Below are 72,089 nucleotides of genomic sequence, written 5' to 3' on the forward strand. Positions count from 1 at the left end.
AATATATTTTGCGAATTCGCAATTTGGTTGTTTTTCTTTTCATAAATTGCGGTTCATGGAATTGCGATCGCAACAGCTGTTTCGCAACTATTGCGATCGCAATTTGTGTTGATGAATCTACCTGTAAGTGATTTGCCCAGACTCACAGGATGCTCACCGTCATTGCTGAGACTCGAACCCAGTTCCCCAGATTCAAGGTTGACCTCCCTAGCCGTTAGGCCAACTCCTCTCCCCTAAGACCTGAGACAGAGGCAAGACAACAAGCTGCCTGTCAGCTAAGGAATCCCCGGGCTCAAGTGTTGGAGCTGGGAAACGATTGCGGCGCACAAAGGGAAGAACCAGCAGTAAGCCCCGACCGAAACACACTGCGGGACCCAGTGGCGAAGAGAGCATCGATCAGAGTCACCCAAGTGGCGGAAGGGCAGAAACCCACACAGACCCATAGCTCATCGGATGGCGCTCACAAGCTACAGAAGAGCCTAGGATCCGCAAGAGACGGATCAGCTAGTGACCTTCGGATCGTTGGAGCCTGCGGACACTGGTGCCAGGGCCGAGACTGGACCATGGGGAGCAGAGGAGGGAGATTGAGGCAAAACTCGTCGGCGAAATACGATGATGAAAGGCAGAAAATGAATTCGTTTTCAGGAAGAGGGCATTGGGCATGCCGTGACCCCGGTAGCGGCAGCACGTGAGACTGCGGTAATTAAAACAGAGGCTGTACCGGGGAAAAAGCACAGGAAAACAGTGTGGAGGAGACACACGAGTGGAGAAAGTGAGTGGGGGCACGCATAAAGAGGTCCTTAATGACACAGGGCAGTGGCAGCTGCATCCCCCCCACCCCATTCTACCTTACATAAATTGAGGTAACTGCTTCCCCAATCGTGAAACATCAACGCAGTCTGAAAGAGGACGCAACCAAGAATTAGGCACGGGCAAGAGAGTGCGACGAAGGAAACATCAACACCAGGTGGTGTTGCAGATAGGTCAATTGGGCCGCGAGCCTATAACCCAAATTCTAGGCTGAGAGTAAAACGGACGGAGAAAATATCAACAGACTAGCCCCGCCTGCCTCAGTGCCCTCACGGACTAACAATACTGTAGAGATGACGGGGCAGAAGCTCCCGAGCCCCTCAGCTGACAAAATTAGACAAATTGACCTTGCAGAAGGACCAAATTACCAGTCCAGAAGGAGCTGATGCATGTATACCACAAACAGTAACGCCCCAGCAGCTCTAGAATCTACGCTACAAGACGTTATGACAGCTATCCAAGGTATAAAAACTGATCTGGCCGGCAAAATAGATGCAGTAACTACGGAGGTATCGCTTCTCAGAGCAGACGTCTGAAACATGAGGAATCGAGTATCTGAGGTAGAAGGAACAACAGCTGGACTTGTGACCGACATGAAGACCCTACAGAAACAGGCCAGAGAGCTGAAAAAGACAGCAAGGGAGTTAGAAGACAAGTTGGAGGATCAAAAAGATAATGCATGATTGGGGTGCCAGAATGAGCGGAAGGACAAGCAGTCGATCTCTTTGTCGAAGACATAATAAAATCGCTCCGGTCCAGAGGCCTGTCAAAATTCTTTTCAGTGGAGCGTGTCCACCGAGTCCCAGGTATGCGGCCAAGCCAGGGAGGTTCCGCCCGCTACCCATAATAGCAAGACTGTTTAACTACCAAGATCACAATGTAGTTCTTCAGGCAGCTCGAAGCGCCCCACCATTGAAATATAAAAACGCTCTTGTCACCTTCTACCCTGACTTTACATTGAAAGTACAGCAAAAAAGAAGAAGCTTCCTAGAAATAATAAAGACCCTACGTGCACAGGACATCAAGTACTCCATGCTTTTCCCGGCGACCCTCAGAGTGGTGGCTCACAACTCCCGAGGAGGCACGAGACTTGATGGACGCCTGGAGGACAGTAAAGAAATCAAGACATCGAAAGAAGAATACATCATCACCAGATGCAGCGGATGTGGACTCTGACGCTGAGCTTGTGAATGAACACCTGCTGGAAGAGGGACATTCTACACAGATGCGGGAATGATTACTCTGAGATCCTGTAGTGACTGCGGATAAGAGACTGGCCGCTGACCAATATGGACTGGAGAGGAAGGAGCGAGACAATCCACTGGCCCACGGGGCAAGAACTCATATGTAGCTAAGAATTACGCTTTTCTATGTTTCAATACTTATAATTTTATGTAATTGAACCTGCCTCGACACATGTCTTTATAGCCCCTACACAATGTTTGACATGGGGGGTTGGGGGCTTGCAGACTTTATGGCTCCCGGCCTACCCGAGTTTGGGGCTGGTAATATGGGACGACAGGCACTCTGGAAATCGGGGGGGGGGTTAACCCACAGTGTAGGATAGCAGGGTGGGGGGGACTGGTTAAGATGTTTGAGTAGGCATCAGAGAGATGGCACAGTTTCAAAGTTATATCATTTGATAACCTGGCAGGGGGTGGCATAGAGACAAGGCAATCCAAAGGGACATGGGAGGGCAGGATGGACCCCCTAACAATGCAATACAGATTGGGTACAGTCTGAGTAATCAATCACACACGCACGTTAGGCAAGAGACTAGACACAGGCAATTTGTGAGTCTCCCCCCATACTAGCACAGAAATAAAAGTATTGACTTGGAAGGTCAATGGTCTGGGACACAAACAAAACGTACAGTGGTACTACAATATCTCCGTAGGCAAAACCCTGATATAGTGCTGATACAGGAAACACACCACACCTTAAGGGCAACGCATGTAAGGCACTAGACAGATTCGTATATAAACTAGTAGCGGACGCATAATTTACAACCGGGTCTAGAGGAGTGGGGATTCTGATCTAAACGACTCTCCCCTTCATACCGGGAGTGATATGGTACAACCAGACTAGTAGATATGTGGCCATAACGAGAGGGCAAAGTACTAAACATATGTTCAGTGTATGTACCACCAAGGCTTCACGCAGACCCTCTAAAGGAACTAAGTGCAGTAGTACTAGACCTCCCGGAGGGAATAATAATTATGAGAGGGGACATGTATGCAACAATGGACCCGGTTCTGGACAGGATAACAATCTCTAATTAAAACAGGGGGGGCCGAACCACTACAAGACTTTGCGGAAGCGCTCGGAATCGTAGAGCTGTGGAGATAACATAACCCAGAGGCCAGGAAGTACACATTCTACTCAGCCCCACATGGGGGACATTCCCTCCTAGACAATTTGATGACACAAGGAACAAATGCACACTGGTTTAGAGGAGTGGTGAATAAGGTGAGAGGAATTTCCAATCACTCACCTATAGAAATGCACCTCCGAGGGCCCATGAGAGACTATACCTTACCCCCAGATTAGACCCCTTGCTCTTTCGAGACAAACAGATCAGAGATAAACTAGGGGAACGGACAGAACAATACTTCCAAGACAAAACAGAAACAGTGGACTTGACTTGTGCACTGTGGGAGGAATACAAGACAGTAATGCGAGGTCATGTGCAGGGGATTGCTGGGGGAAAAAGAAACAACATCAAATTCAATATGACACTCTGGAAAAAGATATCCTACGATAGGAGAGGAGTGCTGTGGCGAACAGTGAGATTGAAACACAAATTAGAAAGCAGATCCGCATTAAACAAAGAGAGATGAAAAATATAGTGATTAAAGCAGCTAAAAATACAAGCCAGGGCAACCCAGAGGCGACTATATGAATTAGGGGACAAGGCTAATAAGCTACTAGCGTGGTCGGAAGAAAGGGACAAAGAAAGAAACTGGGTATTAGAGATACATAACCCGCAGACAGGGATTAAAAAGACAGGAGAGGAGATTGCCTCCGCATTTGCAGACCACTACGAGGCTCAGTATAAGTCTACATCTACTAGAACATGGGAGGACTGTGCAGAGCTGCTTAGGGACCTTTGTATCCCAAGATTATCCAGTGAAGAAAGGGAGGAGATGGATAAAGAACTCATGAAAGAAGACATAGGAAAGGTCATTAGGGATCTACAGTCAGGTAAAGCGGCCGGACCCAACGGTATACCAATAGAACTCTATAAAGGAGTGGCATCGAAGATGGCCCAGCATAAGTTAAATAAGTATCAAGAGGCACTAGATCAAGGTAAACTACCAGAAGATCAGAGTCTAGCCACTATTGTGGTGATACCAAAACAGGGAAAGCTACAGCAGAATTGCGGATCATATCGTCCAATATCCTTACTTAATGTGGAAGCTAAGCTACTAGCGAAGTTGTTGGCAAATAGGCTTAGTACGGTCATTGCCTCTATAGTACACCCTGATCAATCGGGTTTATGCCCCAAAGGAACACCAAGCTCAATCTGCGGTGACTATATGGGGTGACGCATACTACCAAGGTCATCCCGGGAGAGGACCCAGCGCTCCTATCACTGGACGCCTTGATAATATTGAGTGGCCATACTTATTTGCAGTACTGGAAAGATTTGGATTTGGGCCCAGATTATGTTCCTGGGTGTGACTCCTTTATGCAGACCCGCTAGCCAGGGTGCGAGTGAACGAGGCGACATCAAGGAAGATTCAACTGCATAAAGGCATGAGGCAGGGATGCCTGCTTTCCCCCATGCTGGTCGCTCTGGCACTTGAGCCCCTGGCGGCGTGGGTCACAGTAGACCCAATAATCCGGGGAATTTATGGGGTACATTATAGGGAGGAAAAAATATCACTATATACCAATGATATATTACTATATACCACCAACTCTAAGTCCTCAATCGGGTGAATAATTCATATATTCCATCTGTTTGGGAGTTACTCTGGATATAGGATATACTGGCGGGCGACAAAGTGTCAACACTTCTGTTTGCTGATGACACCTTGTCGGTGTCAAAGGACCCAGTAGGGCTACAAAAACTAATGAATAGATATCAGTCTTTATGGGCCCGATTCACAGAACTAACTTAAGACAAAATCCTAAACTTACTACCATTTTGGTATTCACAGAAGGCACTTACTCATTTTGGTATTCACAGAAGGCACTTACTCATTTCGGTATTCACAGAAGTTAGGAGTCCTAACTTTAGGACTCCTAAATACCTTCTGTGAATACTGAAAGTCTTAAAGTTAGGATTTTTCTCAGTTTAACCTCTTCGAGGCTCATGACGAGCTCAGCTCGTCATGAGGCACACTGGAGCTGTGCTCATGACAAGGTGAGCTTGTCATGAACAATGGGCTTCAAAGCTTCTCAGCGCAGGAGGGGAAAAGCCTTAGCAGCCAAGTGGTTAAGAGTAGTAAAGTTAGGACTCCTAACTTTAGGGCTCCTAAATGCCTTCTGTGAATACCTTAAGACTTTCGGTATTCACAGAAGGCATTTAGGAGTCCTAAAGTTAGGAGTCCTAACTTTACTACTCCTAAACTGAGAAAAATCCTAACTTTAAGATTTTCGGTGTTCACAGAAGGCATTTAGGAGTCCTAAAGTTAGGACTCCTAACTTCTGTGAATACTGAAATGAGTAAGTGTCTTCTGTGAATACCAAAATGAGTAAGTGCCTTCTGTGAATACCAAAATGGTAGTAAGTTTAGGATTTTGTCTTAAGTTAGTTCTGTGAATCGGGCCCTCTATGACTCACTGGGCCTAGTCATTATTACCTCAAAGACAAAGCTCATGGTTTTTAACCCTCATAAATCTTTTTGGAATAATTTTACATTGAATGGCACTCCCCTGGAGAGTCGGGACCTTTGAATATCTCGGTATGCGACTCTCTGATAAAATGCATTGGAGGCCCCATCCAGCTAAAATGCTTTTGAATCACAAACGCGTGACCGGGGCACTAAGCAAAGAACATTGCTCCTCGTATAGTAGGCTAGTTGCCCTAGTTCTCGTAGTTTATGACGCAAAGGCAGTTAACTCGGCTCTTTACGGAGCCGAGCTATGGGGGTTTGAAAACTTAGATGAGATCAGCAGGTCTGAGCACATATTTTTGAGGGATTTGGTGACGCTTCCCCGTAACACCCCACAAACACCTTTAATGCACGATATGGGTAGGCGGCCGTTTAGAGCCATTGCTAGGCTCCGCCCACTGCTTTTTTGGGCTCGCCTAAGGCATACTGTAGAGCTTACCAACTACGCCACATTTATAATGGAGGTAATGAATTTGGATGTGGATCATAGGATCAAGTGGATATCATATGTGAAGAAAACTATGATGCTACTTGACCTTAAAGAATCATGGGCTACCCAAATTCCCCCAAGCAAGGCGGAACTTAAGTGTCATTACTGGGATTGTATCGAAAGCCAGAAGATCAGTAAACCAAATATGGGGAGATTAACAGAGGATTTTCTAATGTTTAAGCAAACTAGAAGCCTAGAGCCTTACCTAGATGTGATTCAGGTCCCACGAGATAAGACTCTGTACATTCAGTTTAGGTTCGGCACGCTCCCTGTTAATACCCTAACTTCAATGTGGCACATAGCTGAGAACACAACTGAGAGAAGGCAAGGATCAAATGGTTAAAACCAATTTGCAGTGACATGGGCACCAGAGACCATCGGTTTGCTCTGCATATTTTAAAATCTGATCCCAGTGTCTTATTCTCATGTGGGGTGGCCAAGTTTTTAGCCCAAGCTTGGTTAGTCAGGATCAAAACCCTATGAAAGGTGACCCCAATATAGGCCTCTGTGACTCTAGAGGCAGCTAAAAAAAGTTGTGTTACGTAGCATTTAGTAAAATCACAGAATACATCAGGCTGTTACTATAAATTTAGAATACTTCTTATGATGGATATAGCACTAGCACTTTATATAAATACTACTGCAATGGATTGTGTCCTTTTTACCTTTTTCTACTCCTATTTTAACTAGTGAGTACCTATGGTGGAAAGTATTCGTAGAAATTAGTATGCACACTTTTTTAGACAAATGTTTTTAGTGATACTTGTTTTATGCTTTGTATTATAATACGATGCCAAAAATCTCAAGCCAAGATATTTTAAATGAATTTTTGCATTCAAAGAGATTTTACTACTGAACACATATTGTTTTATTGTATAAATGTCAAATAATGTTTTTATGGTACATGCTGTTGAATAAAGCTATTTGAACTGAACTGAACTGATAAACTGGAACAAATCCCTTCTCTAAGTTCTAGCCGTGGAGACCCTGAGTCTACCAACAAGTGCACAATACCTAGCAATAAGAGACAGATTCAAATACCTTGGCATAATAATCTCAAACGCCGATAACAAATTCCTAGAGGACAACCTAATTCCCCAGCTAGATAGACTGCGTAGACACACACTACATTGGAGGAAACTCAGATTGTCACTAATGGGACGAGCAACTTTATTCAAAATAATAGCATTGCCAAGATTCTTATACATTCTGTAAAACACCCATTGTAAAATACCGCATAGCTTTTTTAAGAATATGGATAACGAATTAAGACAACTCTTATGGGATGGAGGACAATCTAGAATAGCTCTGCACAAGCTGCAATGAAGTGTGTTTGAGGGTGGACTGTCAATCCCGGACATCAAAAAATACTATTGGGCAGCACATATTAATAGCTATAAATGAGTGGGTGTTTGGGGAATGAGAATAACCGGCATATAAAGTCGACCGCCACTACATGGGATGGTGAGGATACCTAGCTGCGTTATACAGTCGGAGTACAAGCAACATATTATCTATACACACACAAACAACAGTAAACGTGTGAGGGAGGCGACTACATTCCTAGGTTAGAAAAAGAAATTGACTGGACGCCATTGTGGGACAGTGACTTACTTCGGGAAGTAGGCCAGCTAATGCCGTTCCGTAAATGGCAGACTATAGGGATTGAATATCTAGGGGATATATGGAGGGGGCAAACATGAATAAGCTTCAAAGACCTAAAAGAGGAGTATCAAATGTCTGATAAGGAATTTCTGCAATATTTACAACTAAAACATGCCTTAAGGAGACATATCCCAGATGGGGAGCAATTGGAGGAATACACTTCACTCAAAAATAGATTACTTATGGACCCCATGTTGGAGAAAGCTGTTTCTCTAGTGTACAAAAAAATAATGAATAACTCCCCAGACCCCCTCACGGCTCTCGAGAAGCTTGGACAAGGGACCTGAAGACATTCGAAGATGATGACTGGACAGAAGCGATACAGAGTCTCAGGGAAGTAGCAAGTAGAGCATGGTTCCGCCTAATACGACTGGGCATATTACATAGCTCGTACACCTCAAGGGCGCTACTGCATCGTATAGGTCGCAGAGACTCGGATCAGTGTGAAAGGGGCTGTGGGGAAGTGGGCACCTTTTACCATATCCTGTGAGCATGGCCAATAATAAAAAAAATTCTGGAGGGAAATAATAGAGGTCATGTCGGAAATGGTAGAACAGCAGGTCACATATGGAGCTAAATGGCATATTCTTTGTGTGACTGGAGACGACAAATGGCCGAAATACTCCAAGATATGGCTCATGGATTACTGACAGAATATCGACAATCAAAATATCGACTTGCCAAAATATTGAGGTAAAAATATAGAATGCCAGAATATCAACTTCCTATCTACAAACAGGTAAGGACAAAAATATCGACTCCAAAATATCGATAGGAAAAAATATAGCCAGTCAAAATATCGAATTTTTTAAATATCTTAAAAGTAATTTTAAAGTAATATATTAGTAAATATAATTAATTTAAACATACTTAAAATACTTAAATAAACTTAAAATTAATAAATAATTAATGTAACTTAAAAAAAAAGTTAAAAAACATATATATATATATATATATATATATATATATATATATATATATATATATATATATACATACATACATATTATTACCAAAACATATACAATATTACAATATTTTTTCCGTAGGATAGCGAGAGGGATAAATTTACTATTCACACTCCAGAGAGTACAACAGTAGGTAAAGTGTTGGAGAGCGTAGGGATAAAGATTACTATTCCCACTCCAGTGAGCGCAACTGTAGGGAAAGCGTTGGATAGCGTAAGGGTAAAAATTACTATTCCCACTCCAGTGAGTGCAACAGTAGGGAAAGCGTTGGATAGCGTAGGGTTAAAAATTACTATTCCAACTCCAGAGAGTGCAACAGTAGGGCAAGCGTTGGATAGTGAGAGGGTAAAAATTACTATTACCACTCCAGAGAGAGCAACAGTAGGGAAAGCATTGGATAGCGTAGAGGTTTAAATTACTATTCCCACTCCAGAGAGTGCAACAGTAGGGAAAGTGTTGGATAGCGTAGGAGTAAAAATTACTATTCCCACTCCATTGAGTGCAACAGTAGGGAAAGCGTTGGATAGCGTAGGGGTAAAAATTACTATTCCAACTCCAGAGAGAGCAACAGTAGGGAAAGCATTGGATAGCGTAGGGGTAAAAATTACTATTCCCATTCCAGTGAGTGCAACAGTAGGGAAAGCGTTGGATAGCGTAGGGGTAATAATTACTATTCCTACTCCAGAGAGTGCAACAGTAGGGAAAGCGTTGGGCAGCGTAGGGGTAAAAATTACTATTCCCACTCCAGTGAGTGCAACAGTAGGAAAAGCGTTGGATGGCGTAGGGGTAAAAATTACTATTCCAACTCCAGAGAGTGCAACGGTAGGGAAAACGTTGGATAGCGTAGGGGAAAAATTTATATTCCCACTCCAGTGAGTGTAACAGTAGGGAAAGCGTTGGATAGCGTAGGGGTAAAAATTACTATTCCCACTCCAGTGAGTGCAATAGTAGGGAAAGTAAATACTTCATATATAAATATAAATAACATAAATATTAATTTCAATTACAAAATCATTAAATTATTTTAAAATTGTATAAAATATATTAATTATTCAATTAAAATTACAAATAAAAATTAACTAATAATAAAAATTACCTACTAATACTAATTATTTACCAATTACCAATAAATTAATTTACAATATAAAAATAAATAAAAATTAGACACAAAAAAAGATGTAATTAATATAATTACTTACAATTAAATTACTTCCCACCCTATTCCCCTATAAACCCACAACCCGAAACAGAAAATAAATTACTAAAATTAACATATTTATCAATTAATCTATTAAAATTATTTACCACTTATATTTTAATTAATTACCAATTAATAATTAATTAACAAATAATTCAAAATAATTAACAATAAATAAATTAACATATTATTTATTCATAATTAAATTACTTCCCACCCTATTCCCCAATAAACCCACAACCCGCTACAGAAAATAAATTAATAAAATTAACATATTTATCAATTAATCAATTAAAATTATTTACCAATTATATTTTAATTAATTACCAATTAATAATTAATTAACAATTAATTCAAAATAATTAACAATAAATAAATAAACATATTAAATTAATTATTATTAAATTACTTCCCACCCTATTCCCCTATAAACCCACAACCCGCTACAGAAAATAAATTAATACAATTAACATATTTATCAATTAATCAATGAGAATTAATTACAAAATATATTTTAATTAATTACCAATTAATAATTAATTAACAAATAATTGTAAATAAATAACAATAAATAAATTAACATATTTAATTAATTATAATTAAATTACTTCCCACCCTATTCCCCTATAAACCCATAACCCGCTACAGAAAATAAATTACTAAAATTAACATATTTATCAATTAATCAATTAATTACCAATTATATTTTAATTAATTACCAATTATTAATTAATTAGCAAAAAATTCTAAATAAATAACAATAAATAAATTAACATATTTAATTAATTATAATTAAATTACTTCCCACCCTATTCCCCTATAAACCCACACCCCGCTACAGAATTATATTACACAAAAAATAATGAATACTATTAACTTACCTTAAATTCGATATTTTTGTTGTCTATATTATGTCTAGTCGATATTATGTCCATTCTATATTTTTGATTCGATATTATGTCCATTCTATTCGATATTAAAATTTTCTAGTCGATATTTTTGTTGTCTATATTATGTCTAGTCGATATTATGTCCATTCTATATTTTTTACTCGATATTGTGTCTAGTCGATATTAAAAACTCGATATTTTGACTCTATACCATGGCTCATGACTGCTGGCGTAGTAGCTAAACGGAATGCAGCGATGGAGTGTTGTGAAGTGGAAGGAAGACTCAGACTGGTGTTGCAATGCTGAACAAGTGGTGTTCCAGGGCAGGGGATGCCCGAGGAAATGGGACAAAATATGGGGTAAATGCACACAATACAGAGGGCTCTGAGATATCTGTTGGAGTAATGGGTAGGGGGAAAGATGGGGAGAACACTTTTCTCTGTACTGCATTGTAATGTACCCAAGGTTGGCTTTATTGATATATCTCTACAATGTATACAATAAGGCTCATAGATGTGAAGATGGACAGCCTTAAAAATTTATGAAATGTATTTGTTAATGGACGCGCTGCCAGGTTCTTTGTTTGTCTACGTATGCCAAATTGGGTGCAAAAGGGCACACATGACCCACCACACTTGTGTGACTTTCAAATCCAGTATCACCCTGGCAAGACTAACATTGATGAAGCTGCTCAGACAAGAACTCAATCATAAACTTCAGAATAGACATGGAAATAGATAACAGAAGCAGGAATGAAAGTGGTGTACTGACGTTTAATTGATCAGCCTGCACAAGAACTCCAAAATAATCTCAGAGCCCTAGACTCTATTGGTAGACCTTCAAAAGCTATACTTGACACCTATTGTGATTTGGTCAATCTTGAAATGACTTGATTATCATAAGGTATGTAAAAATGTCTGATCTCAAACTAGGTTGTGGTTGAACACCAGGAACTATGAGTGACTACCTACCCAAATCTAATGTGATGGACCAGAATCTCCAATCCTGCTAAGGAATTTGAATAAGCTGGTTGTGAGTGGAGGAATTAACCACAGAGAAGCATTCAGTGCAGTGGATGAGGAAATCTACAGAGCTGTATTACTGGAGAAATACAGAAAAAAGGGCCGTATTCCCTACTTGATTGTAAGGGACATTGGGGGATTGATAAGATCCTTGAGATGATGACAAATACATTTCACTGGTGTTACTTGGGACAAGAGTTAGAGAACAACTGCAAACAAGGTACTTGATGCATGGCTTTGTAATATATTCCCCGACCACCTGTGCCAGTGGCACATTTAAGAGCTTTGCTACCATTGAGTTGGTGCACATTGATTTCCTGTAGTTGGAATTGGAAGGAAAAGAATACAGATAATCCTGATCATCACTGATCATTTTACATGTTATGTCTCTCAGAAGATAACTGGCATGGTCAGAAGGCACCATCAAAAGGTATCCAACCTTAGCCAATAGGCATGGTCAGGGGGTATCCTCAAGAGGTTTCAGTCAGTATGAAGGAGAGAATTATGTTGGCATGTGCAAGGAACCTGAATCAAATAGGGACAGAACTTGTGCTTATCCTGAATAACCTCGCAGAAAATACATAAGAAAGTTTAGCAAATAGGACAGTTAATACCTTCAGGTCCACTATTTCTCACAATTTCTTAATGTCATTTTCCAAAAACTAAAGTTCCTGTGGGGGGGAACAGCCTTCAAGGTGGAAACTGATCTAATTATCTAGACCACAGGAACTGGGTTACTCCTGCCTCTAGGAAGTGAATCTGATGCTAAACCATTTTCTGCCCTGGCAAGATGAGGTTCTGTTGAGAAAGGAATGGTTGTCAAAGCCTGCACTGCTCCTTTGTTTGGTATCTTGCAGAAAGATGTTGGATGGTAGAGCACCAGATACTACTGGCAGGATGTTCCACCTCGGGTAAACTTTGAGTGCCCTTATTGACAAAGACAGTACCTGTTATATTGTTTGACGAAAGAGCTGAGCTTAGCAGAGGGAAAACAACTCTTAATTCCGCTGAGCCTTTCAAAGCAGTTTCCTCTCAAGATTATCACAAAGTGGGTGCAATGGATTATACAAGAGGCTGGAATTATTGCCTCAAGTTATGGGATGCAATCAGCCTGAGAGGCAATGGCGTCCGAGGTGTTTTCTTTATGAGTATAATTAAAAGACATTATGAATGTGGCTGACTGGTCTTTAGACTCGCCTACCAGAACAAGTTACTTACCTTGGGTAACACTCTTTCTGGTTGGTATTCTATCTAACCAGTTTCATCAATTTTAGCATAAATGACAAAGAGGTACGTGCAAAGGTGGTGAGTCTGTAGAATGGCTCAAATTACAAAAGTCCTGAAAAACAGAATGAGAGAAATGCTTTTCTTGTCAGACCCGGCTCTCAAGTCAAAATAGTGCTTCATGAACCTAAATCACAACTTGACAGATGTCAATGACAGGAGCTCTGTGCGTTAGCACAGTGGTATCACCCTTGGCCCTGGTGCAATGGGCCCTCACCCCTCCAGAGGTTACTTCTTGGCCAATGTGTAGCAGATTCTGATGCAGAGAACAATCCAACTTGACAAAGTCCTTTTTTTGCACTGCCCTGCCTTTCTTTGCCCCAGAGAACCTTATAAAGATCTGATCATCCATACAGTACTAATTGGTGTGATCAATGTAGATGCTCAAAGCTCTTTCAGGGTCCAGTCGATGAAGTCTCTCCTCCTCTTTCAAGGAAGGGCAAATAATTTTGGAAAAGTGTTTGTTTGTCAAGTCTGAAAAGCAGTAACAACTCTGGGCAAAAAGGCTTTCTTGGTCTGCACTAACACTGTCTGGAAAAAAATGGGGTGTACGGAGCCTGGAGTTCACCGACTGGACGAGCCGAGGTCACAGAGACTAGGAACACAGTCAGAATTGGATGTTGCTGCCACACTCTACCTATTAACTTGCGCTGTTTGATTAGAAAAACGTGTGCTTGTGTGCAAATTGTATTTGGCATTGTGTTTTGTAAAACTTTTAAAATTTGTTTCCCACTCACCCAAATCGCGATCCCTCACGGCTGTCCCAAACATACCCCTAGCTCACCTCCCTCAGGCCTTAGCCAATCGGCCGGGACGGGGTGTAGTCTGGAGGCGGGACACCACAGTTAAAAGCCAGGTCCTCGTGGGAAGCGGGCAATTGTATGTTGCTGCCGCGCGCTACCTGTTAACTTGCGCTGTTTGATTAGAAAAACTTGCGCTTGTTTGGAAATTGTATTTGGCATTGTGTTTTTTAAAACTTTTAAAACTTGTTTCCCACTCACCCGAATGGTGATCCCTCACGGCTGTCCCAAACATACCCCTAGCTCACCTCCCTCAGGCCTTAGCCAATCGGCCGGGACGGGGTGGAGTCTGGAGGCGGGACACCACAGTTAAAAGCCAGGTCCTGGTGGGAAGCGGGGATTGTATGTTGCTGCGCGCGCTACCTGTTAACTTGCGCTGTTTGATTGATCGGCCGGGACGGGGTGGAGTTTGGAAGCAGGACGAGAGGCCAAATGCAGATCCCCCCGCGGGAGCGCAGCGGACGCGCGTAGCGGGCGCGCCTGCGCCGCGCCAAAGGCAAGCCCGTCTGCTCCCGTCCGCGCCAGCCCGGGCCCAGGGACCACCAGTTCTGCTCCAATCATCTCCAATACCTCCAGGGCACTAAGGCAGCTGCAGCCACCGTTCTCCACGCTTCCCTCAACTGTCCTTGACCGCATTTCCTCCCTACGCATTACCCAAAATGGGATGAGTTCCCCTGTTAACAAAGGTGTCCCTACTACCCTTCCCGCCTCTTGCACCATGATCCCCGCCACAGTCAATGACACGACCCTTTGGGTGCTCTATCTCAACTCGCGGTCTATGGTCAAACACCAATTAGATATTTTCATTTTATTAACATCAGAAAAACCAAATGTGTTATTGATTACCGAAACCTGCCTCACCTCAGACTCTACCCTGGATGTGCTGGCCGCTCTCCCCCCCAGATTACTATATTCATAATGTAAATCGAACGCCGGGCAGACCTGGTAGCGGGGTAGCGGCCATTATGCACAAAAATTTCAAGTTCATCTCTACAGCTTCCCTAGCCTTACTGGAAGTTGAAAATCTCGTCATTAATCTTGAAACTGAAGCAGGCGCTTTCGCCCTTATACTTATTTATAGCCCTCCCCAGCACATGCCCTCATTTCCTCTTTCTTTAAGCGAACAAATGGCGAACCTTATGACCTGTCACTCTAGAATATTACTCATTGGCGACTTTAATTACTGGTTTAATGATATACGAGGTGGACCACAGGCCATTGAACTCTTCGAATTGCTAACCAGTCTAAATATGACTCAGCTAATAACGGCTCCTACCCACATCAAGGGGCATATTCTCGACCACATCTGGTCCCATAACATCATAGTACCAAGTCGAATAATTTCCCCTTGCATCTGGTTGGATCACCATCTGATTGAGGTCACTGTGACAGTCAAGGGCAGGGTCAAGCCCCCTAAAATGACAGGAGGGCTGTCTCGCAATTGGAGCGCATATGACGCCCAGGGTTTCATTGACACCTTGGCCAGTAAACTTCCTATTATTGACTCCAACTCCAACATCGATTCGATGGAGGTAGACATCACTAATTGGTTACAGACAGCCAGCGATAGGTATGCCCCTCTCACCAAATTCTCGAGTGCCAGGCATGGCAACGCCCACAAATGGTTTTCTAGTGACCTTAAGGCGCTAAAGCTCAAACTCCGCCAATTGGAAAGGAACTGGAGACGAGGCTACTCCATGGCAGATAGACTGCTCTTTCTGTCGGCCCGCAAAGAATACAAAAGTTCGATCTCTACGGCCAAAGCAGCATATGTCTCAGAAAGAATACTCTTAGCCCATAACAAAGCAAAGGAAATCTTCAAAATTATGAATGACTTCACTAGCGATGATAGGATCTTACCTGTTTAGGCTCCTACTCAAGAGATGTGCAATTCCTTGAACACCTTCTTTGTCGAAAAAATTGTGGCTATCAAGAATAGTATTCCCATCTCTACTCTCGTCGGCTCGACCGACCTCACTCCCACCAATTCACTTTCATTCACCTATTTCCCTGACATCTGTTTGAATACCTTATCAGAGCTCACAACTCGTGTAAAGTCGGCCTCTCCGAACGACTGCTGCCCTCCTGCAGTCCTTAGGGACATCTTTTCAACTCTACCCCAAAGCATTCTCCCTTTCCTCAATGAATCCCTTAGTAAGGGCATAGTACCTAGCTCCCTAAAGGATGCCATACTGGTTCCCTTACTGAAGAAACCGGGGGCAGACCCTATTAACCCTTCTAATTATCGCCCTATTTCCCTCCTGCCCTATCTGGCAAAGATTCTGGAGGCCCATGTCACTAGGTGCCTCTCTAAGTTCATTGAAAGCACTAGCTTCCTGGAGCCTAATCAAGCAGGCTTTAGGCCGGCATATTCCACAGAGGCCGTCATTCTGGCAGTACTAGACACTCTGAGGGGAAACGCCAACAAGGGGGCCCCTCAGGCTCTGGTGCTCCTAGACCTGTCGGCCGCGTTCGACACGGTGGATCATAATATTCTGTTACACCGTGTCGGACAAGTGGGCATCCAGGGCCCTGCGTATGAGTGGATTAAGTCATTTCTGTCAGGTAGATTGCAAACGGTCCGCTTGGAACCATATACTGCCACTAATTTATCTACAGTATGCGGGGTACCACAGTGTTCTTCTCTCTCACCACTGCTATTTAACTTGTACATCCGGCCGTTGATTCACTCACTAAAAACATGGAAGATCACGGTTTTCAACTACGCCGATGATCTTCAGATCATCTTTCCCCTGGACTCCCCAAACACTGCAACTGAATTCCAAGCAGTGATGCTCCACATCCAGCTGTGGATGAATCACAACCAGCTGAAACTAAACCCCGGAAAAACGGAACTTGTCCTGCCAGGAAACAGTGGGGCACATTGGGGCCCTCACTTCTGGCCAACTGAATTAGGCCGTCATGCTCCGTGAAGAGTTTAGGGGTGACTATCGATTCCGACCTCTCTCTTAAAGGACAGGTGGGGGCAGTGATCTCCGCCTGTATGTTCCAACTGCGGAAAATTAGAAAGATCTCCCACCTGTTATCGCACGCCGCCCTTGTGCAAGTTGTGATCTCCCTGGTGCTATCACGTCTTGACTTTTCCAACTCCCTTTAGCTAGGATTACCACAGACCCTGCTCCGCCGCCTTCAAATTGTCCAGAACCACGCAGCAAGATTAATTCACAAAACCCCCAGATGGCAATCAGCTAGGCCTTTGTTACATAAACTACACTGGTTGCCCATTGCATTAAGAGCCGCATTCAAGACAGGCTGTCTAATCTTCAAAACACTCCACTGTAATAGCCCTCAATTTCTGAACAATCTCATTGTGAAGCACCTTCCGGCCCGCAACCTTCGTTCAGCCCACCGTCACCTACTTGCCACTCCCTCTATCAGACTGAAAAAGCAAGGCGGCCGCAGGTTTTCATACTTGGCCCCCAGGTTTTGGAACTCTCTCCCCCTTGCGATCAAGACCAGCAACAATCTACTGAGTTTCAGAAAGGCTTTAAAGACCTGGTTATTTTCACAATCTTGTTAACCTGCTTCACCGCGGTATGTCCATACAATACCTAGCGCCAGGAAACTTATGGTGACAGTGCGCTTTACAAATTTTCATTAACATTAACATAACATAACAGAATATGTAAAGGACTACTGTGCATAGGTGCACATGAGGAAAGTGAGGACCAAATTAAGATCCCACTGTTGCATCACATTGGGCTATATGTATCAAGCCTTTTTCTCCTTTGCAAAGGGGCAGATTCTCAGAATCGCCCGTTTGCGAATTGGAAAAAGCCTTTTGGGATGTATCATCCCAAAAGGCCATCGCAAAACAGGCAATTGCAAAATTTGCGATTCTCTATTTTGCGAATGCAATTAAGGAATTTCAAATTGCGATTCCTTAAATGCAATTCTGGAAGCACCAGAAATTTGCTATTTGGCCTTAAGGAATTGCAAATTACCACCAACTTCAAGTTGGTGGTAATTTGCGATTTTCTTTAAAAAAGCACTTTTTGATTTTTTTAAAAGTGCCATGAATCACACATACATGCCCAAAATGTGCACACATGCATATTTCAGGGGTGCAACAGGGTGTCCTTTTGGCACCCTTGCAACCTTGAAATTGTATTCTCAATTTGCGATTCCCTAATTGGTAATCTCAAATTGAGAATGTCTTCCCATTCATTCCTATGGGCCTCCTAGCCCATAGGAATGAATGGGAAGGTATTCCTTAATTACTAATCTCAATTTGCGATTTGCAAATAAGGAATTTGTAGGATTCGCAATTTTTTTTGCAAATCCTACATAGATTGCATTTTGCGATTCTCTAATTGCGATTAGCTAAAAATCGCAATTTGAGAATCGCAAAACTTTTTTTTTATACATATGGCCCACAGTGTTTAGGAGGAAACAAAGGTGTCAAATCTTTTAGAACACTCATCTGAACAGGTGATTTAAATAGCTGGTTGGGTAAATGTAAAAAGCCTGAAAGAACCAATAATTAACCTTTAACGCTGCTCACAGGAAGTCCTTGCTGGACCAATGATGTAACAAATAAACAAATAACAGAACATCAGACAGTTTGGCCAGTAGCAGGTCAGTATTACGGGTGCCACACCAGGCTACAAACCTGTCCCTGCAAATGGCATAGACAGACTTTGTAGAGGAACACAGTGCAGCAAGGATGACATGCAGAACCTCAGAAGATCAAATTAAGCCACCTGCTGCTGCTCAATCTCCAAGCATGTAGATACAGGATGCTGCCCTGCTTCTGTGGCAATAGATCCCCCAAATGCGGTTCTCGACCAGGAAAATTCCCTGGCAGTCCAGTTGCTCAAGTGACCAAGTGCCCTCGTCACAGTACCCGGAACTCAGCCGCCATCTTTGATGCAGTTCCAAATGGCAGTGGTGTTGTCCGTAAGCATCTGAGCCAGCCTTCTGCAACTCCACCAGGATGATGTGGAAGCAGGTCCCCACTGGGAATGAGAGCCCCATGATCTCCACCTCTCCTAGATAAACTCCCCATCCCAGCAGCAATGCATCTATCACCACCATCAGCTTTGGATGGGGTGGGGAGAGGGGTATGCCACTGGTCTATTTGTCATTGAGCTACCACTGCAGGTCTTTTGTAGTCTCATCCAAAACCTATATGGAATCAGATAGGTGTGGTGGGCCTTGGTATGGGTGCATCCGGACCTGCACTGCACCAGCGTCCACCAAGCAGAACACCAGCAGCAACCACCTGAAGTGCATCCTGCTCAACACCCGCTCCGTCCACAGACACGCCGTCGAGCTCTGGAACCTGCTCGACACCACAGACCCAGACGTCGCCTTCCTCACGGAAACCTGGATGAACGCCTCCTCAGCGCCCGACATCGCCATCGCCATCCCGGACGGCTACAAGATCATCCGGAGGGACCGCGTCAACCAGGCAGGAGGAGGCATCGCCATCATCCACAGGAACACCATCCGCATCACGACCAACACCGATGACACCATCGCACCCGCCGAACACCTGCACTTCCAGATCCACGTCAACCCCAAGACCACCCTCAGAGGCACCCTCATCTACAGACCCCCGGGACCACGCACACAATTCAGCGAGGACATCGCCGACTTCATCAGCCCGCTCGCCCTCCCCTCAGCCGACTACATCCTCCTCGGGGACCTCAACTTCCACCTGGAGAACAACAACGACCGCAACACCACCACCCTGCTGGACAACCTCGCAAACCTGGGACTCAAGCAGCTGGTGACCACCCCCACCCACTACGCCGGACACACACTCGACCCGATCTTCTCTTCCAGGACATCGCCTTCAGCCACGCCACGGGACTCCCATGGACGGACCACAGCTGCGTCCACTTCAGCTTCAGAAGGACCACGCTCCACCATCACCAGCAACAGGCTCCCCGCAGAAGCTGGAACAAGATCACTGCAGACCAGCTCACTACGTCCTTGAGCAAGAACCCTCCCACCAGCACAACGAACCCCAGTCAAGCAGCCACCAACCTCACGAAATGGATCAGCGACTGCGCAGACGAACTCGCCCCGCTGAAGACCCCGCCGAGCAGACCCGGCAGCAAGAAAGCCCCATGGTTTAACGACGAACTCAAGAGCTCCAAGAAGAACTGCAGAGCACTCGAGAAAACCTGGCGCACAGACCCAACACCGGACAACATGACTGCCCTCAAGCTCGCCACCCGAAAACACCACCAGCTGATCCGCGCCACCAAGAAAACTGCATTCAAGGAATGATTGGACAACAACGCACACAACAGCAAGGAACTCTTCAACATCGTGAAAGAGCTCTCCAACCCCAACGCCGGAAACAACGACATCACCCCTTCGCAAGACCTCTGCAACTCCCTCGCCTCCTACTTCCACAACAAGATCGCGGACATACACAACAGCTTCAGCACTTAACCAACGCACGCCACGACCGAACCACCGCCCCCCACCACCACCCTCCACGCCTGGACCCCGATCAGCACCGAAGACACCATCCGCACGATGAACTCCATCCACTCCGGATCTCCGACAGACCCCTGCCCTCACCACGTCTTCAACAAGGCCGACGCTGTCATCGCACCCCACCTGCGGGACATCATCAACACCTCCTTCGACATCGCCACCTTCCCGGAGAGCTGGAAGCACGCCGAACTCAGCGCTCTACTCAAGAAACCATCAGCAGACCCTACCGACCTCAAGAATTACCGCCCCATCTCGCTGCTCCCGTTTCCGGCCAAAGTCATCGAGAAGACCGTCAACAAGCAACTGGCCGCCTTCCTCGAGACGAACGGCTTCCTCGACCTCTCGCAGTCTGGCTTCCGGGCCAACCACAGCACCGAGACCGCCCTTATCGCAGCCACAGACGACATTCAAGCCCTGCTCGACAACGGAGAAACAGCGGCCCTCATCCTCCTGGACCTCTCCGCGGCCTTCGACACTGTCTGCCACCGCACCCTAGTACAGCGCCTCAGCAACGTCGGAATCCAGGAGAAGGCACTGGAGTGGATCACCTCCTTCCTCACCGGAAGGACACAGAGAGTCCGCCTCCCCCCGTTCAGATCGGAGGCCACCAAAGTCATCTGCGGCGTTCCTCAAGGCTCCTCGCTCAGCCCAACTCTCTTCAACGTCTACATGAGCCCCCTCGCAGCCATCGCACGCCAGCACAACCTGAACATCATCTCCTACGCCGACGACACCCAGCTGATCCTCTCCCTCACTAACGACCCCGCCACCGCCAGAGCCAACCTGCACGAAGGGATGACAGAAGTAGCCAAATGGATGTCGAACAGCCGCCTGAAACTGAACTCAGACAAGACGGAAGTCCTCATCCTGGGATCCTCACCCTCCGCCTGGGACGACTCCTGGTGGCCCCCCGCCCTGGGCAGCGCACCCAAACCAACTGACCACGCACGCAACCTGGGCTTCATCCTGGACTCCTCCCTCTCCATGACCAGACAAGTCAACGCCGTCTCCTCGTCGTGCTTCCACATCCTGCGAATGCTACGCAAGATCTTCCGATGGATCCCCACCGAGACCAGGAAGATGGTCACCCAGGCCCTCGTCACCAGCCGTCTGGACTACGGCAACTCCCTCTACGCCGGAACCACCGCCAAACTCCAGAAGAGACTCCAGCAGATCCAGAACACCTCAGCACGACTCATCCTGGACATCCCCCGCCGCAGCCACATCTCCGGACACCTGAGAGACCTGCACTGGCTCCCGGTCAACAAGAGAATCACCTTCCGGCTCCTCACCCACTCACACAAAGCCTTACACAACCAAGGACCAGGATACCTCAACAGCCGCCTCAACTTCTACGCTCCCACGCGCCAGCTTCGATCGACCAGCCACGCCCTCGCCGCCGTCCCCCGCATCCGAAGAGCCACCACAGGAGGAAGGTCCTTCTCCTACCTGGCCGCCAAGACTTGGAACTCCCTTCCGACCCACCTCCGCCTGACCCAGGACCACCTTGCCTTCAGGAAGCAGCTCAAGACCTGGCTATTCGAGCAGTAGCGGACCCCTCCCCCCCCCAGCGCCTTGAGACCCTCCGGGTGAGTAGTGCGCTATACAAATTCTCTGATTGATTGATTGACTGTTATGAAATCCTCTGGAGTAGCCTTGAAAGGGGAGAAACTATATCTCTCCAGCAACGGCTGACATTGACTGGCATTGACTGACTGGAGGGCTAACGTGGCTGAGGAAAGCCTTGAGACAATTTGACTCTGTCAGGAGGAGTTATGGGAAAAAAATTGGGGTCAACCTACTGGTGAAAGCTGAGAAATCGAAGGTATTGGGGCACTGGAAGGGTAGGACTGCTTCAGACTCCAAAACTCTGGGTCTGCATCAAAAAAATAGGATTGCCTGCCATCAGCATTTGGCAACCTTCCTGTTCACTGTAGGCCAGTGACAGGGCTTAGACCAGGTACCCATGAGTGTGTCAGTCAGGGCTTCATTAAATGGAAGTAATAGTTTCAACAAATATAATCCTAGTAGCAAAACCTTTTTTAGTATGTTAGTTTTGAATTCCATAGTGGGTAGTTTTAAGTCCAAACATTCCACTGCATGTCTCATTACCCTGGCAGAGATGGTTTTATCTCAAAGAGGATTATAGGAACAGAGTCATCCTCCTGTGCCGTTAGTGCCAGGGTTGATTTTGGTGCCATGTTGAAAGTCAGGCACAGTGGAACCTAAGGCAGGTCCTGGAGGCACATCGAGCGTAGAGGGTAGACTCGCCCACAGTATCTCCACTGGAAGCCTCGCTGGATCCATAGGACACGAAAGCTTACCAGTGAGAGAGCCGGATGGGTGATTGAAATTAGCAACATGGCCTCAATCTGTTCTGATGTCACTGATGGACCCAAAAACCCATGGTGTATTGGAATCAATTACGGAATCAGCTCTTTAATGGGGGACAGAGAGCAAGACAACTAGGCATGGTGACAACCTTGCGACTTCACAGGTTGAGAGTGGCAAGATTGAGATGAATCCCACATGGTCCTTGTGCTTCTACTTCAAATTCACCTTACAGAAAGACTGATGACTACCTATCGCGGGAACATTCTTGAGAACAGGAACACATCCAGGCCCTTGACTTCAAGGAGTTGCGGGATTCCACAGCTTTGCTCGGCATTCAGCAATATAGAGCTTTACTTCTAGCTCCAGGATAGCCTTCAAATTCATATGGGTGGTCTCCTTCCAAAACTTGGAGTCATGCACCAAAAGTACAAGTTACTTACCTTCGGTAAAAATGTATCTGGTAGAGACGATTCTAGATGCAGATTCCTTCACGTAGAATTATCCCCAGGCGTGAGACTGGATCCGGAAACTTTTTGCCGCAGCATCCCTGCGCTCCAGGGGCAGGGAAGCATCACGCGACTCCGCCCAGGCATTGTCCACGTACGTGACATCAGAGAGGTCACATAAGCCCCACCCCGGCACGCCTATGACAGATTTTTTCGGAGAACTTTTCCGCACCACAACGCGGAGCCACCAGACATAAAACTGTGGAAGCATGGGAACAGTGTGCGAAAGAGTATATAAAAATGAAAAAAATAGGAAAACACCATAAGGGACAGTGCAAGACTGCAGTGTCCAAGGGCAGGGACAGAAGGAAGAACAGAGCAGAGCCCTGAGCAGCCGCCCTGCCAGTACATAGACAACCTCCCCCCTCTCCCCTGGAGACAAGGAACCTGCGTAAAAGTCATGACACATGTAGCAGGCCTACAACCCTCACCCCGAAACAAGGAAGGGGAGCCAGTTCCAACAGGAAGGTACCACCAACCTCCAAGTCACCCCAGCATAGAGGGCAACCACCCCCCAAGGGTAAGGCACGACCAGAGGACACCAATTCAGAGGTTAGCAGAGGGGCCACGACCCCTAGCAGCAAGAGGAAGGGAGGGAAGGGAGGGCAAAGAGTGAAGGCAAACCTCCCCAACCTGGAGCAGACAGAGCAGCGGGGCACAGGAGCACTGCAACCCCATCTTCTAAAGAACCAAAGAGGAGGAATGAACAGCAACAATACGGAGCCACCGTCAAGAGCAAAAGAAGGTACTCACAGGACACATAGCCCCCCACCGGGAGGCGAGCACCAAAGACCAGCCCAGAGGTTCTTGCAGAACGGGGAGGAAGGGCAAGCTGTGAAGGAATCTGCGGCTAGAATAATCTCTACCAGATACATTTATTTATTTATTTATTTATTTATTTATAAAGTGCAACATTCATCCCATGGGGATATCATGGTGCTAGGAGTAGCAGAGAAGTGGTGGAGCATGTTATGATTAATGGGGCAGCGGCCGACGGTGGGGTTAGGGAAATCGATATGTTTTGAATTTCTTTCTGAACGCTGCAAATTCGTTGGTTAGTCGTAACTCCAGTGGAAGCTCGTTCCAGTGTAATGCTGCAAGGTGTGAAAAAGAACATCCACCTGTCCTGCTCCTGTTGATTCTTTTAATCTCCGCTAGTGCTAAGGAGCGTGACCGTAGGCATCTAGGTGGGGTATAGAATTTGATTAGATTCTGGAGAATCTTGGGGCCTGTGTGGTGGAGTGCCTGATGGGCGTGTCCTAGGAGTTTAAAACGCGCTCTTTGGCGCATAGGTAGCCAGTGCAGCTGTTTTAGACATTTTGTCGCAGAACTGTATCTGCTCTCTTTGCACACCAGTCTAGCTGCGGCATTCTGTAATACCTGCAGGCGTTTAAAAAGATAGTCTGGCATGCTGACAAACAGTATATTTCCGTAATCCAGCCAACTGACCAGCAGCGCCTGAATGATGGTTCTCCTGCTGTCCAGACGGATCCATGGGAATAGTCTTTTTAGGAGCTTCAAGGTGGTGAAACTTCTACCACACAGGATTCGTACGTGGTCTTTCATTGACAAAGTGTTGTCAATGGTGATGCCCAGGTTTTTGACGCACTGTTTTGGTACTGGCGCCGTGCCCAGAGAGTGGGGCCACCAGGTGGAATCTCAGATAGGATTGGCATCGCCGTGAAGCAGGATTTCTGATTTCCCTGCATTGAGCTTAAGGCAATGCTCTGACATCTAGTTTGCCATCTCTGTAAGACAATTATTTCTGGTGTCATCATGCTGATTTCCAATGACTATTGTCAGTTGGGTATCGTCCGCATAGGAGCACATTCCAAAGCCTCATTTCGTGCCAATCTTTGCCAAGGAAGAAACATGGGCATTAATTAAAGTGGGGCTTAGGGATGCTCCCTGCGGGACGCCACTTAAGATTTTTTGGGGTGGATGTAAAGGTCCCTAGCTGTACAGTTTGAGTTCTGTTACATAGGAATGAGCTCAACCACTTCAGGGCTTTAGCATGTATCCCTTTTTCGTGTAGTATTTCCAGTAGAAGTTGGTGAGCGACCGCGTCGAACGCTGCCGACAAGTCCAACAGGATCAGGGCTACCACCTTTCCCTGGTCCAACAGTGATCTTACATTGTCTAGGACAGCCAGGAGGGTTGCCTCCGTGCTGTTGGTGGCCCTGAATCCTGTTTGAGTGGGATCCAGCAGCTCGTTTGATTCTAGATAGTTGACTAGCTGTCTATTGACAAGTTTCTCCAGGACTTTGGAGAGGTAGGGAAGTTGTGAGATTGGCCTATAGTTAGCTGGATTTTTGACATCAGATCCTACCTTTTTAGGTAATGGGGTTAATAAGGCTTGCTTCCAGACCTCTGGAAATGCCACTGTCTCCAGAGATTGGTTAAGCAGCTGTGTAATGTAAGGGCATAGAATAAGTGTGAGTTGTGAAAAAATAAAGTGCGGAGAGGGGATCCAGATTTTACTTCCCCCATTGCTGGGGCAATTTCGTTTTCTGTAAAAGGGGCAAAGCTATCTAGATGCGCAGGGCTGTCTGGGTGAGGGTCAGTATTTTCCCACTTGATGGGATTTTCTGGGGGGATGATGCTAAGTGATGAATAGATCATATCTATTTTATCTGTGAAGAAATTACTAATTTTTTCACAATCAGCTGAGGGGGGCAGAGTTTGGGACATACATGTTGGCTTGCAGAGTTCGTGTACTATTTTATAGAGTTATTTTGCTGAATTTGTGTTCTCATTAATCCGTTGTGTAAAATATGCCTTTTTTGTCTTCTTTATTGCGTGTGTATAGCCCCTGAGTTGTGTTTTGTGTGCTGATTTGTCCGAGTCCAGTCTGGATAAAAGCCACTTGTGTTCCAATGTTTTACACTCTTTTTTTCAGCTTCTTGAGATCTGCCGTATACCATTTTTCAGATACTGTTTTCTGGGGTTTGGATTTTTTTTTCGGTGCAAATTGGTCTAATGTTTTAGTAATCTCTGTTTCAAGAAGCAGTGCACCTCTGGTGGGAGATTGTTGCTCCAGACTTGCTAGGTTATTGAGAGAAAAATGTTGGTGGAATGAGTCAGGGGATACCAGTATCCAAGCTCTATAGGTTTCGTGCAGGCATTTGGTGACCCTTGCTGATTTCTCCTGTGAGGAGAAAGTAAAGCTAATCAATGAATGATCAGTCCATGTGACTGCCTTAGTCTCTTTAACTAAAATGTTTTCTATGTTAGAGAAAAGAAGATCTAGCGTGTGCCTTGCAATGTGTGTAGGTCCCTTAATCCATTGTTTTAGGTGAAGGATAGACATATTGTTTTCAAGGTGACTTGTTGCTGCGTTATATGTTATCTCATGATGAACATTAAAGTCTCCAATAACCAAATAGTTTTTGTAATTTATACACGCGGGCAATAGGTCCGTGAGCAGGTTGGTTCTAAAATCTGCCTGATAGCCAGGGGGATTGTAGATCAAAGCTCCTCAAAGTAGTATGTGGTTCCTGATAGATAATTCGAATGGCAGTAATTCATACTCTACCGTTTGGGCTATTGTGGTGAGGGAGCAGGTGATATAATCTTTCAATAAGATTGCTAGCCCCCCCACCCTTCTGTCCGATTCTATCTAGTCTGAGTATTTTATACTCGGGGGCAGGGTGTTTGCGAAGTCTGGGCAGTTGCTCTCACTAAGCCAGGTCTCGGTGATAAAGACCAAGTCTGGGTCTGTCTCCTTAATAGTGTCCCAGATCTCCAGGGCGTGTTTCGGCACTAACCTGGATTTGAAATAGATACAGTTAAGCTCACTATGATTATCCTTTTCTCCTTGAGGTTGTTCGTGCGGGGTTAGACTGCTCCATTTGCACCGTAAACAGGAGAAGAATCCTACGATACTATCAGAGATTGGTTTACATGCAGTATGGGTGACTAACCCAAGAAGTGTTTCTCTTGAGTAGCGCAATGGGTTTTTTGATTTTATCCCGGATGGAGCAGGGGTTCTGGCCCCTAGTCCCGGTCGGTCGCGGACGGGCGCAGACAAGCGCAGACGGGCTTGCCTTAGGCGCGCCATCGGCGCTTCCGCTGCGCTTCCGCTGGCACATCGATCTAAGAGGGCAAGCGGTAGTGCAGCTCGGACCCCTTTTCGGACAGAAATGCTATGCGCGAGTCAGGTTTTGTCAGCCCCGCCCTCCACTCAAACAGCACGTCGCTGCGGTGGACCAGGGCGGAAGATAAGTCTCAATGTAGCTGGGCGCTTCAACGCTTCATTTGTGCAAGTAAGCAATTTAAAACCAGGTGAACAGTGCTCGTAATTCAGCAAGCACACACACAGTAAAAGGTGGGTTTATAAAAAAATAATGAGGAAAGACAGTTAAAAACTGGCTAGGATAGGTGAGTAAATATTCCCCCCTCCTCCATACTGTCTAGCAGCAGGTGGCGGCGTCCCGTTCCAAAAGACTCACCACGCTCCACCGGAGGTAAGTAACTGGTACATCTGATAGAGACTACTAGCCGCAGATTCCTTCACGTAGAATAGATACCCTAGCAATACCCACGGGGAAGGAGGTTCTGTGAAAGGACCCCACCAGTCTGGACAGGACAGAGGGTCCCACAGGGAACCAGACCTGCGGACCAGGGAAGTAACCTCGCCCCTTCCAGGCAAGAGGACCGCCACAAGTCGAACACCAGCAACCCCAAGAGGGATGTAGGAGGAAGAAGGAAGACTGAAGAGGGCCATACACTCACAACAGAGGAACCAAGGGCAAGGCCGGAGAGGCCGAAGCACCTCACTCCACCCCCAAGGAAACAGAGCTTCCATCCAATGCCAGGACAGGCAGAGAAGAAGAAGAAGAAGCCTAGAGGGCCCAAGGAAACAAGGGAAAGAGGGCGAGCCCCCCCAGAGGGAAGGCAACAGGCCAGCCAGTACGGCACCTAGAAGCAAGACGACACAGAAGCATCCCAGCTCTCAGAACAAGAGCAGGAAGGAGAGGAAATGCCCGGACACACCACCACAAGGGGCCACGCACACAACTGCAAGAAGCAATAGCAACATACCGAAACACCATGGAGAACAGGCACCCAAAGGCGACCAGCACTCCAAAGCAGAGCTTAGCTATATAACAGCTACCACTACCCCACATAGGGTACGATAAGTCCCAAGACATGGGAACCCTCTTTGGAAGAACTTCCGCAGCAGAGGATAAAAACAAAAGAGTCATGGGGAAAAACATCCCAGTGGAAGGCTTGACAAGCAGCCCAAAGAAAAACAGAAGGCCTAATCTCAGGGCCAAGTCTGTGTAACAACTCCAACAAAAACACACACAGTCAACAAGGGACCGTCCAGCAGCCAACAATGCCAAAGTCCCAGCAAGGAGGACTCAATGGCCAGAAAACACAATCTACAGCAAGGGCAACTGGACCAAGAAGGCCCAGGACCAGCTTAACTCAGCAGTCACTGAGGAGGGGAAGGAGGAGGAGGAGGATAAGGCGGAGGAGGAGGACGAAGCCCTGCCAGGAACTGTTGGATGGCAGAGTCAGCCGAGGCATGGAGCAACAGGTTGCCATCAAACGGAAGATCAATGAGCCGCTCCTGAATATTCTCAGAGAACATGCTATCCCGAAGCCAACCATGGCGACGGAGGGCGACTGAGAAAGCCATTGCCCGGACCAGCACCTCCGAGATGTCCAGAGTGAAGCGGAGAATAAACGCTGCCAGCTCCGGGCCATCCAAAGCATGATGCAGTAAATCCACCTGAACAGTCTCTTGGGAAGCCGCGGATCCCAGAGACTCAGCCGAGTCCCACAAACAAGAGGAGGCCCTAGCCAATACACATAAGGTGTTAAGGGCCTGCAGGGCAGCGCTGGTCAAGGCGAACATGTTGCACCCCCAAGAGTCCAGCCAGCAGGCCTCCCGGGACGGCGGAGTCAACAGTGGCGGCAGGGAGGGAAAAGCTGTCCGCAAAAGTGGACTAGTGGCAGAGGGGTGGAGGAAAAGACACGCCGGGTCAGGCGGTGCTGGAAGGTGCCGTTGCACAAGGTGTTGATGCACCAATCCCCTGAGGCGGGACGCCTCCAAACCTCCGTCAGGGAAGAAAGGAGCGAACCCTCAAAGGGAAGCAAGATCTCCCTCCCATCGGAGCCCTGGTGGAGAAACTCCAAGAGATGGTCTGCCGGGAAATGAGCAATCAGGTCACCCATGAGCAGAATGCCCACAGCTGTGGACACCGCATGAGCGAAGGCCGCACCCGCCTATGTTGGGCCCCACGGTGGAGAAAGGAGCTCCTCCGTGGGCGATGGCTGCAAACTAAGGTGGCCTTCCCTGAAACCAAGCGGGACGGGCAAAGGCCAGACCTGGAAGTCAGCAGGAACCAAAGAATGGGGGACCTGCTGCTCCCCTGACGAACACCTCGGCCTCAGAAATGGTGGGGAGCCACCCTTCGATGATGCCGATAAAAAAGAAACCACAAGGCGGCCAGTCTCCGGGGAGGACGACACCAATATGCAGCCAGCCTCTGGAGGAGAGGGAGCGTCTGAAGACGAATCCACGGCACGACCTCTGTGTGAAGCTGTAGAGTCCGATGCCTGAGGCAGGATGTCAACACCATCCGGCGCAGAGGGAGATGCCGGATAGGGCTCCTCCAAGTCACACAGCGCCGGGGACCGAAGTGGAGCCGAACTGACCAAGGGGTGGCGCCGGAACGACGCTGACTCAACCTCCGCCGCGGCAGCCACCTTCGTGGAGGAACGAGAAGGACCGGGGGAGAGACACGAAGCCCTCCGCAAGCCTCGTCCCAGAATGTGGCAGAGGTGCCCCGGCGACCCATGCTGCTGGGTGCCAGGGACGATTCATCCTCCGACGAGGCAGCCGCCTGCCGGGAGGGATGAGAGGGGTCTGGAGAGGGACGAGGGGTCCCCACCCAGCCTCGACTCAGAGCAGGACAAGGAGAGGTCACCGACCCCTGTGGCACCGCCCGGAGCAGCAGGCGCTGGCACCGTGGCGGCGTCAGCTCAGCCGTGGACGAGGCCCTCGCCTGTCCAGAGGGCCAAGCAGGGCTCGGAGATGCGACCCGAGCCCCGGCGACCTTCCGCGACACCACAGGGACTCCTGAGAGAGTTTGCGGCGAGGCAGAGGTGCCGTGGTCTGAAGAAGGGACCCCCGAGGGGCCACACCCCAACAGCACCACATCATCCTCCAAGCCTGGATCCGAGCCAGTTGGCGCTGGGGCTGGAGCCACCGGCGGCGTCACAGAGGGCCCCGCGCAAGGCAAGGGAACTGCTGATGCCCCAGGAGAAGAAGACGCCAGCAAGGCCTGCAAAGCCGCCGCTTATGTCTCCATCTGGTCTCTCAACGCCCCATCACTGGAAAAAGGTGGATAGGATGACATGCGGGCCGCATCACCCGCGGAGAGCCCACACCCCCTGCAGGCCTGACACCAGCCCCCGGGGACAAGCTGCGACATTTACCCACCGGGGAGCAACACTCACGCGACATCGGAGAAGGGCGTGGATGACAACCATGGCTGTATCTGAAGCCGTCTGCCGGGGCTGAACGAGGGTAGGAAGCCAACTTCATCCGCTGCAACTTCAGCTTCAAATGTTGGCATGCCTCACAATCAGTGGTACAGTGATCCTTCCCTAAATACCACATACAATTGAGGTGAGGGTCTGTTGCCGACATAAGACGCCCACACGACGTGCAAGTCTTGAAGCCCGAAGGCATTCGCACACTGTTCCACCAAAAGAAGAGACAATGATGAGAAAAAAAGGCCCCAAACAGGCCCGTAGCAAAGACCGGATCAGCGTTACACGCGGAAAAGGAAAAAACTGACGTAGGCGCGCTGGGGTGGGGCTTATGTGACCTCGCTGATGTCACACACGCGGACGACGCTTGGGCGGAGTGGCGTGATACCACCCTCCCTGGTGCGCAGGGATGCTGTGGCAAAATGTTTCCGGATCCAGTCTCATGCCTGGGGATAATTCTACGTGAGGGAATCTGTGGCTAGTAGTCTCTATCAGATACCAAACACCGCAGGCAGAATTCATGGGTATCTGCCAGGCCAGAGACATCGGTTTGTGTCAGTCCCTTAATGCTGAAAAAATAATTTTGAAAAAAAATCTGTGAACTGAAAAGGAAAAAGCTCTGAATCCACGTAGAAAGAGGTAGAAAGAAATGAACAGCCATCAGCGGGCAGAGGTGGCACTTATATGCAACTTCATTTGTAACTTTAAGGGTGGAACAAAGTTAGCACCATGCCGCACAATGCCACCTAGGTGCACAGGAGCAGGCTGTTTAAATGTTTCCAATCCAATGACACCCCTGAGAATATTCTAAAGGTGAGTAAAAATCAAGTTGTCTGTACACTACAGTTCTCCGTTATTGAAATCTTTCATAGATTTACAAGCTTGAATCTTCCATGTTGTCAAGATGGACATCTGACAGTACTTATAGTAAAGCATTATCAGTAAAGCTTAAACAGGTGACATTGGTAACTAGTTCACATCGTTTTAAAAAGAACCAAAGTTTGACCAATCAGAGAGCAGCATCTGAAGCAGTCTTCCCCTCCAGTGCCCTTATACCTCAGATTTCTCAGCATGAGGGTGCAGGTATTCGATGAAGTGAGTTCCAGTCAAGGAGGAGGGAGGGTCACATGTGAATACATGAACGATTTAAATATTGGAGAGTCGAAGTGTACAGGTTTTTTTTCTCCAGTATTGAATCTTTCATAGATTCACATGTTTAAAACTGAATTGTTTATTGTAGACTACAATGTGTTCGGTCGTGTATCACAATTCCTTTGCATTGGAAATGGTGCTAAAAAGTCCCATCTGTATACATGGATTAATGTGTGGTCTATATGGTTTAGGGGAGCATAAGTCTATGTTAACCATTATTCTGTCCCCCAAACAATGTATTGCTAAAACAACACACAACTGCAAGATTAATTATTTAGCATATTTGAAGTCATATATCTAAATAGTATGCACAAAAAGACATTTTGTTTTTTATTTTACTTTCTAATATAAGACTGTCAAAAAAACGGATAAAACATGACCATGTAGAATTATATCCAACTCCCAACGATCTTAGGAAATAGAATTCCAGCTGTTAGGTCAACTGGAAGGGCCTTTGCATCTACAATGAGGTGCAAGGTGTAGCATCGTGCTACAAAGAACCACAGACACAGGTTCTTATGTTAAGAAGCTTTATTATCTGCAACCTGTCTCAACCCTGTCCCTACTCTAACTGCCCTCCTCTCACTTCGTCTCCTCCTCTTCCTGTCCTCCCCTGGGCTCCACCCACAACCACTAGTCTGCTAACTTCACAACATCTCCCCCTTTTGTAACAAAACAAATAAACACACTGACTTCTTAGTCCATTTCTTCAATAAGTCTTTTGGGTGGACGTGTGTCGCGATGAGGTCGGGGTGACTTGGCTCTCGGACTAGTATTGTTCCGTGTCTCATTGATTGGACCAGTGTTCTCACAACCGACTGAATGTGGTTCTTCTGAACAGGGAGTGTCCACTTCACTCAGCAGGGTTCCAGTGATGTCTCGTGGCAATTTCTTGAAGTGTGAGATATTTCTCGTGATTCGCCGCTGCTCTGATTCTGCGGTCAACATGGTTCCTTTCCTTTTCGTGATCATCAACGGTTCATCCTTGAACGGGCAGTCGGTCTTTCTCTGCTGCTCTTGCTTGACGAGCACATGGTCCCCTTCATGTAACGAGAGTGACCTCGCTCTTCTCCGGTGATCTGCATATGACTTAATTTTGTCTTTTCTGCGCTTGTCTGTTATCATCATTTCTTGATGGTCTTGAGTGGATGACGATGATGGTCGCAAGGCCCCTTCCCACGTTGGAATACGATTCCTCATGGGATGTCCCAGCATGAGTGTCGCCGGGCATTGCCCCGTGCTTGCGTGAGGAGTTGTCCGGTAAGCTCGGAGGACCTCATTAAGTGCCACTTGTAAGTCCTTTCCCTCCGCGGTCGCATGTTGAAAAGTCTTCTTGAGCGTGGCCATGAATCTTTCAATTGTTCCATTAGCCTGTGGCCAGAGGGGTGTAATCTTGCGATGATGGAAATCTAGATGTTTCGCAAATGCTGCAAAGTCTTGTCCATTAAATGGGGGTCCGTTGTCCGTCTTTACCTTTGAGGGAACTCCCCAGGCCGCAAAGGCTTCATCAAGTACTTTGAGAGTACTCGCGGCGTTTGTAGATGGTACAAAGTATGCAATGGGATATCGAGAATGCTCATCAATGATGGCCAGCACATATTTGCCCGATGACAGGGGTCCATAGAAATCAATGGCAATCTCTTGCCACACTCCAGGTGGTAGAGGGGTCATGTGCAGTGGTGCTGGAGGATAACTTTTGCTTGTGAGCTGACAGAGGTGACAGTCCTTCAAGGTGGCTTCCACCATTTGGTCGAGATATGGAAACCATACTCGCTCCCTTAATGCACGTTTGGTTGACACAATCCCCCGATGCCCTTCATGGGCAAGGGCAACTACTCCTTGTCTCAGTTGAGTGGGAATCACGATTCGCTGGTCTCGCAGCAGTATGCCATCGGTGGTGGCTGACAGTTCACTGCATACATGCCGGAAGGCCTGTATTTCTTGTTTAATGATAGGCTCAGTCTCTTCATCCTGAGAATCATGTCTCCACTTATTGTGTCGAATCCTGCGCAGGACCTTTTGCAGGACAACATCTTGGGCTGAACTCTCTCGGATGGTGTCCATTGGGATAGCGGGAGGTAGGGCTTGGTCAGTCACAAAATGTATTTACTCTTCCGCAATGGATGAATCAGAGACTGGCGATGCAAGTGGGTGCCTGGACATGTAGTCAGCCGGGTTTTCTGACTTCCCCGGCTTGTGAATGATAGTGAACGTGTATTCCTGTAGCCTTAGGCCCCACCTCTCAATCCTTGGGAGCATCTTGGATCGTGGGTTTCCGTAAATGGTGACGAGAGCTTGGTGGTCTGTGTTTAAAGTAAAGTGTTTACCATATATGAAAACATGAAAATTTTCACATGCCCACACTACGGCAAGACTTTCTTTCTCGGGCTGCGAGTATGCCCGCTCCGGGTCAGTCAGGCTACGACTCGCATATGCAATGATTCGACGTGGATCTGAGTCATTGTCATACTGTGCCAAGATGGCTCCAAGCCCGACAGGGCTGGCATCCACAGTTATCTCAGTCTTTCTTTGTGGGTTAAAATATGACAGGTGATCCGCAGATGCCACCGCCTTCTTGATCTCCTTGAATGATTTCTCGCATTGGGGAGTCCACTCAAACGGTTGGCCTTCTTTGGTCAAGATGCGGAGGGGATGGCTGATTCTTGCGTAGTCCCTGATATAGCGAGCACAATAACTGGCCATTCCAAGAAATGACCTGAGCTCACAGACATCCTGGGGACTCCTGGTGTTGTTCAGAGTCCCAATCTTGTCAGGATCAGGTTTCATGCCAGCGCCTGAGAAGATATGACCAAAGAATTTCAGTGTGTCCTGGTGGAATTCGCATTTCTCTCTGTTCAGAGTCAGGTTTGCCTCCAGTAGTGCGTGGCAGACACGGTTGAGTGCGATATCATGCTCTCGTAGATCAGAACCATATACAAGGATGTCATCACTATAGTTGAGCGTGTTGGGAATGTTCTGGATGACTTGCCGAATTGCTTCTTGAAATATTTCGGCTGCTGAGGAAACTCCAAAACTGAGTCTCTTATATCTGAACAACCCCAGATGGGTTGCGAACGTGGTGATGTATCTTGACTTTGCCTCTAATTCTAGCTGGTGATATCCTTTATTTAAGTCCAACTTGGAAAACACCTTTGCCCCGTTGAGAGCTGAGATCATATCGCTCAAATGTGGTCCCGGATGTCGTTCTCTTTCGATTGCAGTGTTGGGCAGGCGCATGTCCACACAGAGTCTGACTTTGTTGGCCGTGCCCTTTTTGGGAACGATAACTACTGGGGACACCCACGGTGTTGGACCCTCGGTGCGCTCGATGATATCAGCGGCTAGCAAATCCTGGAGTTCTTCCTCCACAGCGGTCTGGAGATGGAACGGTACCCGTCGAGGGTGTTGAGCGACTGGTCTGACTTGTTCATTAATATGCAATCGCACTTGGCAGTCTTTTAATTTGCCTAGTCCTTGAAATAGTCTGGGAAACTGACGGGTCACATCTTGGTTTCCGCTGACCTTGAAAAGGATTTCCACTAGGTGAAGACGTTCAGCTGTCGGTAGGCTCAGCAGACAGTCCGCTTCTGGGCCTTTAATAACATGGATGACCGCTGAGATGGTTGTGTCATCATGTTTAAGGGTCGTCGAGAACTTCCCAAGGCAGGGAAGTGGCTTCTTAGCCATCCACGTGAAGACTCTGACTGGTGCAAATGTCAGAAGAGGACGCGGACTCATTCTTTCATATTCGGTGACTGGAATATAGTTCAGGGATGCACCTGAGTCTAGTACAAACTTTGTATCATGATTGCCAACCTTGATGTCCAGTCGAGGATATGTCTTAAGTTGGTCTGGATCTGCGGCTAGGTTCAGATATTCAATGGTATATGTTGAGTGTCTGGATGACGGCCTAGATTCCTTGGATGGTGACCCCCGTTCCCACCTGGACCGGCGTGACTCTCGGCTGGAGTGTGACGACCCAGAAGACTGCTCAGTTTGTTCTTGGACAGCTCGTGCATGGTGTCTTCGCGTGTCGGACCGGGACATTCTCGGGGTACCTCTTCGTGTGTCAGGCTGAGCTGTCCTTGTGGCACCACTTCGTCTCTCCTTGTTGTATTCCCCACACATCACGTCAAAATGATTAGTTCGACTGCACTTCCGACATCTCTGACCCATGGCAGGGCAGCTGTCTACATGAGGGTAATCATACCCACAACGGTAACATTTCCTCACGTTCTCAGATCTTTTTTCATTCTTCCACTGCTCTCGCCGCTGATATCGTGACTGCTCTTGACGAGATGACGGGCGTGACCTCCATTGTCTGTCTCTCGAACTCCTTCGATTATCACTTTTGGCGTGCACACGTCGCACCTGTTCGCGACTTCCTTTGTGCCCGTTTCGATGTCGGCTGCATACTCTTCTGCTTGATCAAAGACTCGTGTCATCTCCTCTATATCGTCTAGGCTATGTTCTTTTCTCAATAATCGTCTCCTTAATTGGTCGGAGTGACATCCATCAATTATTTGTGACTTTATTGCAGCATCTGTTGAGAAATTGTCAAATGCACAGTGCTTGGCTAGTCTCCTCAGGTGCATCATGAAGGCACTCATTGGTTCCTCCTTCCCTTGACGAGCCGAGTGGAATGTATGGTGTTCATAGTCGACGTTCTTTTTGTGAAGAAATCTTTTGTTCAATGCGTCACGCACTTTGTCATAGGTGTCCGCTTCAGTGGCAGGAAGGTCCTTGATTATTTTGACTATCTCCCGCCCCGCCAAGTTGCGCAGGGCAATCAACTTCTTTTTGTCCTCGATCACTTCTGATCCTTCGATGTAATCTTCAAATTCTTCTAGCCATTCTTGCCATTTAGGACCCATGGTTCCCCCAGTGGTCACTTTGAGAGGTTCAGGTGCCCGCAGGTGCGACCCACCTGCAGCCTTAGGCTTAACATCAGCCAGTGGCGGTGGATTGCCTTCCTCATCGGACACCATTCTGCAGTATGTGTTTCTCAATTCCTATTTGCCTCTATGCAGTGCTTGCTTGGAGGTGGAGTCCAGTGTTTGTTTGTGTCTTTGTCAAACTCACTTGGTCTCACTAATGCTTGTTTGTTTTCTGGTGCCAATGCTTGTTTATTTTCTGTTGCCAATGCTTGTTTCTTTGCCAATGCTTGTTTATTTTCTGTTGCCAATGCTTGTTTCTTTGACAATGCTTGTTTATTTTCTGGCGCCAATGCTTGTTTCCTTGCCAATGCTTGTTTATTTCTGCTGCCAATGCTTGTTCCTTGCTCAATGCCTGACTTCAAAATGGCCGCCTACAGTTTGCACAGGGAAAGTGTCCCGAAGGTTGCCTGACTCAAAGATGGCCGCCGTGGTTATCTGCAGGCACTACTTTCTCTCTCTTCATTCGACCCTTTTTCTTCACCCAGGACTCACCGACAGTCGTTTTCAGGAGCAGCACCCTCCAGATTCAGCTCCCTCTGGTCACTGCTACAGTCAAGTGAGGTTGGGGTGGGCTCCCGCCTTACTTTGCAGGGTCCTCGGCGGCGGCGTGCCAAGACTCACGCATCTGGCGTGAGGTTCTCCGACGTCGGAGCTCACTCGGGCTCCAATTTTATCGCGCTCAGCAGCGCTTGGCAGCAGACCTTCGTGGGGGCAGTCCACCCCAGGATTCACTCTTCTCCGGCCACAGCAGTCGTCAGGTGAGGTTGGGGTAGGCTCCCAACTCACTTTCTGGGTTCCCGCTCTTCGGTGCCGATAGCGTGCCAAAGCTCACGCATCGGGCGGGGCTCGCGCTTTCGGCGCGAAGGCTTCTTCTTGTTTCGAGCATTTCAGCGCTCGTGGTAGCGGCTCCCTCTGGGCTCCCACAATCACGGGAGGGGCAGGGTCACCTGCTGCTGATCTCTTCTTTGACTGGCAGCATCACACGGCAGCGGATTTTCTTTCTTGACGCTGCAGGGGACAGGGTGCTCTCACACGATTCTGTGGGCTGCAGTCTTGCTCATCCCACCCTCGTCGCCAGTTGTAGCATCGTGCTACAAAGAACCACAGACACAGGTTCTTATGTTAAGGAGCTTTATTATCTGCAACCTGTCTCAACCCTGTCCCTACTCTAACTGCCTTCCTCTCACTTCGTCTCCTCCTCTTCCTGTCCTCCCCTGGGCTCCACCCACAACCACTAGTCTGCTAACTTCACAACACAAGGGTGGGAAGGCCGGAGCCTGAGGATTTTCACTGGCTCCTCCATGTTTATTGACCTTTGCAAACGGCTGTGGGACTTTTTTGGGGAAGCTTGTCTTGGATAGGTTGTTGCAGGTAGTGGCCTGTACTGTTGTTGTGAGAATGATTGCCAGTAACCATGTGGCAACTGAAGGAAGTACCAAAATCTATATGACTGGAAATGTCCCCTGTAAGAGAACTGTCCCATTCCTCAGGTGCCACGAAAGGCTGGAGGCGTCAGGAACATGTTTACTGTAGAGGTTCTCACCATAATACAGGATGTCTGATATCTTTGCCTGAACCTCTGGCTGAAAAGAGGTTGTTTTTAAACAACCCTGTATTCTTAGGACCATTGCTCCAGCAATATATCGAAAGCCAGTAGAGGCAATGTCTACTGCCATATCAAAAGTTTTGACTGCTGCTCTCTCTCCTTCTTGTAATATTGCATTTGCTTTATTTGTTTTGTCTTCAGGCAAAAATTCTAAATAATCTGCCAGGTCAGACCACATTTGCCTGTCATAACTTCCAAGAATAGCCAGTGCATTGGAGGCCCCAATGGCTGTGGTAGTCATTACTGAACACCTTTTCTCTGCATTGTCTAAACGCCTACCCTTCTTGTCCGGTGGCGCACAGCAAGGAGTAGTTGGATTTCTCAAACTCCTCTGAGCCATCTGTATGACTAAAGAATCTGGACGTGGATGTCTGATTAGACATGCTGGAGAATTTTCTGGCTTTTTGTACTTTTTATCTAGGCAAGGTATCACTGCTGCAACTGTAGCTGGATTCTTCATCAGTTTTAAGCCTTCCTCCCATATATAGTCTACAATTGGAATAGCTTTGACTGATTTCTTGCAGAGTCCTTAAAATTATAGAGAAAACATTATTACTATTTCACTGGAAGATCAATTTTTTTAATACTCGTTCTAGGATGGCATGGAAGCCTCCGATGTCCTCTGGAGGAGAATTAGCTGATGGTGGTGTATCAGGTGTAGAAAGTGGGTTGATGTAATCATCTCAGTTTTCCCCTGCTTTAGGAGTCTGATCATGTGTAATTTCCCCTTCCTGGGTTCCATATAATCACCATCACTATCCACGTAGTCATCATGGATTGTAATGGAAGCTAGGGTTTTCGGGGACACATATTGCTTTTGTTGAGTACGGGGGTCCTCACTTGTTGTCGTAGATGATATCATGTGCTGAGGAGTAGCAGTTGGTTGTTGGAGGGGTGGAGGCTTACCTGACTCCAGATAGTTTTTGAGAGAATCTGTCAGCATTTGTTAAAGATCAGTTATTAATGTTTTTGTTACCAGCATCAAGAGTTCCTGGTGGTAAGTGTGATCATCGTAATTCTCTTCATATGGGTATTACTCTTCAAAAGCCTCATTAATTATGCCTTCACCTGAGGTCTGTGCTGGAATGAGAAGTCACGCTCTCAGTACTCATCATCCTCTTAGCACTTTACATGGAGTTGGATTGGACTGTAATCCGGGCCGAAAGGGCCTTCCTTGTCCGATTCCTCCAGTTCTAGCAGATGTGCTGGTGGAAGAGGAGAAACTGTACTCTGTGAGATCTGATCTGGACAGATAGAGATCAGAATCCCTTCTTCAGTGACATGTATATCAGTTTGCACCATTGATGAGTCTGTAAATGGTGCTATAGTTGACAATTAACCTTTGTGTTTAAACAGGGTGGGTTCTTTTGATGAGCCTTCTGTCAACAAAACTGCAATTGTCAATGTTACTGAACTCCTCGACTGTACAGTTGCTGATGATATCGTGAATGCTGATATCGTTATTCGTCAATGAAGAAGTTGTCATGGTAGTGGTAAGCATCGTTCCTGTTTTTGTCGCTGTCGACAATCTTATGGATTTTTTTTTCATTGAAGCATATTTTGTCGATGATGGGTCTGTCAACACTTTATTTTTCTCGAAGAAGATTACCTCAGTGAAGAATCTGAAGGCTTTGACATGGTTTTTCAGATGATCTTTTGTTAGAAGGAGAGGAGGATTCCTTCTTTTTCAGAGGTTTCTCAGCCTCTAAGGACTTTTTGGGGTGTTTGGTCTAGATAATTTTCTTTTAGGGCTCTCTAGAGGAGACTTTTTCCTCATGTCCACTATCTTTCACTGTTATGCTGAAAAAGGGAAACAATGCTTGCAGTCTTTAGTCTTATTGTGGGGCCTTCAAAGGCGATAAATGCAATCCTTATGAGGATGCTCAGAAAATTATCAGAGTGTGCCTCAAGACCTGCATGGCTTAACCAGGCCCTTCTTAGAACCTTTGACCATCATTTATTCTGCCAGAAATAAGCAGACAAGATGTGATACCATAAGCTTGTTTGTAGTGCAGAACAGTTGGAGGTTACAAGTTGAAGTAAACTAAATGGAACACTGATGAACTGAGCAGAGCTCAGGGAGACTCCCCATCACACAATGTGTGGTAAGAAATCTGAGGTATGGTGGCCCTGGAAGGAAAGAGTGCTTAAGGAGCTGCTATATAGAAGTTGAACTATGGTTCATTTTAAAACGATGTGAATTGATTAACAATGTCACTTGTTTAAGCCTTGCTGACAATTCTCTACTATACACTACTTATTATAATTACTGTGGGATTCCCAACTTGTCGATGGGGAAGTTTCAAGCATGTGAATCTATGAAAGATCCAATACTGGAGAATCTGCAGTTAGAAGTATCCATCCGAGGAAACTTAAACTTGATGGATTACAAGTGTGGCTTTGCTGGTGAAGAGTAAACTTTAAGCAGGCATAATCCTCACCTCTGGTTTAGATATAAATGTAAAATTCCTTACCTATTGAGAAGTTTGGATTATCCCACGCAATGATTACTATTCTAGATTATTTAATCCAACACTGGATGCACTTCAATGATGAAGTATTAATTATTTGATGGAAATTATGGTATCACACACCCACAGTTCATAGTGATTTGAGACTACAATACTGGTAGAATAAAAGAATAGGGGAACAGTGTTTACCTTGCATTATCACAGGTGTGGAGTAGAAACATGAGGAAAGGAGGTAGATGTAGGACAAAATAGTTGTGCTCCAATAAAGAGGAGTTGACTACACAGGAGTTTATGGGCTGTGGAGTACGAGGATTGGTAGACTTTTTTTGTCACTTTCTCCCTACGTTAGTAGGTAATGTAGTTTATGGTTATTTGACACGTTTACTTTGTGAATGCTGCTGAGCATTAAAGTGAAGAAAGGTGACAAATGCCCTCCACAAACAGAATTGAAATGTCCTTCTCAATAGCTAGGACACTTTCCATTGGCAGGACAGGCAATCAGTTACAGGGCGATGGGCCTATGGATGAAGCGCCGCTGTATACTGTGATTTTCTCCCCATATGCCTGGCCTGAACACTTCTCACAACCTAAGGCTGCTGCAGCTTGAGAAAGATGGGTGCGTTTCACTCTCAACAGCCGGCCCGCTGACATACACATAGTGACAGTTGACCAGCACTGCCTGTGACGTTCTGTGTGGCTGCACTCTCACAATGGGAGTACAAGGGGTTATGGCTTTTTGGCAGCATCAGGCAGTGAGTCAGAAAAGGCAATACAGAAAAAAATGAAAAATAGGTAAATCAGCAAAAATAAAACTGAGGTTCAAACAGATATTCAGAGTAAGCAGACAAGAAGAAACAAACATGTATAAGGGGGCAAAGAGGGACAAATGAATAAAAAGGAATGAGAACCTTAAAAAACTGAGGAAAAATAAACAGGTGCAGTAATGTTTAAAATTAAAGATAACTACCACATTAGAACAATAGAACCACTGACAATTTTTGCTTCATCTGTGGGACAATGTTTTCAATCCCGATCAAAAAGCTGAGATTTAGGTGCATTTCAATCATTTTAATCCCATTTTAGAACACCATGGATAAATCCACTTGCTTCTTAGGTCTGAGTGTTTAGTGCCGTACATACATTCCAAACCCAATGAAAAAGCTAGAGGGTTAATGTACCTACTGAAGAGTTTTGTAAATAACAGGCTTCAGGTTCCAATGCTAGTGGACATCTGCCTTTCAACGGTGCACTTCAGGCGAAAGATCTATATCAGATGGGTTAGTCCCCTTAAATATGTAAGCTTGAAATAACTTAAACAATAGGTTCCAAGCACACCAATGTTAAACCGACCACCACCTCATACACCAACCAACCTAAACTAAGACCCTGCTCCATACACCACTCACACCGTAAAAGCAGGTGTTTGAAGTATGTTAAGATGTGACCTGGGTAAAAGGGTGGCAAGGGAAAAAGGTAAAACATTGCTGGAGATTTGAGAGATGAGATAGAGGCTAGAGAGTCATTGGCAAGTAACATGGATGAGAAGTCAGTAAAGAGTAGAGTCAGAAGTCAGGAAAGATGAAAAAGGCAAAAAAGTGAAGATTGTGAAATGTTCCTGGGTGATGTGTTTGCGGACGTGGGGGCAGCTGGAAACTAAGGGTACATCCATATGGCAAATGCTGTGGGGACCAGAAGGAGAGAAGCTAAGGGGCCATGGGAAAGTGAGACGCTAGTTAGAAGGGCAGGTGGCCTTAAGAAGAAGTTAAGGAAGAGTAGATAAAAAAGGGGGAGAAGAAAGGACAGGTTATCCAGTTGGACAGTCAGGGGCAAAGTAGGAAGCAGGAGACTCAGAATAAGCAATATAGGCCAGGATGAGGTGATAAGGTCAGATGGGACAGCAGAAAGATGCTGGATATTCTGAAAAAATGGGAAGGGCTTCTATGGAGGAGGCAGGGAAATAGGGAGATGTGAAGTCAGACAAAAAGGAAGTGGGAAACTTGCGATGGGGAGCTGGGGGAGAGGGGGGTGCCTGGGTAGATTAGGCAGGAGCTGATAGTTGTAAGTGAAGACTGTGACAACGAAATTAGCCAGCTGAGGCAGGGAGTTAGAAGGAGTGTCTGTAGATCATTGTTTAAAAGCCTGCTAAAGTTGTGGATGTTTCGATGATTGTGGGACAAGGCAGAAAGAAAATATGAAAAGTAAGGTGTGGGGAAGAGGGTTGGTGGGATGAAAGAGAGCACCAAGAATGTAAAGTGGTGGAGTGTGGATATCTGAACCTCAATCTCTTAGAGAAATGATTAAACAAATTTCCCTATTGGTCGTAAGGACCTTTGCTAGTCGACTTGAAGATTTGTAACGGAGCTAACTTTAGGAATACATTTCCATTCCTGTGAAGTCAATATGACTCCACAATGAAGACCAATAATCCATTATTTCAACCACAGAGGATTATTTTAAAAGATTAATCCAGCCAGCATGTATGCAAAGCAGGAACAGATTTAAAAGGTAGGGAAACAGCCATTACAAAGCAGTCATAACCACACGTGACTCTTACCATGAAGCCATTACCATGCATTCCTTTAGCACGCATGCTTTTACCACACATGATAAAGGAATATGAGTGGTAATGGCTCTGTGGTAAATAATGGCTTTGTGGTAAACAGGAGCCCAGTCTAAACTGTGTTGAAGATACATAGGGACCAGGCAGTAGCATCCATACAGGCAAATTACCATTGCAGAATCCAGTCAGAAGGTTCCAAGAAGAAGATAAGCAAGTTTAATGGTAATAAAACCAAGTCACATGTGCAGAAACCTCTCGGGTTACGATGATCAGTGAATGAAATGGTAGCAAACTGAGTCACATGACCAGCCATAACCCATAGCACACTGCAATGATGCTGAAAGTTCATGAAACAAATGTCGGGAGAGCACACCACAGCGCACACAAAATGATGGTGAGAGCGCTAACTTTACATAAATTTAAACGAAAGGCATGTCATTTAACAGCTGTGCTGCTTGACTGGGCGGGAATAGAGTTTGCCATGCACCAGGGCAGCAGTAATAAATCAGAGAATGCAGTGGAGGCTTTCAAACAATTCATGGTTAACGCTGCGCACGCATCGTTCAGTGGTTCGAGTGGCGTGCTGCATTTGCAGTATAAGGGCTTGAGTGGTAAACTACGCTGCTTCAAACTGTAGATGAAAGAGTGCCCAATTTATCTGCAAACAAACAGACATTGAATTAATCCGACGTAGAGGTAAACTACGCTACCTCAAATTGAAAAAAGAACGAGCACCCAATTTATCCACAAATAAACAGACACTGAATTTATCCGACGTAAACTAATATTGTCCGTTATCAGTGATGAGTGCGTGTTAGACCTGGCATCTTTTGGCATTTCCCCCTGTCTTTTTGTTTTCTGACCTCCTGGTTTAGACTCTGTTTTTGCTGGTTTAGTGTCTCTGCACACTTTCTCAATGCTGTCCATTGTTAAAGTGCAAGTGCTCCTAGTGTAAATTGTATTATGGATTTGTGTTTCCGTAATTGGCATATTAGATTTACTGGTAAGTCCCTAGTAAAGCGCACTGAGACTGCCAGGGCCTAAAAATCAAATGCTGCTAGTGGGCCTGCAGCACTGATTGTGCCACCCACATGAGCCGCCTTTCAAAGGGTTCTCAGACCTGCCACTGCAATGTCTGCACACAATTTTTACTGCCATGTCGACTTGGCAAGTGCGCCCACTTGCCAAGCCCTAACCTTCCTTTTATTGCATATGTCATCCCTAAGATAGGTCCAAAGTACCCCTAAGGGTAGGGTGCAGTGTATGTGAAAGGTAGGACATGTCCTGATAGTGAAATACAGCGTATTTTGTTTTTCACTGTTGAAAGGCTATCTGTCCCATAGGCTAGAATGGGACAGATGAGTTATCTGCCCATTGGGACAAGATAAGGAAATGGAGTTTTGTATGCCTGAACTGAGAATGTAGAAATTCATCTTTTAGTAAAGATGATTTTTATGTTCTGCATTTGAAAATACCACTTTTAGAAAGTAGGTATTTTCTTTCTTAGCCATCCTGTGTGCATGTGCTGGGTTGTGGATTGACTTTCTTGCTTTGGAGTGACAGGGCCTGGGGATGTGCATTCTCTTCAGACAGCCACTGGAGAAGTCAAGGTGTGTCCTACCTTTACTGGATAAGTCAGGGTTGGGCTGAATAGACCTGGGCTGCATTTAGAGTAGTGGAGGGAGATTAGATTTACTTGCACCTGAATGGGCCTGGTCTGCCTTTGACAATGCTGTCTCTACCTTCTGCTGGGAAGCTGGGCCAGAGAGGACCAAATTGGTTTGGACTAAGCACAAACACTCTCTGCCCAAGAGAACAAAGAGAAATGCAATATAAATATTGGGGCCCAGACCCCAGAATTTTAGAACTTGCTTGGATCAAGGAACCTGCCACGAAAAAGAGCTGGAAGAACTGCTAGGAGGAGTACTGCCCCTTTGCTATGTTGTTGCTTTGTTGGGTTGGCCTGCAGTTGCTGCTTCTGCCTTTGGCAGTGAAAGGACTAGACTGATCTTTCTCCCCTTGTTGTGGTGTATCTCCAAGGGCTTGAAATAGAGCTTCCCTCCTGTTCACGAAGTCTCAGGGACAGCAAAGACTTCACTTACCTCTGGGTACCGCCTCTGGAACGATGGGTTTCAGTGTCACAGAGGGGGAAAGCAGCTGGCACGGTCATGACACCGCTGCTGGCTTCTTGTCCTGAAGGCACAGCAGAAGGCACTGCCACACTTTGCACCGCAACCCTGGTCTCACCGACAACCAGTGCCTCCGACACTGAGCCGCTGCTTGCACCATGACCTGTGGGCACCGCAATCCACACCACCTTGCTTCACTCTGCTGCACTGGTCTCACCGATGACGATGCTGCAAGGGGACGTCCACACCTGTGAGTGCACTGTGGTTTGGGGGCACCACTTGTAAGTCACACAACATACCGCCTGATCCCACACCGCAGTTTGGGCTGACCAACACCAGCTCCCATCAACTAGCACTGTTGCTTGCACCATGACCTGTCAGCACTGCAACAAGCACCGCTTCACTCTGCACCGCAGCCCTGGTCTCACCGATGCCGCTAGACAACCGTCACCAAGCCGGTACCTGCACTGAGACTTGAAGGCACCACACGCCTCACTGCTACGCTTCACATCGCAGCTGCAAAGGTTGCCACAACCAGGTACTGTTTACGAGTCAGCAGAACTAAAGCTGGCCCTCACCGACGTGGTCAGCAGGACCTGTAGGATTCTGTTGGTTTCAGCACCGAGGTAGCCCCGGATGGAGATACAGACCTCAAGGAACTGCATTTTAAAGTTATTCTCGCAAACTGCCTATTTTTGATTACTGTATGTTGATCTTTTATCGTTTTGTTTATGTCTGCACAGATTATTATTGGTGATTTTTCTAAAACTAGTGTGGTGTCCTTTTGTAGAGTTTTCACTGTGTTACTGTTGGTTATGTGCAAATGCTTCACACACTGCCTCTGAGATAAGCCTGACTGCTCATGCCAAGCTGCCAAGGGTGTGAGCAGGGGATATTTCAGTAGTGTATCCCCCTTATCCTGACTAGAAGGAAGGGTCTCTATTTGGAAAAAGGTGCAAACCATTGCCAACTAGAGACCCCAATTTCAATCAGTGCGCATATGCCACGTTCGGCTTTACTATACAGGTTAAAAGTGTGGGTACATGCTACTGCCTGATGCCTTTACCATGCATCATCAACAGTTAAAAACGTATAAGCCTTTACCAACCATGCTTTTGCAACAGAATGTTCATGGTAAACGTATGCATGGGAAAGATACATGTGCTGTAAACACTTTCCATAGAAAATGCATGCATGGTACTGACCCATGTGTTATATTGCCGGCATGGAAAAAGCATTTGTGGTTATTGCATGCATGGTTCTGTCATGCAACCTAAAAGATATAGCAATCTGGAGACCAAAATATTCCGGTTAGTAGATTTGTAATAAAAAGGGATACAAGATATAAAATCCCACAATACAGAGGAAACTGACTGATGCAATCGGGTGTTCCATAAATAAACTTGCCCTTTCTAGCCTAGGCATATGCTGGGACAAATACTCTCTAAAGGGGATTTATAAAGGGGAAGCATTGAAGGTGTCAGCCTAAGTTCAAACTTCAGTAGAAGGTAAAGGGAAGTGTAAGAACATTCAGTATGAAGCTTTACCTGCAGGAAAACCCAGGGAAGAGAGATCTGCTCATTACCAAAGTCAGTATAAAGTCTGCCTAACTAACTATGAAACACCAATTAAAAGTACAACTAACAGTTGCTAGAACATCCTTATCTCGTTGCCACCACTGACAGCCAATCCCATAACTGCATTTGAGAGGAGTCAACATACTCCCTAAGTTTCCATCTCCACACATTTTGGTCCACATGTGTTGTCCTTGAATGTTGCATTCTCCTGGGGCACAGTGAACAGTAGGCTTTCTCTAATCACCATCGCTCCACATTTGTTGATAACTTCCTTCTCCCAGGCCTCACAATCAGCAGTCTAATACATAACAATAAGCTGTCTCTACCTAATGAGGAGCACATTATCGCACCTGCAGAGGATAGAAAACAGCATGCTTGGCGGAGTTAACGCAAACATTTCTAGCTAAGGCCTAATGTCAGGTTAAGTTACCTCAAGAATCAAAATGGATGCATGTTACAGTATTATAAATCAGTAAAAGCAAACAATCATCATTAACCACATCAGCGCGGCGCAGATTCCTGCGCTGTGCTGAACGTTCTAATGAGCCAACAGGCTCATGACGGAACGGTTCCGTCATGAGCACAGGCCAACTGACGCTCATGACGGAACCGTTCCGTCATGAGCATCGAAGGGGTTAAACATAAATATGGTTACATCAGGCTATTTATCAACCGTATACACTTATGTGCGAATTCTTAAAAATCACAAGGAATACATACTATTAATTCATTTAAATGTACTACACGTTAATGAAGTTAAACCACATGTTGAACATAAATCTATACTAATATCATAGAGAGCCCAAACCTTTGAGGCGGGTAATCTCAAGAACCACAGCACCAATCACAACACCGAATACAGCATTGGAAAGGGCAGTTGCAGCAGAAGGACATAGGCTATACAGATGCCCACCATATACATTTGAAAGGTAAAAGAACCTTACCAGCAAAGTAGTCCCTTGTGGGCGTGGGGGTGGGCGGGGCGCGGCATGACGACAAAAAAAAAGCGTTCCTTAAACGTGTGCGTTGTGCTGGGGGCGTGAACAAGGCCAATGGGCGCGGCAATTGCGCGGCAACAAGGGGTGTGGCCAATGGGTGCGACAACCGGCAACAATTGCGCGGCACATCCCCCAAAAAAAGCGTGCCTTGAGGGCGTGTGGAAAACAAACGTGTGCGTTGGGCGGGAGGCGTGGCCAAGGTCAATGGGTGCGGCAATTGTGCGGGAGCAAGGGGCGTGGCCAATGGGCACGCAATTTCCGGGGCTTAGATGGGGGCAGACGCGAGTGATCGTGCCTGTGGGGACAATAACTGCACAGTATCCTGCGCGCTGTCACACACTCAACTCTCTGCATAAACGAATTGACACCAGGCGCACATCAACCAGGGCTGGAGCCGGGCCCAGGCAGTGGATGACGCGATTAAGCGTCTGCTGGGACACTAACCTTGAAACTAACTGCACTTTTTAAAAACTCCAAGAATGTACCCCACCGCAGCGTCTCCAGCGCGCGCTGTCACCCACTCAACTCTCTGCATCAACGACTTTACACCACAAGCACACCATCAAACAAAACTGGAACCGGGCCTAAAGCGGGGGATGACGCGATTCAGCGTGCCTGCGGGGACACGAAATTTACAACTGAATGCACTTTCACACACACTTACCTACGGAAGTGGAGTACATACACACTAGAGACTTCTGCTAATACTTCTTACTCCGAGGTACACACAGTATCTGAACACACATGCCTAACTATTGTGACACTTCATGCTAAAAATGTATTCTACCGCGAGATTTTAAAATTAATTTCCCTTGCCTATTACACACATTCTATTTCATACCCAGACATAGTCGGGATGGGCTGCTAGTGTTGTATATAAGAGTTTAAATGTGTATACATGACGTACATAGGGTTGAGCCTATAATTATGCTGCTCCAAAAGCAAGGGCTGACTGAAGAGTCATTGAGAGGATTTGAGAGAATTTGTGTAGAACAGGGGCAGAAGAAAGGGGAAAGGATAGGGTTACGGGCTAGACCCAGAGGAGAAAGAGAATTATGGGAATTTGGAAAATGTGGAGTAGTTGGAATGGAGATGGTGATAAAGGGGAAAAGTGGAGGGGCATTTCGATCAGAAAAAGGGAAGACTCCTAAGATTATGGGAAAGGGGTGAACCTCGGGTAGACAGGAAAAGGGCTGATATAAAGTGTGATAGCCACGGAAATAGAGAGAGGCGTTGTAGTCAAAGGTAGAGAAGGGAGGAGGTTGAGCTGCAGCCATTGAAAGTGGGAATGCTGGCTGCAGTCGTGCACAAGTAATTTGTGGCAGGAGTGGGATTTACGGCAAGTTGAAGCTGAGGACTCATGTAAGGCGGTAGCTGTGTAGCATGGAAGAAGTTCAACAATGGAAGAACCAAAGAAAAGAGAACATATTGGGAATCAAAGGAAGACGTTGTGGCATGAGTCACAGAGAGAAGAAAGATAAACGGCCAACAACAGAGATAGAGAAAATGAGAACATATGGACACTGTGGGGAATTTAAAGACTTGATATAGATGACAGATGAAGACGAGGAGAAGATGGCACAGAAAAGGGAGAATGTGGGGACAGCTGGATGCTGATAGAGGGGAGAAGGAGATAGTCACTGTGATTGGGTTGATGGACACAATAGAGGTCAAGGCAAAAATCAGTATAGGAAATTGCCTCTTTTTGAATTATCTCCCACATTTTTGTGACTGATGCTGCCGCTGTTTTGACTCTGTGCACTGGGGCTCTGCGAACCAGGCCCCAATGTACGGGCTCAGACTCCTAAAACATGTTCAAATTGGCTACACTCCTTAGGTGTATAATTAACTAACCTATAAATGCTTAGTATATGGTAAAAAGGTTACACAGGGCCTGCAAGTCAAATGTCACTAGTGGAATGCAGCACATACTGTGCCGCCACAACTGTAACAATGCAAAACATGTCCACAGGTCTACCACCAAAAACCTGGCTGCGCAGGTTAAAACTGCAAATTCGACTTGTCAAAAAAACCTCTTTTGACAGGCGTTACACCTTCTTTTAAGTATTAATAAATCACCCCAAGTAGACTTTAATTGTCCATAATGAAGGGTGCATGGTATTTAAAAGCAGCACATGTAAGAATTTATTGTTAAACATGTCCATGTAATGACAATGCCCCAAATCTATTTTTAATATAGTAGAGTTTGCTGTTTCAAACTAAAGGAATGGGGTTTATTCTTGGAGTTTTTAAAAACATTTATTACAAATCCAAGTCAATGGTAAAGCCAGATTTGTAACAACTATTTTAAAAAGGAACTTTGAGAAAATCACCTTTAACTTACCTAAAGCCCCTAGAAGCCTATTTGCCTGCGCTTCCAACTGTCACCCAGGAGTATCTACTTAATTAGGTGGGAATTGGCTCTCAGACCCAAGACAACGGGGCTTTGGGTGTAAGGAGAGGTTGTCCTTCCCTTGACAGGATGGCCTGGGGGCTGTACCAAATGCCTTGCAATCTTCAAAGAATGCCTACTCTGTCACTGGTATATCACACCTGAGGCTCCCTCCCTTTTGTCTTCCTAGCCTGCCAGGCTCCAATCCCAGCAGGGGATGAGCTGCTGCTAGAACCAGTTTTGAGTGACCACAAATGAGGGGTTGCTTATTTCCCTGGCCACACTTCTAGGGTGGGCACTGGAGCATTGCACAAGGGTGTAAAGGTACTACCCTCTTAGTTTTAGACTGGGAGAGGTACTGTAGGATTATTTGCTGTAGGGATCACAAGAACTGCTGCAAGCATGGTTGGGTTATCTGTGGGAACGATTTCCTTATTGGTTAGCGCCAGCCATTGTATTGTACTCCAGCATTTATATACCGCTTACAATCTCTATGCGGGATGCTGAAACACTTGAACACGAGTAGCACACTACATAGTGAAGGGTGTGTTGTTGGATGAATGTTATCTTTGTTTGGATCCTAAGTGAGGATTGTTTCCATGTTGTTCTTGAATAGCACCAAGGTGCAGTTGTCATGTTATGGGGACGAAGCGTGTAGCAGTGTGTTGGATGATGAAGTATTAAAAGACGGATCAGCAGTTTTTTGTTTTTCGGTATGCTGATAGCTTTGAACAACGCTGCAGGTACCTTTATGTTATTTCCTATGATATAGTCTGCTTAGCTGATTACTGCACTGGATTATCCAATCTGAGTTGTTGTGTATAGTTGTTATCCTGAAATGGTATGGTTGGATGGCCATTTTCTACCACCCCATATGAGTTAATTTGTGGGGTGTTAAGAAGTGTTCAGATTGTACAGATAATTGGGATTTCTAGTGGTGGACTAAATTAAAGTATTCTAAATTGTCATATAAAGTTTGATGGCACTCTTCAGTTATTCCATGCCTGTTCATTTGATGATGGCTGCTTTTTTTGGTCATCCTGATAGACAACCGACATAGCAGATATGCTTTATGTAAATTTAGGCGGTATAAGTTACAATTTGTTACAATTTGTTACTGCCCACAGTGTATTTTGATATTAGTATTATTGTGTGGCATAACTGTTCTATAAGGAAGTACATAACTATAAGTCACGCAAACCGTAGGTCAGCCCTTCTTAGCCTACCTGCATATGGAAATCAGTTTGCTGGTTAAGTTGTTTGAAATTTGTGGGTTGTAACCTGAGGTTTGTGCTTGAGGGTGTAACTGTTTTCTGGGCTCTGTTGCCAGGACGTGGGTGTGCAGTTATCTAGGAAATAGCCTTTCATAAATTTGGCATCCCTGGGCAACTTCTACAGAACACTACTGGAACTGTAAAGACAAATGGACTGCACCTGCTATTCCTGTAATCCTTGGCTTGTGTCAGAGTATACCCCTCCTCCCTAACCCTAAAGTCTAGGACGTAGAATCTTTTTCAAGACTTATTGCCTTTAAAACTGACAGAAGAACGGGCGAAAACCGCCAAGTCAATCTGACTAAATTGCATTGCCGCTTGGAAAACATTCAGGTTGCTCCCAGCAAATCTGTTTCAGCAGGACGTCACTGATGGGAAAAGATATAGCCTCATGGAGCCCTGTCTGGCTACAGCATGCAGTATCACTCCACTGAAGGAATCTGAGCTGCAAAAAGCTGACTAAGTCTGAAGGTAGAAATCTTCAGAGGGCAAAGGGACCAAAAGTATCTGGTCAGTGAGGGGCCTTCCTTGGGCAAAAACTTTGAATTTCTCCCACTCTGAGCTTTCCTGCCACAAACCAATAGCTTCACCACATTTCATTTGATGGCTATCTCGTCTCATGGAACTCATCTTGGACACAGCCTTCTGCCCTGCCTGGCTGAAGATTTTTGACTTCAATGTCAGAGCCGAAGTCAGAAGGTAAAATCTCCAACAGAGATAAACCTGGTCTCTGTATTTGCACCGTAGTCCATAGCTAGCCACCACTGAGCTCAACCCTTTTTAAGATCTACTTGGCCCCGTTGGCCTTAGTTGCACAAAGTTGGGGTATGAATATTGTCTTGTATGCAGACGATACCCAACTAATGCTCTCTTTCCTTCAGCTCAATGACAATGTAATTGGGGACTTTCAAGACTTTTTATCCATCACTCGATGTATGCATAACAGCTGTTTACAACTTAACTCCGACAAAATGGAAAGTCTGATGTTTGGGTGATTCTCCACGCTCCACGCACTGTGCCTCTGGCCCTCTGACCCAGGGCCTGTCCCACCCTCTCCCCAGCTGCCAGGAACCTGGGGGCAATGAAGGACATTGCGCTTTCCTTTAAACCACAAGTCAAGACCTAGGCAGCTGCCTGCTTCGGTCTGTTAAAATCCTTGAAGGAACCTCTAAAATACCTGCCCCTTGACATTCACAAGGGGATTGTACATGTACTTATCACCTCCAGGTTAGACTACTCCAACGTACTCTACCTTGGTGCCCGCAAGAATCTGCTGTCTCGCCTACAGCGAGTACAAAATGCAGCAGTCTGGCTCATCTTGAATATTCCCAAGCATCAGACTAGGACTCAAGAACTGCACTGGCTACTGATCCACTCTAGGATACAATTTGAGACACCTAGGATCATGCATAGAGCACTCCATCGAAAGGCCCCCTCAACATCCAAGACAGGGGGGCGATAAACCTGGGGTACACACAATTTTGAGATGCACACAAATGGGATCATAGTGAAAGTGGATGCAGGGAGACAGAGGAACAAAGAAAGTGGAAAGGTTTGCCAACAGGCTGTACTGTAATCGGCAAATAATGAATACATAGAGACAGGAAGCAGACTGTCTAGCAGGAAAGAAATACAATCTACATTTTTAAAAGAGGTTCACGGAGCATGGCACAGGATGAACATGCATAAATTTGGGCAAAGCGAATATGCAAAGGAGGCAGACAAAATGGGGATGGAATAACACAGATGAACCAAAGAGATGTTGAGGTAAGAGGGAAACTGTAAGCTGGGGAGAAACAATTGTGATTTGAACCATGTGCTACTGCATGTCTTAACATTCGTCAGACTTATGTTTGACACAATGCTAAAAAAAAAGTGTTCGCTTGACACAATGCTAAACAAACATTTAATTTTGCATTACTGCTGCCTTCTATCACTGATAGTTAATGTTAGTTTTATTATTATGAACAGTGATTGCTTGAAAACCTTTATTTGATTATTAGAAATAATTATAAAAGTGTTACAGCCTAAGAAACAGCTAAGTTAATATGAATATAAAACATGGTGACATAGAAGAGAAATATAAAAACGCCCAAAAAGCTACAAAATTTAGAACAATAGATCTTAAAAATTCCATTTATAAAACCTAAACAATCACAGTAACCCTCAGGTTAAAGCAAAATATCATTAGGAGTTCATTATTTTGTTCCAATACTAGGCATTTTTAGAAAAGACTCAACAGCATATGACTCAGATAGCATTTGGAGGTTAAAAAACAAAAAGCTGGTCTATAATGATAGGAACCTCTAGATTTCAAAATAGGCAAAAGATACCTGGCACGGAGGAAATCATAACACCTACAAAATAAAAACAAATGCTCCAAGGTCAGGAGCGAACTGCCATCACAGGGAAAAATAATTATAGAGCTTGGGTCATATTGCCCCGGAGGAAAACAGAGACTGGATCGAAATATTCACAATCAAAATTTTGTGAGCAGAGATCTCTCTCAAGGGAAAGATAAAGCTCGGGGCTATTGTTGCTTTTCAAAGAAAGGTAAGCTCTTAAAGTCGGTTTTCAACCCAGAAAAATGTTCTCTCTAGCCTTAGTAACATGCTTTAGGAACAACTCTAATTTTCGCTTTGTCTCCTTTATTTCTCAACTGGGGAGTATGATCCAATTCTGGGCAACCCAAAGACACTGCAGTGATCCGGATATAGTCTAACCATGGAATTTTATGATCGTAAGCACAATCCAGGCTCACATCCCTATTAAAAGCAGTGTGTTCACAGCTCCAGGCAGTTATACACAGGAGCAATGGGGCGAGTTTAATAAAATCTTTAATGCAACCAAGATTTAGCTCATTGTGTATTAAACAAAACTGGAGCAGGCAGGACCCAAGCCTAACAATCTCCTGTAAAAACAATTCCTCTCAAACCTACTGTTGAGGGAAACCTAAAAAATGTACCACATGCATGGTTAAATCGCAGACAGCAATTTGTCAGACAGGGTAAGCAGTTGTTCTATTGGTCAAAAGTGATACCCTGATACGGGAACACACTCACCATTGCAGTAATCTTACGCATTCTGGGTATAGGCCGTATAATAAATAGTTATGGTATTTGTTTGACTCTATTTTAAAAACCATTTTTGTAAATTGCAGTTCCATGATTTAATGTATGCATTTTAAATTTGTTTTTTTTGTCAATTCTCCCAAGAGGTCAATATCCAACAAAAAATAAACTTCTCTACAGAAAAAGTTGTGAGATGTGGACACAGGAATGGGCCAAAGGTGAAAGAGTTAGAGCTCGAATTACGAGATGAAGATGGCAGCTCGACCTTAGCTCTTGCGAGGAAGAGGAGGCCGCCTGTCCGCTCTGACGGTTGAGCAGGCTCAAGAAGGCCACAACATGAGGGGATTGATGTGCTGGAGGGCGGAGGAGGGGCAAGTTCTTCCAAAATCTGGTTTGCTGCTGGTTTGAGCAAGTTTGCTGTTTTTCCTCCGTGTGAGGGGGCGGCCACGTCCATATTATTAAAGACTGATGGAGGCTGTCACGTATCAGGAAGCATATATCACAGTCTTCTGACCCAGGGAGGAGAGCAGCTGCTTCGATGACCTGAAGATGGTATCTTCAGTTAATATACCTCCGCCGCAGCAACAGAGTCTATTGAAGGCCACGCCGGGGTTACTGCAGATTTGCGGCATTAGAGACCGTTGCTGCCGCTGCCGGAAACGGGCTTGCCATGAACACAGACGATTGAACGCACAAGTACTTTTACTGAATACACTGTAGGCTTAATAATGCCATAGGAGTTACTTCTCCGCCCTTTGGAGGCAATGCATGTTTTCATTGGACAAAGGATATAAGGGCACACACTACCATCTTAAGGCCTTCATTTCTGGAGACAACGTTTACCAAGAGGGACGCTTTACAAGCATATCTACCGCTGGATACTTTACACTGACATGCAAATCTTCGTTAATTTATCTTTGCCTTGAAGAAGCCCTTGTGAAGGGTGAAACGCATTGGCTGTTTCTATGTGTTTACAAAGGATTTTTGGAAAATAAAGACTTGCAACAGAAACCTACAACGCCTGCTAATGAACCTTCCTTTATGTGTACGGTACTTTTGCTGATCTTGTGTATTGCCTCTCATCAGCTTTGTCTTCGGCATTAGAGGCCGTTAAAGGCAATCGGATGGCAGGGGCACTTACCGCCATCATGTCGCCTAGGGTTGGGACGGCAGTTTGTTTTATTGTAATTTATTCATCAACATTCCTCTTGTATATTTGGTAATATATCATATCTGTGTACACACAAGTCAAACAATAACTGCAATAGCAGTAACTGTCTTCTGAAAAAGATAACCAAGAGCAGCAATGAGTCTCTTAGTATGAATTATCACTCTGCAGTCAGCTTTAAATAGCTTTCAGAAATGTAAACATGATTTCAATCAAACACTAGCTTGCACGGTTCTAAAAAAAAGACACCTATTTTGTCATCTAGCAAACATTTTGATAAATGAGATTCGTACAGGCAACTGGATTATCTTTGGGACTATATCATAGAAAAATATAAGGGATAAAACACTCCTTAGACTGAAAGCAATATCTAGGGTTACAGTCAAGACATAGATTCAGGTGGGGGGTTGTGAAACCTGATCCCCCATATTGGAGACAACCCATCTGCAGTTGTTTTTAGACATCCATTAGTAGCAGGAATGCTTTAGAGAGTGAATTATGTGGTACAGGAAAATTGTGGGTGCAGCTTTAGTCAACTAAAAAGGAGCATCTTTCCTGTTTTGGATACCATCTTCTAGTCTGACCTCTGTGGGTCAAGGATGTTGCCACCCCCTTTCAGGGGTCCTGGGCACTAAGGCTCCGTCTCCACTCCTGAAGGCCTCTGGTTTATTTTGCAGTCTCTCCCTCTGTATCTTAACTGATCTCCCACTTGCCACCTCTCGTAAAAATCTAAATCTACGTGCCAACTAATTCCCAGAAGAATAAGTTACTTACCTTCGGTAACGCCTTATCTGGTAGAGACAGGATCTAGCTGCAGATTCCTCATCTTAGAATTATCCCCAGGCAACAGACTGGATCCATAACTTTTTGTACAGCAGCACCTCTGCGCGACGGTAGAGGGCACCAAGCGACTCCGTAGCTACGTAGCCCTGAGGATGTAACGTTGACGGAGTCCATTTAAGTCCTCGCCTGACGTGCTGAAATCAGTTTCTTCTGAGTATTGTTTGTGACAACAACGGGGAGGCACTATAGAAACTACCTATGGAAACAGTGCACCAAAAAAGAGACATCTTTGTGTCAAACAATTACAATGTCCTCAAGAAGGGCATCAGAATTCCAGGACAGGGATCTTGCAGATAACAGGACTTACAGTTCGCAGAGTGGGGCGGATGGGTGAGTTGTTAAGGAATCTGCAGCTAGAACATGTCTCTACCAAATAAGGCATTACTAAAGGTAAGTAACATTCATTCGATAGAGACATCTAGCTGCAGATTCCTTATCTTAGAATTATTCCCAAAGCAGCATAATTTATGGAGGAAGGTCTGCAAACTGAACTGAGAAAAAGATCCCTGAATCGGACTAACCGGTCCACAATGATATAAAGCAACCAGGCTGTCTAAAGAACTATAGGTAAAACCAAGAAGACGCTCCAAACAGAAGGACTGTGGGAAATCCGCATGAGAAACAGGTGGACAACATTAACACAGCAGAGGGATAAGGAAGTGTTGGAAAAAACACTTCATAGAAACAATAATACAATGTAGCCCTGCTAATGATAATAAGCCATGACTGGACAAGGCTAAGGGAGCAAGGACATCGGCCCATACAACTGAATTAGAGCTCTCAGCTCCTTGTCGTATGAACTAGAACATGATATAACCCCACCTTGTGACACACAGGAAGGGGAATCTTAGAGCACATCCACAATAGAGAGAAAAAGAGACATCCCTAAAATACTGAACAATAGCATTGCAAGAAGAACAACTGTTTGCTAGAGACCCCTCTCAGAAGGAGAAAACCCTCCTAGAGAAAAGACAACCCTCCGAGACTATGACACATACAAGCCCAGAAGAGAATGGTAAAAATGAAAGTCCTAAGCAATGACCAATTCAAGGTCAAACTAGAGTCTCAAAAGAAGTGCAGTGACAAAAGCAGATGGACACCCCCTTTGGAAGTAGTTCAGCAATATAGACTTGAACTCATTTATACACCTATAGATATATAGATTATATCTATATATCTATATCTATATATATCTATATATATATCTATATATCTATATATATATATATATATAGATATATATATATAGATATATATATATAGATATAGATATAAATAAATAAACACCTACACATGTCTATTAGAAAACACCAAAAGTATTATCATCCCCACTGGGGAAGCAATCTCCGGCTCCCTTCAGCAAACGGGAGACTGACCAGTGTAGGAACAAGGAACAACCATAGAAAATAGGTATCCATTACATATAAATGTAAACATACATTGGTAATAGACCAAAGATGCGACAGCAACAGAGTGAAAATTATAGATATACAGATTATCACCAAGCTGGAAAATCAGCAACATAATACCGTATAAGAGGAGAGAGGTAGTAGAGAAGCACCACCCATCACAGAAAAAAATGTTGCCCGCCCATGAACCAACACTACTGCCTGCTGAGGCTACCATGAGGTAGCTAGCAAGATCAAAAGAAAACAGCGGGAGAAAACCTCTGTTATGAAGGGAATAAAGACAACCACTGGAGTCCATCCCAAGATAAAGTCGAAATAAAGGCCAACACACATACGGCTGGACAGATAACTATTTCCACCCAACAGACGGAAAGGCCTGACTGAAGCTTGTCATAAAAGATGGAGTATCACTGCCTTGAAGGGATCAAACTCCTCAAATTGAAAATGCCAACACAATGGATTGTAGTGCATACAAGGAAGACAAGAATTGAGGTCAGTAAGAAATGTCTCACTGGAGACACAATGTATTCACAACTAAAAAAAGGGAAAACAGACCCCCATCATCCAAAGGAAGAGAGGGAGAAAAGCGGAATTCACAAATAAATCGGAAATGGTATAATGGACCTTTGAGGGATAGAATCCTCATCACATCCTATGAGGAGGGAAAGAACATTAAAAAAAAGTAAAGTAAAGGAGACCCCAGCCTCCTTAGAAGCCAGTCCTCTAACAGATAGAACTTCAACATCCAAGGGACACACTTTATAAAAGGAAACCCTTAGATGAACACCGACAAAAATGGGGAGTGAGATAGTAACATTTGAAGAACAACTAAACTAAGAAAATGTTGTGGCTGTAATCAGAATTGACAAATAAACAATGCCTATATGAAGCAGGGGAAATATAACATTCCTGAAATAAAGAAATAACATCCTCCCAGGGATGAAGCAGAGAAAAGGTAGCAAGGGCAGTGACACAGGACCAAGCTCACCTCACAGCAGTGGTGGGATTTGAAACATTGCATTAGATGGGCCTTTCCACCCAATGCACACGGAGTCATAGCATAAGAAAGAACTTGAGAGAGCAGCGGCAGGAAACCTTCCTGTCAAAGCATAGTAAAAGATAAACAGCCAGAATTGCGAATGCACTAGAAAATGTCTTCGGGCCAAGCAAACATTCTACCCAGGCCAAAGACCTTGCCCCCATTTCCATTACTGCCTAAATGGAAAGAAAGATAGCAATAAGGGAAAAAATGCCCCATGGCTATAAAAGATAATCACGATGACTGCGGGGGAAGGAGGGGTTAACATCACACTGGTGTGCTGCAAAAGTCACAAACACTTCATGCTCAAACACCAGTAAACCGAAGTCCCTAAAAGGGATATAAAGCAAAGAAGTAGATCTTAGAATGCCTACAAGGTATGCGAAGGACGGTCCTTTCAGAACAGGGAGTAAGGCAACAGTGCATCTGTACTTTGCAAACAAAGTGCCCACAATAGAATAAGTACCGGGTACAAACACTTGCAAGAAACCCGTAAGAACAGGTGTACATCACATTACAAAATAACATACGTCCCAGATAACTGGAAATTTAACCTGTCACTGACAGAATAAAAAGAATAAAGGCACCTGCATCAAGCAGGAATACCTTACCGAGAATCACACTGAAAAGGGAAGTTTGAAAAGAAAAGACAAAAGGGCACCAGCCTGTAAATGGCTCGCTTATAAATAAAAAAGGGAGCTATACCCCAAAGAAACCTACCACAAGAGTACTGTAGAATCAGAAAGAGTTAAGAATCTGTTCCACCTCAACTACCTCTAAACGTTTGCAAAGCAGAGTCCTGAATGCGGGTCTAATAGATCGGTGCCATCAAAAGGCACTTCTTCCAAGATGGCCGACAGGTGAGGAGGTCCAGACGGGACCTCCCGGCGAGGGATGGCCTTTTTGTCCTCTATCTCCCGATTTCTACCTCTTACCCGGACCCCTTTACTCACCTGGGGTCATGTTTCAACTGCGGTCCTCGTCTCTCCAATCTCCTTTATGGCTTGAGATCATGGGACGAAGGCGTGATGGATGTCCCGATCGCTCAGACCGAGCTATCTTGGCCCATTTCCGGTGCAGCTGCTAGATCGGTTATAGGGGAGATTGGCTCTGATTTTGTCACCTCAGACGTCACCTACCCAGTCGGACTTCGAGCCCAGCTCTCCTAGTCTTCGCCGTGGTGTTGCTTTCTTCCCTGGCCTCCCTGTTGAGATACCATGGAAAAGTGGATCTTCTTTCTTCCTGGGTGGCTGCTGGGGATATGGGGGAGGATATCTCTCCTCCGACCATCGCCTGAATCTCCGGCCCTTAGACACGGCTTCCTGGTGTCCCGCTGCACAGGAACGAGAATCGATGTGAACGCAGCAAAGATTACTGGCCGACGCTGCTGTGCTGTACCATTGAGCCCGCTTTCCATTTTTTTCCTGAGTTGCTCGCATCCTGGCTCAGCAACTGCTTTCTTCTTCCGGGATGGCTGCCCTGACGCCCTTGCTGACTTCCCCTGACCTGGAGGACCCCTGAGAGTTATCTGTGACCCTTTATCTTTCCTCCCTCCCAAACTGACTGCTGCCTTCCCCATTCAGCTCCAGTTTTGGGGTGTTTTTTTTAAAATGCTGACCTTTTATTCAAATTTTTGTCTACCCCCAATCCCGCCATCTTGTTTACGCAGTTTATGGGGTCTTTGTCCTGGTTCCTCCATTTTGCGGATCCAAAAGTCCCCCTGATTGTTTCTTGCCACTGGTCAGTGCCTTACCGCTGATTGAACATTCACCCTTTGTTGACCCCCTCTGAGCCTCCGGTCTTGTTCGACTTATTTACTCTAACTTTGTTGGTATCCACGGATGTTCTCTTCGCCATGACCGGTCTTCCTTGACCTAATACGTATTCCTACCCCCAGGCTTTTCCCCTTCTACCATCTGTGCTTCTCAGGACTTGTCATCTTTGTTATTTTTGGCGCTACCAACTGATGTTATTTATTTAACACTGTCTTTATGTTATGTAATGCTCTAGTAACTACTGTAACTATGTAATACTGTTCTTTTGTACCCATTATCCTCATATAAAGCGCTCCGATATCTCCGGGTCTAGCCAGCGCTATATAAAACTTTTCAAATAAATAAAAATAAATTAATCAAGGTGGCCTAAACAGCCTCTGAAAGCCCTGAGGTGCTACTGAAGAGGCCATAGCCGGATCTACAGAATCCATAGTGTCCATACCAAGGCAAATAATCAGCTTAGCTGCTTATTGCCCACCCTGTACCAGCAGGACAAGTATGTTTCTGGTCTCTTCAGGAAAGTAAGGAAGCAGGCGAGTCTAAGAGTTCCATAATGCATGAGAGAAGTGTCCAAGGACACAAGAAGTAGTGAGGGATCGTAGTGCCGAACTGGTGGATGTGAAAATATGCCTGCCACAGGTATCCAATTTCCTGGCCTCTCTTTCTGGTGGGACAGCAGAGAACGTATTCATATTTTGGGATGCCAAGGCAACCTGAACCACAAAACTATGATGAGTTGGATGCCTAAGGAGACATTTTGGATCTCCAAGGGCTGTCCAATGAATGTGAGAAACAGAACGATCCCCAGGGAACCCTGTTTCGGGCTTAGTCCAAGACCCCAACAGATTATTAAAAAGGGCTTCACTAGAAGGAAGCACCGGCTCTACCCCTTATTGGCCTGGATACAGAACGCCAATTAACGGATCCAAAGTCTTTTCCACAGAGGGAAAAGTCAACTCCAAAACGAACGAAACTTGCTTGAGCGAATCTGCTAGGAAGGACTTGCTTCTGTAGCCAAACCAGGAGGTGATAGGCAGTCCGAGGCTGGGGAAGATTCCAAGCCACTAGCTTCTCCTAAGTCAATCAACCAGCTAGACTCTATAGGAAATTGAGAAATGGGATGGAAAAACTCCAAACCCTCTCCTTTACCTCAATCCCATGGCCCTCACTATGTAAGCCAGGAGGGGGGACTTCAGAAAAGGATGGCTCCATCGATGCTGCATTTGGCGCCGCATCCAACAACCACCGGAGTCTAGGAGGTGACGTCTCTGCATCGGAGTGGAAAAGAGATGGAGCGTAGAGCAGCACCTATACGCCATCATCGAAGTCAGCAGGCCAGACCTTGACACCATTGTCGGAGTCGGTGGACCAGTCCCTGAAGTCAAAGGTGGTAACAACAAATTACTGAGGACCGACATCGAAATGGATTTAGAACCCTGCAACCGTACTGACGCTGAGGGCGAACCCACAGGCGTGTACACAGTCACAACTTTGTGTACCTCCTTGGGGCCAGAGGGCACTCCAGGGGAAGGTGAGGACCCTAAGTAGTTATGGAAAGAATTGTAATATTCTCTCATCTCGGTCAGAGTCACTCCGTCTCCAGGATAGCTGGAAGGTGTGGTGTAGACTCATGCACAAAGTCTTCAGTCTAAGACCGGTGGCAGGCCTCATGTGGTGAAGTCGGTTGACACCGCAACTTAAACCGCCTGCATAGAGACTTACCTTTAAACGTTGAAGGAGATTGACACCCATCAGAATAGCTCCTTGATCAGACTCTTGGTCGGTCCTTGGAGCACGAAGGGGACCTAGGCCAATGGGACGTCTTGGAAGACGGCAACAACTGCGCCATTAGAAGTTTCATCCGAAGTTCCTTCAGCTCCTTCGGTCAAAGTCGTTGACATGAGTCGCACTCTTCAGAGTCATGGTGCTCACCTAGGCACCACATGCAAATAGAGTGGGGGTCCTTGGTCAACATTTGTCATCCACCGGTCCCACATGGTTTGAACCCCGAGAGCATATAAAGGCACACTGTTCCGTTTGACGAAAACCATAGAGGTAGGCCTAAAGCGGCCTGAGGAACCGCTGATTAACCATGGGTGGAGAACTCTGCTCCGCCTGCGGAGTGTGCGGATATTTGCCTACTCAGCGTTACGTAGAGAACGCGGAGTAGGCAATTCTCTGGACACTCCGCAGCAGACCGGAGTAGCCAGCCCCCTCCTCCCACCCCCCCCATTAACAATTGATAAACAACAAAATAAAATTGACTTTAAAGTAAATGTAAACCACTTACCTTGCCTGAGGCGGCATCCCAGGGCTTCCCTCCTCCTCTCCATGGTTATTTCTGGGAAATCTTTCAATGCGTGCGTGCCCGTGCATGCTCATTTCTTTCTTTTTTTATTTGTCTTTTTATTGAAACAAGGCATTAGAAAAAGTGCAACAATACAGAGGCGAAAACACTTCCACAGAACAATACTTCACATCGAGAGTATTGAAGAGAGGGGGGGGGAGCAAGGAAAAGCAAAATACTGTTACATACATGGGTTACGGGGATTCAGAAATATGAAAGACAGGGTCCATTGGTGGTACACAAATATCTCCTCTATAACTATTCCACAACCCCCAAATCTTTGCCCATTTACGAGGACGCCCTCGTGACAGGTATAGCGTCTTCTGCCGGAACATACACCAATCCATGCTTTCCTTCCACCCATCAAGCGTGGGCGGCTTGTCGGATCCCCACTGTTGAGCAATATTTCGTTTAGCTATCATTGCCCCCAAAGTAGCCCATCTGGTTTGTGCCGTGTTCAGATCCGTGGGCTCCCAGATATTAAGGAGACATCTCCTCGCCTCCGGCAACACTGCCACCCCCAATACCTCCTGCAGGACAGCATGTATCTTACTCCAATAGTCCACCATATAAAGACATTCCTAAAGGATATAAAGGAACGTGCCCAATTGACCACATCCCCACCTACACAAACCGTCCTCAGACAACCCCATCCGAATCAAACGTGGACCTGTAGCATATACTCTATGCAATATTTTTAATTGGACCAGTCTCAATCTTGCTGGAATCGCAACTTCCTTCGGGGAGGACACAGCCGGCTGCCAGTCTTCGTCGTCTAATTCAATACCATCCCGCACCCATTTGTCCCTCAGCTCTACGAGGAGGTCTGCTCTATGGTTAATCAACTTTTTATAAATCAGGGAAATAGTTTTCTCCGGCAGGTGCCCATCTAATATCCTGTCCTCCAGCGGCGAGGCTTCGGGTATTTCTTCCTCCGCCGGGAGCGCCATCTTTAAAGCATGACTGACTTGTGCATAGCGGAAGTACTCCGTCCTATTCAACTCGAACTCAGCTTGCAATTCAGTGAATCCCTATCAAGTTCCACTTATCGAAACCCTTAGTATTCCAAAGCTTGTCCGAGCTAAATAGTGGGGTGGCAAGCGTAAGGCGATCCCTCCACCCCAAAGAGCTAGTGGCGTCGTGCCATATCCGCACCGCAATCTTAGTTGGTCCTGTCAAACTCCTTCCTGTTGACTTGGCATACAAGGCTCTATTATAATTGCCACCTGGGAGTAGTAGCCTGTCCATCGCATATCCCGGATCCGTGTCAAGCCCGTAAGTCCACAGGTTTATGGCTCCCAACTCTGAAGCCCAGTAATATCTCTTGATGTCAGGGAGGGCTATGCCACCATCATACCACGGAAGCGTCAATTTAGCCAACGCAATACGGGGTCTACCCTCCCATAACAGACTACGCTGCACTGCTTCTACCTCTCGGAAGTAACCGGCAGGAACCACATCTAATGTATTGTGGAGGGCGTAGAGAAAACAAGGCAAGGACATCATCTTAAACAGGGCCGCACGCCCCAGCATGGAGAGAGGGAGCTTCCTCCAGTTGGCTGCATCACTCCTTAATCTAACCAAAGGGGGAAGGAGGTTTTTCTCATAATGGACTTTGGGGTCCATTGAGATAAAAATTCCTAAGTATTTGAACACATCAGTGGAAATTTGAATCGGACAGTTACGCGGAGGAGTCGGGGTATCTCCACTCAAAACAAACAAATAGGATTTCTCCCAATTTATAGTGAGCCCCTAATTTCTACCATAGGAGGCCAGGGCATCACAAACTACTATCAGGGACTTTCGGGGTGAGGTCAAGTAAAGCAGAATGTCATCTGCGTATAGAGAAATCCGGTCCTCCATCTGTGGGGACCATTGAATACCTCGGATTGAGGGTTCCCAACGGATCCAGGCCGCCAAAGGCTCGAGTACCAGTGAGAACAGAAGGGGAGAGAGCGGACATCCCTGTCTAGTGCCCTGCCCGAGACAAAATGGCGTAGAGGCATGGTTATTCACCACCACCTGAGCAAGACGTTCAGTATACAGCAGACGTATCCAATCAATGAATTTGGGGCCAAATCCAAACTTAGCCAAAACTGCCCACAAATACTTCCATTCCAGCGTGTCAAAGGCCATCGTCGCATCAAGTGACGCTATTATGGCCGACTCCGTCGGGGTATGAGCTCTGGCCAAAAATCTACGTAGATTTAAAGCTGTATTGCTGTGGGGGATAACGCCCGATTGATCAGGGTGAATCAGCTCACTAATCACCTTAATAAGCCTATTGGACAACAACTTGGCAACTATCTTTGGCTCCGCATTCAGTAACGATATAGGCCTGTAAGAGGCGCAATTGGATTTCGGCTTTCCTTCCTTATGAATAACCACAACCAAGGCCAATCTCTGACCATATGGTAGTATTCCGCGCTCTCGAGCCTCCACAAACATCCCTCTAAGATAGGGAGCAATCTTATCGGGTCTGAGCTCATACAGCTCGATCGGGAGTCCGTTGGGGCCCAATGCCTTACCAGAGTTTAAGCCACGCACTGCTAGAGCAACTTCATCCGTGGTGAGCACACTGTCCATAAAGTCGCGATTTTCCTTAGTTAGGCACGGGAGTTGAATATCTCGCAACAATAAGTGAGAATCCTCCTCCGGCCGCTCCGATACCGAGGTGTATACCCCCTGAAAATATTCCGCAAACCCATCAACTATCTTCTGGGGGTCCGTTATTCGCTCTTCCTCCGCTGTTACAAGTTCCGGGACAACACGATCTGCCCTATCCTTCTTATCCAACCATGCGATGTGCTTACCTGCCTTATCACCTACATCGTATAACCGACCTTGCTGCTCCCTGCTCAGGGCTCTGGCGCTATCAGTGACCAACGTTCTATACTCTAGCTGCTTAAGATTCAAAACATGTAATTTGGCTCGGGTCACTTCCTGCTCCAAATCCTCCTCCACGCGAGCTATCTCGGATTCCACTTGCACAATTTCAGCATTCTTGTCTTTCTTAGCCCCTGCGATCAGCGATAGAGCTTTGCCCCTCATCACTGTCTTAAAGGCCTCCCAAAGCGAAATCGATGACAACACCGATCGCTCATTCTCTTGAGAGTAATGTTCCAACGTCTCCAACAGGTCGCTACGTATTTTAGGGTGACGCATATACCAGGGGTTAATTGGGGCCACTCTGCTCCGGGATCCAGAAGTAATCTCAAATCGGAACAAAAGCGGCGAATGATCTGATACACCCCTAGCCAGGTGAGTTGCCTCTGTGATATACACTGCCTGGGCCGCCGGAACTAGACAATATTCAATACGGGAAAGACTACCGTGTGCACCAGAGTGGAAAGTGTACTGTCGTTGGTCCGGATGAAGCAATCTCCAACCGTCAACCAAGCCCAACACCTCCATAAAGTCAGGAAGCCATCTGTGCGCCCGCCCCATGTCCCTAGATGGATGTCTATCCAAGGTTCCGGAGACCACTGCATTAAAGTCACCTCCCAAGATCAACAAACCCTTCGGGAGATCCAGTAGGACCTTCCCCAATTCAGCGAAAGTTGTTGCCTGGATACCTGGGGGGACATAGATCGACAATAAGGAAAGAGTATACCCTTCCCATCTACCCGATACCGCAACGTATCTGCACCTATCATCCTCAATAATGGAATCTATCACCATCTGGAGCGTCTTTTTGAGCAGGATCCCAACTCCCCGGGACCCGGAAGTGAAACCCGCATGTGCAATCAGTCGGCATCCCATCCTATGCATAGCTTTACATGAGTTCCCTACCAAGTGCGTCTCCTGAAGCAAAACTACATCAGGGGCGTGACGTTTGAGACACTGTAGAACCACACTGCGTTTAATTTTATCCCCCAACCCATTTACATTCCAACTCAACATCCTTAACCCCCTACCCCCATCATGAAACATGAAAAGGGTCAGTCTCCCCTCCGACTCCTGCACCATAAACATGCTACTATGCAAAACAAAGCCTTGAAATGCAATGCCTAGAAAAAACAAAATCATCAGAACTGCACAACAGAAAATACCAACCCCAAACAACCTCCCCTCATCACCCCCCACCCTGCACCCCTGCTCACGGTGTTCATCCGCCCCCAACTCGCAGTATGCCTGTCGCCCCATATTCTAACTACTGAACTATCAGAAAGTAACCCTGAGGAGGAGTACGACTCCGGAATTCCCGCCTAACCCCAAGAACATCATCGTACCCTTTAAAACCACGTCCGCCACTGACTGTCCTGCGAGTTTTTATGTGATCGGATTCCACCCCCCCAACCCAGTTCGAGACCACCTGTAAACATGTTAGTTCTTGTTCTCGTTCTTGCGCGCCTTCATCTTCATCCCCGTTCCGTCGCGACTGTTCATCCGGAAAGGAAAGAGTCTCCAACCAGTCCGAGGCAATTTCGGGACTGTCAAAGAAAAAGGTCCTGCCCGCGTGCTCCACTCTCAACTTGGCAGGATACATCATGGCGTATTTCAGTCCTTTATCTCGAAGTTTCTTTTTGACACCCATGAAGGATTGCTGCTGCTTTTGTACCGCCTGTGTAAAGTCGGGGAAGAATCCGAGGGTAGAATTTTCATACTGAAGAGGGCTCCCCCATTCCTGGAGGCCTGCAGGATAGCGTCACTGTCTCTGAAGTTAAGCACCTGTGCAATCATTGGCCAGGGCTGCGCTCCAGGCCTAGGTCTCCCTCCTGGTATCCTGTGTGCTATCTCCACTGTAAAGAAATTCCCCAGTCCTTTGGGTTTTAAGTGATTGAGTATAAGGTCTTCAATGAAGAGATCCGCGGCCTGGCCTTCGGCCTTTTCCGGCACACCAATAATGCGCACGTTGTTTCTACGAGCTCTCCCTTCATATTCATCCAGTTTACGACTTGCAAGTACACTGGTGGCCCGAAGATCGTGTACTTCCTGCTGCAACAGAGCCACATCGTCCGTTAGACTGGAGGTTTTGATGTCCAGCGATTTAACCTTTCCACTGGTTTTGGTGAGAACCGCACGGATTAAATTGACCTCTATCGTGACCGTGTCCAGCTAGGACTCCATCTTCCGACCGAGGGAGGTTTTAACCCCGTCGATAGCAGCCATCACATCCCGCAGCGTTAGCTCCGTCGTAGGGGCCGCCGCCCCCATATTCTCGTCATACATTTTCCCAGACCCGGTCGGTGAACCCTTAGGAAGTGTATCCCGATCCAACTTGTTAGCTTGGATATACCTTGCTCCCCTGGGTGCCTTAGATTGTTGCTTCTCTACTTCGGGTTTGGTCGTCATCTTGAAGGCAAGTAAAGAACGGCTCCGGTCTTAATAGCGATCTCACAACAGAGGCAACAGGTCGGGGGGAATACTGTGTGTGCGAGCCCAAAGCCGCATGTGTTAATCCGAAACAGTTCACCGCCAGTCACATACACATGCGTCCCAGGGGGAAGGCAGTCATCTAATTCGGATTGAGCGTCCCAACACCACACCAGATGTTCGCAACCAGCCGGACTGCTAGTCCACAGGGGGTCTGCTCGGCACGAAAGTCCACTGGTCAAAGTCCCTAATCCACAAACCGGGAGAGTCCCCTGGCCTCCTCTCCAAACACAGTCACATCAAGCCTCCTGCTCCTGCGTCATCTTCACCACTACTGAGACAGAACGGATGGCTGGGGGCATCTACGGACTCCACTGGCATTCCGCAATCCAATCAGGAGCCCACCGCTCACCACTCCTCTGCCTTGCCCAAACAAAGGCATGCAAATAAGCCGCTGCGCAACTCAATCGAAACTGGGGCCTGTGATGCAGCAATACCGGCAACAGTGCCACCGCTGCACAAGCATGTCCTCTCTGTAGGCCCACCGCACAGGGGGGGGGGGGGGCAGTGGTGGGGGCGGGCCGCCTTGCAGCTTTGGGACGATTATCAGGACGTCCCTGGGACCGAGCCGGCAACCTCCAAATTTGGGCCCGTTGTAGTTGCACTCCGGCCGGGGTCTGACCACAACTCGAGACCCCGGCTTCCCCAGAGGTAGGCCGCAAACTTCCGATCCTCCTCACATGTGATCGCAGCGGCCAACAAAGACGCAGAACACAGCGTTCTGCACCGCTACTCGTCCGCGACCATAATTCGCGGTCCGATATCAGAATATTTTACAGGATCTGCCCGGGGGCGGCGGGGCACTTGGGAGCTGCTAGCTCACGTGGTCATTTTGGAAAGCGGCTAGGCTCCTCCTCGCATGCTCATTTCTTGCGACTTATGCGCATGCGCACATACGCAGTTTTCCCAAAAACAACCATGGAGAGGAGGAGGGAAGCCCGGGGACGCTGCAGACAAGGTACGTGGTTTAAATTTACTTTAAAGTAATTTTATTTCATTGTTTATCAATCGTTAATGGGGGTGGGAGGTGGGTGGCTTAGCAGAGCTTCGCGGAGTGCCACGGAGTTTGTTCCCGACTCCGTGGCACTCCGCGTAGCTCCGCTACGCACACTATGCCTGGGGTTACCGCTGATCGGATCCGCATTGTAAGAGCGGAAAAGAAGAAACTTAGATCAGATTGCCATGATGAGGTCTTATTTGGACTGCCTCGACATCACACCTGGAGGACAATGTCGCTACAGAGTTGCTCGAAGACCTCTACTGATACGCAGAGGTACTGCTGTACAAATATTTCCAGATCCAGTCTGGCGCCTGGAGAGAATTCTAAGATAAGGAATCTGCAGCTAGATGTCTTGGCTAATGCCACTGAGGCCAAGGAACCATCCTCCAATTCCTACACAACCCCTTCTTTTCCAGAGTCCTCCCTCACCACTCTCCTAAATGAATTGGCTGAGATTAAAGGTTCCATTGCACAAATGTCCTCTGCAGTTTCAGCAAAAATTCAGAAGTACAGTCCTTGCGACGAGACATCAGCTCTTTGCCGGCCAGACTGACAACTGTCATGGGGCGGTAGATGGATGTGGAATCACACCTAGATGCAATTCCGGATTGAAGCAAGGATATCTGGTATCTCCAGCAGAAAGCCATCAATTTGGAAGGCCACAGGATAATTGACCCCACGCCTCGCATTGAGAATGATGACATGCCCCTCTTCTTGGGTGTTTTGAGCCCTGATCTTCTGAACCTTACCTTCGACCCACCACTGGAATTCCATATGGCTCACAGGGTTCAGTCCAATCATGTGCCCGATGACCATCGTCCACACCATGTCTTGGCATGTTGTGCACAGCATCAACATGCTAGACATATCAGACACAAACCAAAAAAACATGGCCCCTATCAGCATGAGAACACTCAAATTCCGTCCGTATTGTAATTTTCCATCCAAACGGAAGCAGATCTTGGCTCTCCGCCCTGGACTTAAGAGGGACATTAAATATAGATTACGGAAACCCCCTACCATGCTCATTACTGTTCAGGGAAAAGCATCCAAATACCACTAACCAAAAGATCTTGAGTCCTTTTTTGATGCCATAGACCACACTAGCATGGAGGCTGCTCCCTCTGTGGCTTCCTCGACCTTTTCGTTCCTTCCCCAACAGGGCACAACACAAGGGGATGCTTCCACTTCTTTGGATGAACATAAACGTTGGTACTCAGACAGAAATGGTCACAAATTGCCCGGGCGTGATCTGGCAAGTCTTTCCACCCAAGAGATAAATTGATGTCGCCCCTCAAGGCTTGATTGGACTGTGACGTTATCCGATGGTGCTTTCTCTATAATGTGTATCAGAGCCTTGAGTCTTCTTTGTGTAATTGGGCAACCTTTTATCCCCTTTGATCTTCTTACTTCATGATTGAATAATACAGTGGGGGTAGATGTTGCAGATCACATGGCGTATTGTATATTGTACATAATTTATTGCTGATGTTCTTTTTCAAGGGTGGGATGTGGGGGGTAACAGATAGTATTGATGTGGTGAATTAAATTGCAGCCCCTGGGTCCTGTGGTAATCCGCTCTAATTCTTGCTTTCTGGGGCTATCTATCCTCCTTGCGGTTTCCCCTTCCACCACATTATGCCCAGCCATACAGAACACAATGGATTTCCCTCATCGGAGGGAGGCCCCATCCTCTTGGTACCGGTGACTCCTCTCACATCCAGTTTACAGGTTCAGTTCTGGATCCTCCAGAGTCCCTTTACGGTCCTGGGACCTATTGCTGCCCTAGACGCCGGCTTCTCCACTTCTAATGGATGTTTCTGGTAGTTGTTTCTCTCCAACCGCCTCTGTCGTTTCAGGAGCCTCTGTCCTTCAGGAGCACCCCACTAGCTCAATCTACCTCAGCAAACTGCTCTTGGGAAGCCTCTTGCCTGCTGGTCGACTTCCCCATAGTGACTTCCCATCGCAGCACTACAGCATATATCAATCTCATGGCATTTCCCCTGCCGCAAAAATCCTAGAAAGTTTTTTCGCTCGTGGTATATGGATAGACACAGTTCATCAAACAGAAGAAAATTCTCACCTTTTTGGGCCTACACAAACTTGCCATTGCCCTCCTTCAAGAAATCCACCTGACCCCGGCAGAGAGTGATAAGCTACATAGGCACT

The sequence above is a fragment of the Lissotriton helveticus genome, chromosome 9, assembly GCF_964261635.1.
Source record: "Lissotriton helveticus chromosome 9, aLisHel1.1, whole genome shotgun sequence".
NCBI classification, from domain to species: domain Eukaryota; kingdom Metazoa; phylum Chordata; class Amphibia; order Caudata; family Salamandridae; genus Lissotriton; species Lissotriton helveticus.